We start from the raw sequence: 72089 nt of genomic DNA, 5'->3' as shown, positions 1-72089 counted from the left end.
TCTGGGGATCCTAAAGACATTGGAAAGGAGCTAGCTATGCTCATGAAGAACTTCTAGAAGTTCTCCAAGAAGAAAGGTTTCAGAAAGTCTTCAAGATCCAGCTCAAGAAATGATGAAGCTTCCTCTCGTGACCACAAGAAGAGAACATGCCACAAATGCAAGAAACCTGGTCACTACATCTCTGAGTGTCCTCAATAGGACAATGAGACCAAGAAGAAGAAGAAGAAGAAGAGCAAGGAATATGATTCTGATGACAAGAAGAAGAAGAAATCCTCAAAGTCTTCTTCAAAGTCTTCATCAAAGCCTTCATCATACAAGAAGAGCTCATCAAGCAAGGCTCGTGCGTTTGTTGGAAAGGAGATGGATTCAGAGGAGGAGTATGCTTCTGAGGAGGCAGAGGTGGAGTCGGAGGAGGAGTCTGATTCAGGCGTGGCAAGCCTGACTCTAGCTTCTGCGTATGTCGCCAAGGCCATCTTCAACACTGAAGATAATGACATCGTCGCCAACGCTGATGCCGATGATGAGGATGACTCTGCTCCTACCTACTGCTTCATGGCACGTGGTGCCAAGGTAAACTCACGTGATACTTACTTTCAAACATCCAGTGAAGATGACTCTGAATGTGAATCTAAACCTAGCTACAAAACACTTGCTAAAATTGCAATGGAACAACAAAATGCTATGGAACACATTCAAAAGTTGCTAAACAAAAGCGATGACTTGTTGGACACGAAAATGACACGAACTCAGTCCTTAATTGAAGACATTAAAAATCTTCATGTTAAGTACGAAGAACTTGAAAGTCGTCATGAAACTCTCTCAGCTACTCATGAGAAGCTTTCCTATGATTATCTTCAAAGGAAGCAAGAACTTGAGAACCTGAGAGCGTCGAATGAAGATCTTCAAAAGGAGAACGAGTCACTTCGCGCTCAACAGATCAGTACTGCTCAGGAAGACTGAGGGAGTCCTAGATTAGGGGGTCTCCGGACAGCCAAACTATATACTTTGGCCGGACTGTTGGACTATGAAGATACGAGATTGAAGACTTCGTCCCATGTCCGGATTGGACTCTACTTGGCGTGGACGGCAAGCTAGGCAATACGGATATGTATATCTCCTCCTTTGTAACCGACCTTGTGTAACCCTAGCCTCCTCCGATGTCTATATAAACCGGAGGGTTTTAGTCCATAGGACAACATACAATCATACCATAGGCTAGCTTCTAGGGTTTAGCCTCTCTGATCTCGTGGTAGATCTACTCTAGTAATACTCATATCATCAAGAACAATCAAGCAGGATGTAGGGTTTTACCTCCAACAAGAGGGCCCGAACCTGGGTAAAACATCGTGTCCCCTGCCTCCTCTTACCATCCGCCTTAGACGCATAGTTCGGGACCCCCTACCCGAGATCCGCCGGTTTTGACACCGACATTGGTGCTTTCATTGAGAGTTCCACTGTGAGGCCACCATAAGGCTTGATGGCTCCTTCGATCATCGCTAGCAATGCGGTCTAGGGTGAGGCTTTCCTCCTCGGACAGATCTTCATATTCGGCGGCTTTGCACTACGGGCCAATTCGCTTGGCCATCTGGAACAGATTGAGAGCTACGCCCCTGGCCATCATGTCAGATTTGGAAACTTGAACTACACGGCCGACATGCAAGGAGACTTGATCTTCGACGGATTCGAGCCCATGTCGGACGCGCCGTACAGTCTTGACGAGCATGACGTAACTCTGCCGTCGGACAGTATTCGGGAAATCGCATCCGCAGCTACTCCATCCATCAATCCGGAGCAAGTCGCGCCATCCGAGAGCGGAGGGATGGACCCCGCCATGGAGGCCGCACTCTCAGTGGCGATAGAGTCGGATACTGACTTTACCCCTTACGAGAGCCATGTCGCCAAACCACTGGATTCATCCACGGCCACGGACTCCGAGCCACTCATATCCGTGCCCGTCGAGTCCGACTGGGCGCCGATCATGGAGTTCACCTCCGCGGACATCTTTCAGCACTCACCCTTCAGGGATGTGCTAAATTCATTAAGGTCTCTCTCCCTGTCAGGAGAACCTTGGCCGAACTATGTCCGGCTAGAATGGGATGCGGGCGACGAGGAAATTCGCTGCCCACCCACCACCCACTTAGTAGCCACTGTCGACGACTTAACCGACATGCTCGACTTCGGCTCCGAAGACTTCGACGGTATGGACGACGAAGCCGGAAACGAACAGGATCCACCACCCTCAGGGCACTGGACCGCCACCTCCTCATATGATATATATACATGGTGGACACCCCCAAAGAAGCCAATGGCGACGAGAAAGCGGAGGATGACCCCTCCAAAAAAGCAACCCAAGAGCCGACGTCAGCGGCGCCGCTCTAAGTCCCGCCACAGCAAGAGCAGTGATACCGGCACAGGAGATAATAACACTCCGGATAGCGCCGAAGACAACAACAATCCCCTCCAGCACGGTGCTGAGCTAGAGGACGAACAAGCTATCCCCCCAGAGCGGGCAGCTGATGGACAACCGGAGGAGGACAATTACATGCCTCTCTCCAAAGACGAGGCGAGCCTCGGAGACGACGAGTTTATCGTGCCTGAGGACCCCGTTGAGCAAGAGCGCTTCAAGCGCCGGCTTATGGCCACAACAACTAGCCTAAAGAAGAAACAGCAACAGCTTCAAGCTGATCAAGACTTGCTAGCACACAGATGGACCGAAGTCCTTGTGGCCCAGGAGCATGAATTCGAGCACCCGTCCAAGAGTTACCCCAAACGCAGGTTGCTACCCCACCTCGAGGAGGAAGCATTGAAGCCTCATTCACCAGTGTACGATGCGGCTGACCGGCCACTACGCGGCCGAGCCAGAGAGGCGTTTCAGCCTAAAGTTCAGTCCGCACCCCATTGCCACTCAGTCAAATATACTAAGTCCTGGGGCAACACAGAGGACCTGTGAGACATCTTGGACAGCAAGGCAAAAATCGCAAGGTCAATATACGGGACACGAACACGTGCGCCCGCACAGGACGATGATCGTCGCGTCGGATACACCAAGAGTAAATCCGGCCGGGCCGAATACAGCAGACAAGACTCATACGAACTGCGTCGGGATCTAGCCCGGCACAGAGGCGCTGCACACCCCCTATGCTTCACTGATGAAGTTATGAATCATGAATTCTGGAGGGTTTCAAACCCGTAAATATCGAATCATACGACGGCACAACAGATCCCGTTGTATGGATTGAGGACTTCCTCCTTCACATCCACATGGCTCGCGGTGACGATCTGCATGCCATCAAGTACCTCCCACTAAAACTCAAAGGACCAGCTCGGCATTGGCTGAATAGCTTGCCAGCAGATTCCGTCGGCAGTTGGGAGGATTTGGAAGATGCATTTCTTGACAACTTCCAGGGCACTTATGTGCAGCCACTGGACGCTGATGACTTGAGCCACATAACCCAGCAGCCAGGGGAATTGGCCAGACAATTCTGGACACGGTTCCTGACTAAGAAAAATCAAATTGTAGACTGTCCGGATGCAAAAGCCCTAGCGGCATTCAAGCATAACATCCGCGACGAGTGGCTCGCCCGCCACCTCGGCCAAGAGAAGCCGAAATCTATGGCAGCCCTCACAACACTCATGACCCGCTTTTGCGCGGGCGAGGACAGCTGGCTGGCTCACAGCAACAACACATCAAGGAATCCAAATACCTCGGATACCAAAGACGTCAACGGTAGGCAGCATCATAATAGACCAAAGCGCCGCAATAACGGCGATAACACCGAAGATACTGCAGTCAATGCCGGATTCAAAGGCTCTAGATCCGATCAGCGGAAAAAGCCATTCAAAAGAAATACTCCGGCTCCGTCCAGTCTGGATCGCATACTGGATCGCTCGTGTCAAATCCACGGCACCCCTGACAAGCCAGCCAATCACACCAACAGAGAATGCTGGGTGTTCAAGCAGGCCGGCAAGTTAAATGCCGAAAAAAAGGACAAGGGGCTGCATAGTGATGAGGAGGAGGAGCCCCGACCACCGAACCCAGGGGGACAGAAGGGGTTTCCCCCACAAGTGAAGACAGTGAACATGATATACGCAACCCACATTCCCAAGAGGGAGCGTAAGCATGCACTAAGGGACGTCTACGCGATGGAGCCCGTCGCCCCGAAGTTCAACCCATGGTCTACTTGCCCGATCACCTTCGATCGCAGGGACCACCCCACTAGCATCCGTCATGGCGGATCCGCCGCACTGGTCCTAGACCCCATCATTGACGGATTTCACCTCACTCGAGTCCTTATGGACGGCGGTAGCAGCCTGAACCTGCTCTATCAGGATACAGTGCGAAAAATGGGTATCGATCCCTCAAGGATCAAACCCAGCAAAACCACCTTCAAAGGTGTCATCCCAGGTGTAGAGGCCCATTGCACAGGCTCAATCACACTGGAAGTGGCCTTCGGATCACCGGATAACTTTCGAAGCGAAGAGTTAATCTTCGACATCGTCCCGTTTCGCAGTGGCTATCATGCACTGCTCGGATGGACAACATTTGCAAAATTCAATGCAGTGCCGCATTACGCATACCTCAAGCTCAAGATGTCAGGACCTCGCGGGGTCATAACAGTAAATGGAAACACAGAACGCTCGCTCCGTACGGAAGAGCACACTGTGGCCCTTGCAGCAGAAGCACAAAGCAGCCTGTTCACACAGACGACTCATTCGGCGTTGCAGCCCTTGGACACCTTCAAGCGAGTCTGGAATAATCTGAAACAGGATCGCCTGGTGCGATCTACGCTCGCCTAGCAATTCGGCCCCCGTCCCAGTCCCAATGCAGCGACGAAATCCGTGTCGCGCATACATAACTGCGCATTGAAAATACCATGGACATAGGCGGGGGCACAATCAGGACACGCCCCGCATTGTGGCTTAAACCACGCCAGGGGCTGTACACCTTTCACATTCCTTTTCTCTTTTAGGGCCTAACTCTTCGGAAGCCCTTTCTGGCAGTCCGATTGCCGGACACACTCCGGAAGCAACAACCAAGGCGGCGAGAAGCTAAGATGAACACGGGAACCGCCAGGTGGCCTCTAGTAATACTTGATATACCCACTTTTCACTATTTATTCGTAGCTTGCCTTGGGATAGGACATTTCGAATTGTCCCACTTTATGCTTATTGCACTACTTGTACCAGTACGTCTCGACGTATTACTCAAATAACAATGCATATTATTAATCTTTCATTGCATTATTTAAGTTTTTCTCTTTCTCTTATATGTCCATTTACGACATTCCGCACCTGCGCGCTCGGGTACGATCAGTACACCAGGGGCTCTGGTTTACCCCATAATACGGCGCAAGAAGTCCAAACACTTTCGACAGTGCGGCACCCCGAACTTATAGCATTATATGCATCAGCTCTGAATCATGTCTTGGGTCAAATGTTGGGTTGCCCGGCTCCCACGCTTTGGTACCTTACGTTCCGCTATATCGGCTAAGGTAGCGGTGGGAGAACTACTGCGATTGTGTCCCGGTTCTTCCAGACGAGCACCTGAGTAGAGAAAGCCAAAAACTGACTGTCATGATAAGGCGAGAGACCGGTTGCTGTTCGAGAGGTCTCAAGTCCTTAAAGACTTTTTCCGCTTCGGGCGAGGAGTCAGTCTTGTCCGGCTTAGGCGTGTATAGCGCCCCAAATTCGGCCCTTCGAATACCAGGGGCTTCTATGGCTAAGTGAGAGTGATAAAGCATTATAGTCCAATTGTCTGGTTCGTTGCGCTGAAAACCTCCCTTGAAGGACCCAAAATTGGGGTAAAGAGTGTTCAGATTTATCCCGAACACCCAAGTACTAGTTACATGGGGGTAGAAGCCGACGACTGGCCAACTCTCAAATTTTATAAGCGGCCGCACATAAGGTAATATTTTAAATTAAGAAAGCATCGCATGGCGCAAATGAACTCGTTTCATATTACAGGACCACATGAGCATGTTCATTCAAAAATTATATCCTTGGCACACTCATCTGCCACTAGGCGGGATCCCTCCAGGAGACCCTCATAATAATTCTCGGGGTGGCGATGCTCCTTGCCCTCCCGCGGCCCCTCCTTCACAAGCTTCATGGCGTCCAGCTTCGCCCAGTGCACCTTCTCCCGGGCAAAAGCCCTACGTGCACCTTCGATGCAAACGGACCGCTTGATGACCTCAAGCCGTGGGCAGGCTTCCACCAACCGTCTCACTAGACCAAAGTAGCTGCCGGACAGGGGCTCGGCAGGCCACATCCAGACTATAAGGCCCCTCATGGCATGTTCGGCCGCCTTGTGAAGTTCGACCAACTACTTAAGCTGGTTGCTCAAGGTCACGGGGTGTTCGGTCCCAGTATACTGAGACCAGAACAACTTCTCCGTTGAGCTCCCCTCCTCAGCCCGGTAAAACTCTGCGGCATCCAGCACACTGCGGGGAAGATCTGCAAACACTCCTGGAGAGCTCCGAACTCGGGTAAGAAAAAGGAAATTCTCCTTCACATGCTTGCTTTGCATATTGAATGACTTACCCGCTGCTATCTTCCTTGCCGCATCAATCTCCTGGAGGGCCTTGTGGGCTTCGGCCTTGGCGCTTCGGACGCTTTCAACCGCCTGCGCGAGCTCGGACTCCGCGTCTTGGAGTCAAGCTCCAAGGACTCATGCTTCTTGGCGAGAACTTCGAGCTCTTGCTGCACCTTGCCCACTCGGGCTTCTTGTTTCTCCCGTTCAATACGTTCTTTGGCCGCTTTGTCTTCGGCCGCGGACAACGCCTTCCTCAGGGTCTCCACCTCAGTCGTGGCCCTGACAAATTCATGATGATCGTATTACTTCACACCCAAACTTATTTTTAACTATATAGATAGGGGTATATCTTACCTTTGCTCTTTTCGAGCTGCCTCTTGGTAAGGCCGAGCACGTCCTCGGACCACTTCAGGGCCTGCTTCAGCGCAGAGACCTCCACAGTACGTGCGGCAGCGGCCAGCAGTGAAGCATGGACATACACATAGACATACTCTAATTAGACTCCTGGGTTATCATTTGATCTCTATTCGGTTTTTCTTCGCGAACACCGAACAGAGCATCAGGGGCTACTATCTATGCGGTAATATTTTCTTATATTTTGATTGCTTACCTTAAAGCCTGTTATGAGGCTGGCACAAGCTTCGGTCAGTCCGTTTTTGGCGGACTGAACCTTCTCGACCACCACACTCATGATAGTGCGGTGCTCTTCTTCGATGGAAGCGCTGCGAAGCGCTTCCAGCAGGTTGTCCGGTGCCTCTGGTTGGACAGAGGACACCGGTACGAATGGTTGGCCCCCCTTGATGGGGGACCGCCTGCCGGAGTCCGGAACCATCGAAGGTTCCAGCGCAGTGTCCGGCTGGGGCCCGAACTCGACGCCCATAGGAGCCTCGCTCTCTTGGTACCCAGGGTCCGGGAAGTCGCCGTCAAGCACCCCCAGGACCACCTCCCCTTGGCTCAGTGCCTGTTTGGACAACACCTCGGCGTTGTCCGTAGGACGAGGGGTGGAAGCGGTCGGAAGAGAACCACTATTCATATCTGATGAGCCCAACGAGCCGCTCGATGAAGGTACGTCGAGATGAGCTCGGGACGGACTGCATAATCATGTTCGGCATGAGGAAATGCAGCACAATAAAACATATCATGAAGTACTATGGTGTCCAGACACTTACGACTTCGCCAGGGGCTTGTCCCTGGGCAGCCACTCGTCGCCGCTGTCGACGGCCGTCGTGGCACGGTCCGGAAGGAGGGTCCTTCCCTTTTTGGACCCTTTGGCCTCCCCAGATGGGTTGGCCTTCCTTTTCTTGTCTCCCCGGCTGGGGGCAAAATTTTCTCCTCCTCCTCGTTTCCATGGGAGGAGTGTGCGTCGGAGTCATCGTCTAATACGACCGTTCGCCGGAGACCCTTTCGGGTCCCCGCAGTCTTCTTCTTGGTCTTCTGTACCGGCACCTCGTAAGGTGCCGAAGTCAGCATCTTCGTTAGAAGAGCGTCCGCAGGATCTTCGGGCAGCGGGGCTGGGCTGTCAAGCTGCTCCACCATCTTTAACCAGTCCTGTTAGTGACATGGGAGCTTAGATCCTACGCATAACTATACCTGGGCAAATAAATACCCCGAGAAATACAAATGCTTACCGGACCGGCATGGCGCTTTGCGCTGAGTCCGCGGTCTTCGGTGAGAGGGGGAGGGATCTCGGCGCTCTTGAACAGCACCCTCCAGACGTCTTTGTGCGTCGTGTCGTAGAGCTCCCGCAACATCTGGTGCTTGGCCGAGTCGAACTCCCACAAATTGAATGCCCGTCGTTGGCATGGAAGGATTCGGCGAACGAGCATAACCTGGACCACGTTGACAAGTTTAATTTTCTTGTTCATCATGTTCTAGATACAGGTTTGGAGTCCGGTTAGCTTTGCCGAAGAACCCCAGGACAGGCCCTTCTCTTTCCAGGAGGTGAGCCGCGTGGGGATTCTAGATCAAAATTTGGGGGCCGCCACCCAGTTGGTGTCACGCGGCTCGGTGATGTAGAACCACCCCGATTGCCACCCCTTTATGGTCTCCACATAGGAGCCTTCGAGCCAGGTGACGTTTGGCATCTTGCCCACCATGGCTCCTCCGCACTCCGCCTGTTGGCCAACCACCACCTTCGGTTTGACATTAAAAGTCTTCAGCCACAGGCCGAAATGGGGCTTGATGCGGAGGAAGGCCTCGCACACGACGATAAACGCCGAGATGTTGAGGATGAAGTTGGGGGCCATATCATGAAAATCCAGCCCGTAGTAGAACATGAGCCCATGGACAAACGAGTGGAGTGTAAATCCCAGTCCGCGGATGAAGTGGGTGAGAAAAACTACCCTCTCATGGGGTTCGGGCGTAGGAACGACCTGCCCCGCATTCGGCAGCCGGTGCGTGATATTCGCAGCTAGGTATCCGGCCTCCTGTAACTTTTTGATGTCTTCCTCCGTGACGGAGGAAGCCATCCACTTGCCTCCTGCTCCAGACATGCTTGGAGTGGTTTAAGAAGAAGGGAGCGAGCTTGGGCGCTAGAGCTCGAGTGTGCGGGAATGGGAAAGCGAGAAGGAAGAAGGCATGGGTGAAAAAAGTAGATCTTTGTCCCTTTTATAAGGGCGGAAGAGGCGATGAGTCTCCCCACTTGCCTGGCAAAACCGCTTATTCCCCAGGCACCATAATTGATGGTGCGGTTGGGTTACCCACGTCCGTATTAATGAGAATCCCGTGATAAGGGGAATACGATCTCTGCTTTGACAAAACGTATCGAGAAAACCGCCTCGCGATATGTGCGGAGCTGGTTGAGAAAAGCGGTTCGAATAATAACCGGGCCATGAAGTGATGTCATACTATCAAAACATGTCAGCAGATTGGATTTATGGAAGTATTATTCTCTCTACAGTGGAATGTGGAACTTATTTTACAGGGTCGGACACTATCCTTGCGTTCAAACTCTTCCATGGTGTATTCGGAGGAGGAACCCGCCTTGCAATGCCGAAGACAACACTGCGCACCGGACTCATCGTCATTGAAGCCTGGTTCAGGGGCTACTGAGGGAGTCCTGGATTAGGGGGTCTTCGGACAGCCGGACTATATACTTTGGCCGGACTATTGGACTATGAAGATACAAGATTGAAGACTTCATCCCGTGTCCGGATGAGACTCTACTTGGCATGGAAGGCAAGCTAGGCAATACAGATATGTATATCTCCTCCTTTGTAACCGACCTTGTGTAACCCTAGCCCCCTCCGGTGTCTATATAAACCAGAGGGTTTTAGTCCATAGGACAACATACAATCATACCATAGGCTAGCTTCTAGGGTTTAGCCTCTCTGATCTCGTGGTAGATCTACTCTTATAATACTCATATCATCAAGAACAATCAAGCAGGGCGTAGGGTTTTACCTCCATCAAGAGGGCCCGAACCTAGGTAAAACATCGTGTCCCCTGCCTCCTGTTACTATCCGCCTTAGACGCACAGTTCGGTACCCCCTACCCGAGATCCGCCGGTTTTGACACCGACAAAGACCTTGAGCCACGATGTTTAAAATGTCTTGAGCATGATAATGATGTCTCTATTGCTGAATGTTGTACTACTACTACTGTTGCTATATCTTCAACTGCTGATGTGGTAACTAACCCCTCTTCTGAGGATACCACTACCATTGCTGATGAAAATGCTAGGTTGAAGACACTGCTTGAAACAGGGATGTACAAAAGCCTCAAAGGACATCAGACTCTATGCGATGTCCCCAAGAAACAGATTGTGAACCGAAACCCTAGGAAAGAGGGTGTTGGGTTGGAGAGGAAAATGAACGTTGATGGTTCATACTAGAAGCCTGAGCAGTACCCCAAAACCACATGGGTTGCTGCAAAGGGTCCTTCAGTGGATCATCTACCTTGTCTGGCTTCACTTGTGCTAACCCAATTATCATTGATGAATCCTTTGATGCAAACTATAAACTGTTTAAGAAACAGAATGGTGAAGTGTTTGCCAGGTATATTGTTACTAACTGCAAGAATGTATCACCTTTGAAGAAGATCTAGGTGCCCAAAAGTTGTCTTGAGAAGCTTCCTGTGAATGCCATCATGACACCACATGGGAAGAAGACAAACCCCAGACCTAAGGCTTCACATGGTCCAAAGGCTTCATACAGACATAGGACTCATCAGAGTCACCCGAGCGCCAATGTTTTGCAGGGAAATCATGCTCAGACTTATGAATATGAGTGTGTTTCATCAAACCACTATATTCATAATACCAAGAACATTTCTGCCTATTCTTATGAGTATTATTCATCTCCTGCAAGACTATTTGCTAGGGCTCCAAAGCCAAAGTTGCCAGATGCTACACTTAGACTCATTGCTTCTAAGCCACCCCTGAAGATGTGGGTGGTTAAGAAGAACTAACTCTCTTTTGCAGGGAAAGGTCTCCAGCCGGAAATCAAACGCTTTTGATGCTTATGCTGGGGACCTAAAATATCTTCTGGGACACAAGATAAAATGCCAGAATGGTCTTACTATGTATTTCATCCCAGGATTTCTAGACAAACATCCTATCTACCCTAACAAGGATCTGAACTTTGATAATATGCTTGTTTGTCAAATGTTTATGCTTCACATTTCCCTTGGTGAAGCCTATCCCCCAAACTGTACTGTAGGGTACGACACCAAAGGCTTCAGAGTGGATTATGGATAGTGGATGCACTAACCACATGATTGGTGATCGAAGTCTTCTTATGGATTCAACCCTACGTCCGTCTGACAAAAGTCACATCACATTTGTTGACACTGGTAAAAGCAAGGTATTGGGCCTAGGTAGAGTTGCAATCTCAAAGGATCAGCACATGGATAAAGTGACGCTTGTTGAATCCCTTGGTTTCAACTTAATGTCTATATCAATGCTTTGTGATCTGAACATGATTGTGATATTTGGAAAATATCATTGCCTTGTGCTTATGGAATCTGACAAATCTCTATTCTTCGAAGGGTATCGAAAGGATGATCTGTACATGGTAGATTTCTCAGCAGGACCACAGTTGGTCGTATGTCTTCTAGCAAAAGCTTCAGAGTGCTGGCTCTGGCATCGGAGGTTAGGGCATGCTAGCATGAGGAACTTACACACTCTCGCACAGAAGAAGCATGTAATAGGCATCGAGGGAGTCAAGTTCAAGAAGGATCATCTATGCAGTGCCTGTGAAATTGGAAAAATGACTCGGGCCAAGCATCCCTTGAAGATAATCATGACAATGACACGTCCCTTCAAGCTGCTTCACATGGACTTATTCGGCCCTACTCACTATTCTACCCTCACTACTACTGCTTGCCTCTATGGCTTCGTCATTGTTGATGATTACTCGAGATATACATGGGTGCACATAATTCTCTACAAGACTGAAGTGCAAGATGTCTTCAGACGATTCGCCAATCGTGCCATGACCAACTATGGCATCAAGATCAAGCACATCCGAAGTGACAACGGCACTGAATTCAAGAACACCAGCCTTGACACTTATCTTGATACATTGGGCATCACACATGAGTTCTCGGCTCCATACACGCCTCAGCAGAATGGCATCGTGGAGCGCAAGAACAAAACTCTCATTGAGATGGCATGGACGATGCTTCATGAGTACAAGACTCCAAGGAAGTTCTGGCCTGAAGCTATTGATACTACATGCCATGTCATCAACCGTGTTTATCTTCACAAGTTCCTAAAGAAGACATCATATGAGCTCCTGACTAGTAAGAAGCCATACATCGGCTATTTCAGAGTATTTGGTGCTAGGTGTTGGATCAAGGATCCGCATCACACTTCAAAATTTGCATCGAAAGCACATGAAGGATTTATGCTTGGCTGCGAAAAGGATTCACACTCCTACAGAGTCTTCAACCTCTTTCACTACAAAGTGGTTGAAACTGTGGATGTGTGGTTCGATCTAACAGCTCGCAAAGAGAGCACCTGCCTAATGTTCTAGATGAGGCTACACCAAGTGAATCTATCAAGCTTATGGGTACTGGAGAAATCATACCTTCAGAGGCACAGACTGAAGAGGAAATCATTATTTCTGCACCTAATCAGCCTGAAGACACTGCTCAGCCTGAAGCCAATGCTGAAGATGAAGACAATGATCAGCAAGGGCAGAATCTTCGTCTAGTTCATCCACGTGTTGCAAATGAAGTGCAGATTGAGAAGATAATTTATAGCATCAATGCACCTGGTCCCCTCACTCGTTGAAGAGAACACAGCTAGCAAATTTCTGTGGACACTTTGCATTTGTCTCAATATCAGAACCCAAGGAAGTTGACGAAGCCTTCACGGAACCTGAATGGATTCAAGCTATGCAAGCAGAGCTTCAATAGTTCGAGCTGAACAATGTGTGGGAGCTTGTCAAGCGTCCAGATCATCGCAAGCACAATATCATCGGTACCAAATGGATCTATCACAACAAACAAGATGAGCATGGTCAAGTTGTTAGAAACAAGGCTCGTCCCGTTGCTCAAGGTTACACACAAGTTGAAGGGATTGACTTCGATGAAACATTTGCTCATGTGGCTAGGCTTGAAGCCATTCGCATACTGCTTGCCTATGCCAACCACAACAACATTCTTCTATATCAAATGGATGTCAAAAGTGCCTTTCTCAATGGCAAAATTGAAGAAGAAGAAGTGTATGTTGCACAACCATCTGGTTTTGAAGACCCAAAGCGTCCTGACATGGTATACAAGCTCAACAAGTCATTGTATGGTGATGACCCACAAGTATAGGGGATCTATCGTAGCCTCTTCGATAAGTAAGAGTGTCAAACCCAACGAGGAGCGGAAGGAAATGATAAGAGGTTTTCAGCAAGGTATTCTCTGCAAACACTGAAATTATCGGTAACAAATAGTTTTGTGATAAGGTAATTGGTAACGAGTAACAAGTAACAAGTGTAAATAAAGTGCAGCAAGATGGCCCAATCCTTTTTGTAGCAAAGGACAAGCCTGGACAATTTCTTATATGAAGGAAAGCGCTCCTGAGGACACATGGGAATTATCGTCAAGCTAGTTTTCATCACGATCATATGATTTTGATATGTGGGTGGACCGGTGCTTGGGTGCTGTCCTTACTTGGACAAGCATCCCACTTATGATTAACCCCCATTGCAAGCATCCGCAACTACAACAGAAGTATTAAGGTAAACCTAACCATAGTATTAAGGTAAACCTAACCCCTTACGAAGCAACGCATAAATTAGGGTTTAAGATTCTATCACTCTAGCAACCCATCATCTACTTATTACTTCCCAATGCCTCCCTCTAGGCCCAAACAATGGTGAAGTGTCATGTAGTCGACGTTCACATGACACCACTAGAGGGATGACAACATACATCTCATCAAAATATCGAACGAATACCAAATTCACATGACTACTAATAGCAAGACTTCTCCCATGTCCTCAGGAACAAACGTAACTACTCACAAAGCATATTCATGTTCATAATCAGAGGGGTATTAATATGCATAATGGATCTGAACATATGATCTTCCACCAAGTAAACCAACTAGCATCAACTACAAGGAGTAATCAACACTACTAGCAACCAACAGGTACCAATCTGAGGTTTGGATACAAAAATTGGATACAAGAGATGAACTAGGGTTTGAGATGAGATGGTGCTGGTGAAGATGTTGATGGAGATTGACCCCCTCCCGATGAGAGGATCGTTGGTGATGACGATGGTGATGATTTCCCCCTCCCGGAGGGAAGTTTCCCCGGTAGAACAGCTCCGCCGGAGCCCTAGATTGGTTCCGCCAAGGTTCCGCCTCGTGGCGGTGGAGTTTTGTCCCGTAAGCTTGCTTATGATTTTTTCTCAGATGAAAGACTTCATATAGCAGAAGATGGGCATCGAAAGGCCACCAGGGGGCCCGCGAGGCAGGGGGCGCGCCCAGGGGGTAGGGCGCGCCCCCCACCCTCATGGCTGGTGGGTGGCCCCCCTCTGGTACTTCTTGCGCTCAGTATTTTTTATATATTCTGGAAATAACTTCCGTGAAGTTTCAGGACCTTTGGAGCTGTGCAGAATAGGTCTTTAATATTTTCTCCTTTTCCAGCCCAAAATCCCAGCTGCCGGCATTCTCCCTCTTCATGTAAACCTTGTAAAATAAGAGAGAATAGGCATAAGTATTGTGACATAATGTGTAATAACAGCCCATAATGCACTAAGTATCGATATAAAAGCATGATGCAAAATGGACGTATCATATGGCCTCAAACAAGCACCTCGCGCTTGCTATGACACACTCAAAGACTTCCTGAAGAGCAAAGGCTTCAAACCTGGTTCACTAGATCCCACTCTCTTTACGAAGACATATGATGGTGAATTGTTTGTATGTCAAATCTATGTGGATGACATTATCACCGGCTATACTGATAAGAGATTCAGTGATGAGTTCGGGCATATGATGCAAGAGCAATATCAGATGTCAATGATGGGTGAGCTGAAATTCTTCCTTGGTCTTCAAATCCGTCAGCAGAGAAATGGCATCTTCATATCACAACAAAAATATCTCAAAGATTGCCTAAAGAAGTTTGGAATGCAAGACTTCAAAGGGTACACGATGCCAATGCCAACCAAAAGTCATCTGGGCCCGGACGACAAAGGTAAAGAGTTCGACCAAAAGGTATACTGCTCCATGATTGATTCTTTAATCTAATTATGTGCATCTAGGCCAGATATAATGCTTAGCGTTTGCATGTGTGCCCGATTCCAAGCGGCACCAAAAGAATCGCATCACTTAGCTGTGAAGCGAATTCTTTGATATTTGGCTTACACCCCAACACTAGGATTATGGTATCCCAAGGGCTTAGAGTTTGATCTAGTTGGATTCTCAGATGCTGATTATGCTGGTGACAAGGTTGATCGCAAGTCCACATCAGGCACATGTCACTTTCTTGGATGATCTCTTGTCTGTTGGTCTTCAAAGAAGCAGAACTGTGTATCACTCTCCACTGCTGAATCCGAATACATTGCTGCTGGATCTTGCTGCGCTCAGCTTCTATGGATGAAGCAAACTCTCAAGGACTATGGTATCCACCTGAAGCATGTGCCACTCGACTGCGACAATGAAAGTGCCATCAAGATTGCCAACAATCCAGTTCAGCACTCGAAGACAAAGCACATTCAGATTCGTCATCATTTTCTCAGAGATCATGTCATGAAGGAAGATATTGATATCATACACGTCAACACTGAAGAGCAATTGGCAGATATCTTCACAAAGCCCTTGGATGAGAAAAGGTTTTGCAAGTTGCGGTGTGAGCTAAATATCTTAGAATCCTCAAATGTCATGTGATTGGACACACATCCTAACGCTTATGCATATTGACGACTTAGATGTGCAACACACGAAGTAACGTACATCTTCAACTAATGAAGACTTACCCTCTAAGTGTGAATACATTAACATGGAATTTGACTTCGGAGCACCACGATAATTGTGCGCCGTGTCTACTTCCTATACGGTGGATAACACCACCACCAAACCTTCTCGAAGATTTGCGTTTGGCGTCATGATTGTTTTATCTTTGCATTGAATTGTCTTCAACATTGTTTTGACTTCAAGGTTTATCTTCACAATATTGATTTGGCCCTTTAGGATAAAATATATATATATACATATATATATACATAAACACTATTCTAATCACGGGATCAAAATATTATTCTGATCACAACATAAACTTCCTGAGTTACATGCCTGAACTTCCCTTTGTAGGAACCCGACCTTCGGGCTATCTTCTCAACCGTGTCTCCCCACATGAATTTTTTTGGTCAATCATGTTCTTTGTGATGTAAGTGTAATATACAAATGTTTTTTACCAACTAAATGCCCATTTTAAATAGGAATCTCGCTCATTGGTGTATTTGCTCTCGGGTCGTGATGAAACATGTCTTTGTTGTAATTTTACTGCCTGAGTTGTTCGACCTGAACTTCCCCTAGTGCTAGGTTGAACTTCCGCAAACATTGCCCAAATGGGGCTTGCGATATACCCTCGGAAAGCTATGGACACGAGTATCATGACCCAAGTTAAATTTTTGGCAAAATAAAAGCGGTTTAAGAGCAGTTTTGAGAACCGGTTTTTCTTCCCACAAAAAACGTGAATCGTATTTTGATCGCATTTCAAAACCATTTATCAGAATGAGGCAAATAATATGGCGTTGGAAAGCTGCTGCAAAACCGCTCCTTCCACATGTTAAAAGTTTTCTCTAATTCCATACGGTTAAAGAGTAATTTGGAAAAACATAAAATTTTGCAAACCGAACAGCCGAGTTCATATTTTCGATGTCATTTTCTAAACGGATAATCAATTCAAATGATATGGCATTGTAAAGCTTATGAAAATGCGCTACTTTTTCATGTTTAAACTTTTTCTAATTTTGAACGGTTTAAAAGTAATGTAGAAAACGGTCCAATTTTCACCGAGTTCGTATTTTCGAGCTAATTTTTTAACCATGCGTCCGAATGTAGCAAATGATATGGCGTTGGAAAGCTTGAGGAAATGCGGAACTTTTTGGTATATGTTGTTTCTCCCAATTCCTTATAGTTTTAAATCAATTTTGAAAATGGCTAAAAGTGTATTTTCGCCATAATTTCTACAAACTTTATCAGAATGGGGCAAATAATATACCGTTCAAAAGCTAAGGAAAATGCGAAACTTTTTCATGTTGATGGTTTTCTCTGATTCCTAGCCATTTTCAAGTAATTTAAAAAATGGCGATATCATTCGTTCTACCTTTATCGCAAAACAGATTCTTCGAAAATGCACCGCGTGAAGAACCTGAACTTCTCGGCATGTCTACTCGAACTTCACTCTGTTTTTCACATGTTTTTTTTGCCTGTAGCTCTCCATCCACTCACCAAAACACTCACTAGAATTGAGCAAGTAATATACCGATGGAAAGCTGATGTAAACATGTAACTTTCTCGTGTTAATCGTATTTTCAAACTCGCGATTATTTTTAAAAAAATTAATGTCAAATTCATTCACTATAGTAGTCGAACTTCCTGCTGTTTTCACATTGAACTTCTGTGACGTATTTTTGTTTGTAATTTTCTCATCCATTTCGTTAGTGTTATACAAATGATATTCTTTTTGTCCAAACCTCTCTCACAATATTTTTCTTAACTTTCTCTGACCGGGGACTTGAACTTACACGAATGATATATTCCTGTCGTTTTGAAGTAAATTAGAGAAATGACGAGATCATGATTTCTGCCTTCATTGCGAATGGAAACGCAGTGCGAGAAGTCGTTGAACTTCTCGGGCATGTCTGCTTGAACCTCACTCTGTTTTTGACGTGTTGTTTTTTGCGCTGCATGAAATAGTTGAACTTCTGGAGCATGTCTGTTTGAACTTCACTCTGTTTCACTTTATTGTATTTTTTATATGAAATACATGATAACCCACAAGTATAGGGGATCGCAACAGCTTTCGAGGGTAGAGTATTCAACCCAAATTTATTGATTCGACACAAGGGGAGCCAAAGAATATTCTCAAGTATTAGCAGCTGAGTTGTCAATTCAACCACACCTGGAAACTTAGTATCTACAGCAAAGTGTTTAGTAGAAAAGTTATATAATACTGATGGTAACGGTAACAAAAGAGTAACTAAAGCAAAGTAATGTTTTTGGTATTTTGTAGTGATTGTAACAATAGCAACAGGAAAGTAAATAAGTGTAAACCAGTATATGGAAAGCTCGTAGGCATCGGATCAATGATGGATAATTATGCCGGATGCGGTTCATCATGTAACAGTCATAACATAGGGTGACACAGAACTAGCTCCAATTCGTCAATGTAATGTAGGCATGTATTCCGAATATAATCATACGTGCTTACGGAAAAGAACTTGCATGACATCTTTTGTCCTACCCTCCCGTGGCAGCGGGGTCCTAATGGAAACTAAGGGATATTAAGGCCTCTAACCGGAACAAAGCATTACCACATAGTGAATACATGAACTCCTCAAACTACGGTCATCACCGGTAAGTATCCCGATTATTGTCACTTCGGGGTTAACGGATCATAACACATAATAGGTGACTATAGACTTGCAAGATAGCATCAAGAACTCTCATATATTGATGAAAACATAATAGGTTCAGATCTGTAATCATGGCACTCGGGCCTTAGTGACAAGCATTAAGCATAGCAAAGTCATAGCAACATCAATCTCAGAACATAGTGGATACTAGGGATCAAACCCTAACAAAACTAACTCGGTTACATGGTAAATCTCATCCAACCCATCACCGTCCAGCAAGCCTATGATGGAATTACTCACGCACAGCGGTGAGCATCATGAAATTGGTGATGGAGAATGGTTGATGATGACAATGGCAACGGATTCCCCTCTCCGGAGCCCCGAACGGACTCCAGATCAGCCCTCCCGAGAGGTTTTAGGGCTTGGCAGCGGCTCCGTATCCTAAAACGCGATGATTTATTCTCTCCTATTTTTTTCTCCCCGAAAGCAGTTATATAGAGTTGGAGTTGGAGTCGGGAGGTCTCCAGGGGGCCCACGAGGTAGGGGGCGCGCCCTAGGGGGGCGCCCCCCACCCTCGTGGCAAGGGTGTGGGCCCCCTGGTCTTCATCTTTGGCGAGGATTTTTTATTATTTATTGTAATATATTCCGTGGAGTTTCAGGTCATTCCGAGAACTTTTGTTTTCTGCACATAAAACAACATCATGGCAATTCTGCTGAAAACAGCGTCAATCCAGGTTAGTTCCATTCAAATCATACAAGTTAGAGTCCAAAACAAGGGCAAAAGTGTTTGGAAAAGTAGATACGACGGAGACGTATCAATACACACCATGTAGTATGTGAACTTCTGGTTGTTATCACACACCATGTAGTACATGAACTTTTTCCATTTCTATAATTTGAATTATTTATTTTCATTTTGAAATCAAATTGCTCCCAAATAATAACTGAACTTCTTTGTTGATTGAGAGAATTAATTTAAAACATAAAAAGCAATTTCTTTTTGTGTTTTTGAACATGGAAATATAAGGTGAACCTCTTTCGCAATAATTTTTTAACTTCCTCGGACAGAGCACTCGAACTTCTTTCCAACAAACCTTTAAGCTTTAATTTTTCTATACTTTTATTCTAACCTGAAATGCATTCCTTACGGTACTTGAACTTCTCGTTGTTTTCACTATGAACTTCTGTCACATTTTTGTGTGTACATCGAATTACACACAATTGAATGTCGGACGTCATTTTCTGCCATTTTAAAACATGTAATTGGAGGTCGGACGTCCCGCAATATAAATTCTAAACCGTGTACGGAGGTGCACGTGAACTTTCTTGCAACAAATGTGAGTTTTTTATATACTTCGAACTTCTCTGTTATTTTGATTTCAACTTCTTAGTCATATTCTTAGAAAGGAAATATGTTTAAGCATCAAACTTTTTTGTAAGTTAAACTTCATATTTTTATTTTTCTTAGAAACAATAATAATTTGAGTTTCTCGTATACATCGAATGACTCATCTTTTTTAATTTGAACTTCGTCATTTTTATTCTTTACGAACAAAGAAAATCTGAGTTATTATAAATATCGAATTTCTCTATTTTTGTAATTTGGACTTCTTAGTTTATTTATTTTAGTAACAGAAATTTTTTAGTTTTGTATTAAATATGAACGTCTAGAATTTTTTTAATTATAGAAATGTTGAAAGTGTTTTTCTGATTTTTGAACTACTATATTTTTCAAAATTCAAACTTCTCGCTTTTTGTTTTGTTTTTTAGAAATGGTGAAATAACTGCTAAGCTTTTTCAGAACATATATCGAAGATATTTGGACTTCAATTTTTTGTATGTATGAACTTCCAATTTATTCAAAAAATAAAGGAAAATACATGCCCATAGCACGAGCACACCGAACGATCTTATAAAACACACACACACACACACACACACAACGATCTTATAAAAGAAATGGGTGGCGACACACTATGGACTAAATTGGTTCTATTTATCTCAAAATGAGGTGCAGTGGCCTTTTTCCTTCTCTGTTGGTAGTAGCAGGACATCACACATTTCACCAAACATGCAAGTTATTAGGGAAAAATCCCACACATGCATAGGGAGAAATGTGTGTGTGGTGCTACCAGTGTGCTTGCCATGTGTACACAGACTAGAAATTGAACAGCAATGACGTAACATCGATATTTAGTCCAGAACGTCCAAATAAAACATGTTAATATAGAACGTCCACAAAAAACTGAAGTTTTTGTTGATATCAACCATGCAAACATGTGGCTGCTGACAGCTAAGCAATGTAATGCATGCAGGTTGGGAACATGGTCCAAATCATGATGTAACTAGCTCACGCAGTGGCTCCTTGGCGTCTCCACTCTCTGTCCTCGGTCGCATTTCTGAATCACCGCATGTGTATGACCATATGTTACAAGGTGGGATCACATTCACAATCGACCTTCTGCCATTTCTTTATGTGAACTTCGACTCAAGAACACACGATAAACTTCGACCTTGCTGAAACAAGTTGCTTTGAACACATGACATAGTCACCCACATTGTCTGAACATTTTGCCGGTGGCAATGTCATTGAAATTGGCGTAGACCTGTAATAGAACTTCCAGGTACTGCACAGACTCGCACTAAGATTTTTTACTGAACACAAAATATGAACTTGACATAGACCCATGGTAGAACTTCTTGGTACTGCACACACTTGCATTGAGACATTTTTAGGCTCAGGAGGTGGTAGGTTTAGGATGGACGATTGAAGGTCCACGCAAGTTAATTGAGAAACAAACTCCATAAAATTTCCTAGAGCACCAGAAAGATCTTAGCCTTTTTCAATTAATGCAAGAAATATATTTTTTGCATTTTAAAGAACATATTTTTGTTCTCTAGTGAAAAGAGCACAAGTATATGCACATGAAAGTATGAAACCACCAACCAACAGTTTGTATTATTAGGTTTCTAGTTAGGCAAACATATGAAGTGTGCACCATGCTTTAACATTTTCTTCATCCTACACCATTGCTCCCTTCTCAGGTATTAACACAAACACTACTTAGACACAGAAACGTGTAGCAGTTTTTTGGTGCAAATATTTGAAGAGAAAGATAGCAACAGAGACCTAGGCAAGAGACAAAACAATCCTCGGTTCAAAGTTTTGACAAAATCCCATTTGATAAAAGAAACCAAGCAACAGCAAAATTGTATTGGCAAACGTTGTTCATCTGACACAAGACTTATTCCACTTTTTTATTCCTACTCTTCTCATGAAGAATACATAAGAGAAAGCACATGCGTACCAGGAACTGGAAAATTAGGTGCTCTGTCTCTCAGTCGATGACGATTTTTGTGGTTGTCGTATGCTCTAACCGTCCCAGGAAAGGTCAAGGCGGCCCTCGCGAGAAGTTCAACTAATAGGGGAGAGCTTCCCTCACAAAAAAATAGGGTACAACAGAGGCAGAATGGATGAGGTTGGGGAAAGTCAAGGTGCGCGGGGTCTCAGACGTGATGCGGCCACGTCGGGAAATTCAGAGAAGTTGCTCCCGGCCGAGCCCTATGGAGGCAGGGTCGTAGAAGGATAGTAGAACGATGTGTGCCCATACTACTAATCTCCATCTTCAGAAGAGTAGAGCCAGCAAGTAGATAACCTCACCATGTCACCTGTTACTTGTTAAAACGATGTGTGCCCTATAGAAAAGCAACAGTAAAGAAACCTTAGTTAGCAGCAGCAGCCAACATCTCAAGGTGACGGAGGCAAGCAAACTAGGCCACCGAACGATCCTCAACCAACCATGCGGTTTTGACATGGTAACTAACAGGTCGTAGAAGGACAGCAGAACGCGGGCGGCCGGTCGGGTCTCCCTCATCGTCCGGTGGCGTGGACGCGTGGAGATGTTGGAGCTAGGCAGTGGCTTGGGAGGCGGCGCCGCCTCATCATATCGGGCGGCAGCGGCGCATGGCAATGGCGGTGGTGGATGGTGCGTCGAGAAGCTGGGGGCCACGACGGTGGGAGATAGGGGCGGTGGGGAACCTGGGATCCATGGCAGAGGATGGATGTGGAGGTCTGCGGCGGCGTGCGGGGCTCCACTTCCTGGTGGTGGCGTTCGGGGATCCACAGCCCAGCGGCGCAAGGGGATCTAGGGACGGCGGCGACCAGCAGATGGCAATGGGCGTGGGTGTGGGCGGCGACTCCTGTGGCCGGCAGCACATGATGGTGGGCGGCGGCTCCGGTGGCCTGCAGAGCACGATGGTGGGCGGCGGATCAGGAACTGCCAGCGCTGTGGGGAAGGTGGGGTTCGGGAAGGGATGGGCCGGTGGGGATCGTGGGGGTGTGTTGAGATGGACTTTTTTCTTCTTTTTCCTTCACTGTATCGGTTCGGGAGGATCTCGTCGGGCCCTTATAGGGCTGGCTGTGATCCAAATAACTATTCTGATCCTCGGATCAGAATAGTGTTGTCCTATATATATATAGCATTATGTCCTCTACAACATTCACTTGTAGCTATGTCTTCGACTTGTCATTTTCTGAACTAAGTGAATGTGATCAGACCCTAACCCCTTCTATGCTTCTTCCTCAAACTCTCTCTATCTAGTCATATGCATTCTGTTGAAACCTGTCGAATGTCTTCACTGCATCCGTGTCAGCTGAAGATATAGAGACACACATTTAAAACCGCTTTCAATGCTATATCTCTTTTGCCTAAATGCCGGAGAATCCGGGACAACCACCCGACAAACCAGGCGTGCGTGGAACATGGAACAACTTTCAAAGAGTTGCATGCATGCCATGTGTCCATCAAATGTGAACCGCCAGGGGCACCTGCGTAATTGCATTGTGCTGCCCCTACCTTATAAATACCCATCCTGCACGGTCATTATCTCTTCCTCCACCTCGCCCCCTCGCTCAAACCCTAGCGCCACCGCTAGCTCGCGTCGATGTCGAAGACGAAGCGCTTAGCTGCCACGACCTCTTCAACGTCGTCCTCATGCCAGCCGCAGACCTCGTCCTCTCCGCCACCGCCGTAGGTGTCTTCCGCCGCCGAGTTAGGGCGTGGGAGATTGGAACTACTCGGCCTCCCTTCCGCCTTTTCTAGCAGTTCGTGTGGGGTAAATAACTTTCACTTTTTACAGTCTTTTTGATCTGTCAAATCCATCCACTTCACCCAAAAGTGGTTTATACTCTTCCAAATCCGGATCTGTCTCTTTCTGAATCTCGTATCTTGCAAAGTATATTCACTTATGCTTCATAACTAGTTAGATTCTTCACTTGTACTTATTCATGGATTCATACAAATCTGGAACCGACTCTCTTCAGATAAGTGAATGTCTTCGCTCTATGAGGTCAATGTCTTCAAACTGATTTATCTTCAAAATCTTCTGAGGATGCATATGACCTCTTCCCTTCCCTCGCATCTCTAATGTTGTCACAGGTACATGTCCGTGGGAGAATCCCTTAGTTCTGATAGTCTACATTCATTTGCAGAGTTCTTATAGCATCACATTCACTCCCCTGAAGCCAGTTCTTGTCTGACCAGTAGACAGAAGCCTTTCACAGTTATGAAGCCTATCTGTCTGAATATCATGGCCACTGAGAAATCTACTAGGAAGGGTGGCAGACAGCGCCGTGGAAATACTGCTCTAGATCTGCCTCCAGATCTGTATGAACTACACAAGACAGATCCTGAGGAGAACTACAATAAGCGCAAGACCCGGATTCAATGGATCCGAAGATATTGGGCAGAATAGTGGTTCAAGTACAACTTTGTCACTGCTGAATATGCTGAGAAGAACGCTATCAAGCGCCCGCGGGGTGATATTCTCTACAGAAATCTACAACCCAAGTTGAAGCCTGAAGCTATTGCTCAAGGTTTCTATCCTTGCATGGTCAGAGGACCGTAGCCTGAAAATGCTGACCCATCGTCTTTGCTATGGTGTCATGACCACAATCTCTTCAAGCGCAACTATCAGTTCACTAAGGAGTCAGCTACCAAGAACAGAAAGGAGCTTGGACTCAACTTCAACCCCGGTCCTACTGCTCCAAGACAGGATGGCACTCGCAAAGCCAATCCCAATGTCATCGGCCCCTTCACCAGCTTCGATGGGCTCCTCTCCCACATTTCTGCTCAGAGGGCCACGGTGGATCAATCTGCTGATGACGATGATAACCCACAATTATAAGGGATCAATTGTAGCCTCTTTCCATAAGTAAGACACTACAGGAATCAGCTACTTTGCCGTCTGCCACGGCGGACGGCAAAGGCCTGAACGGCGGACGGCAAAGGCCTTTGCCGTCAGCCACGGACGGCAAAAGGCTTCGGCAAAGTAGGCTTCGGTAAACAGCTACTTTGCTGTCTGCTACTGACGGCAAAGTCTTTGCCGTCTGTGGCGGACGGCAAAGAGAGCGCGGCGGACGGCAAAGAGAGCGGACGGCAATAATTGCGCTGTCAGTCCGTTAAGTGGCTAACGGAAGGCCTTTGCCGTCTGCTACTGACGGCAAAGTCTTTGCCGTCCGCCGTGTGATGTCATCTACATGGCAGGTTCTTTGCCGTCCGCCACTGACGGCAAAGTCTTTGCCGTCTGCCACTGTAGGCAAACTGACCAAATGGGTCAGCTCCCAGGAAGGACAGCGATGCCACGTGGCTTCTTTGCCGTCCGCGGCAGACGGCAAAGAGCCCTTTGCCGTCAGTGGCAGACGGCAAAGAGCCTGCATTGCCTCTGTTTTTTCATATACCCAACCATTTTCACAGCAAATAGATGATACATATATATTTTTCACATGGCAAGTTCACAGCAAACATATGAGATATCCAACACATATAATTTCATCATACATGCATAGTTCCATCAACCATACATAGCAAGTTCGACATACATGCATCCAACCATACATATTACAATAGTGTCATCCTACCATACATGCATAGTTCATAGATACAAAGGAAACATAGTTCATCCAAACAAGCACTCCATCTATGCAAGCTTCCGTGAAGTGAATGAATTCTGCAAAATGGGAAATAAGAAAGTTAGAAGAAGAAGATTAGAAGAAGAAGAAGAAGATTAGAAGAAGAAGAAGAAGAAAATGAAGAAGAAGAAGAATATATGACATTTATGAGCTAATTTAGGTGAAATTGATCATTTGTGAGCTAACTTAGGTGAAATGGATCGTTTATGAGCTAACCTAGGTGCAATGGATCGCTTATGAGCAAACTTAGGTAAAATGCATCATTTTAGAGGTAACCTAGGTAAGATGGATCATTTTGGAGCTAACCTAGGTAAAATGGGTCATTTTAGAGCTAACTTGGGTAGAATGGATCATTTATGAGCTAAGTAAGGTTAAATGGGTCATTTTAGAGCTAACGTAGGTAAAATGGATCGTTTATGAGCTAAGTAAGGTAAAATGGATCATTTTAGAACTAACTTAGGTAAAATGGATCGTTTATGAGCTAACTAAGCTAATTATGCCATTTTTGACATAAGTAAGCTAAGTACATGTCATTATTGAGCAAACCTAGTTAACTAAGCATATTAGAGATAACTTTGGTCATTTTGGAGGAAACAAAGCTAAGTACAGATCGTTTTAGAGCTAACTTAGGTAAAATGGATGGTTTTGGAGGTCAGTAAGCTTATTAAGTCATTTTGGAGGTGAAGAAGCTAAGTCTAGGTCATTATGGTAAGCATTGGAGGAAATAAAGCTAAGTCTAGGTCTTTATGCATGTGTTAAGCAAAACACTAGATAAACTTACCAAGATGCAGGAGGTGTAGGAGCGGGGTGGCTCGTGTCGGTAGCTGGAGAAGGATCGTGCGATGCTTGTCTGGAGTTACGCTGCACCAAAGATCATTTCCAATGTCTTGTTAGCATGATGACACTCAAATGTTAAGACTAGCAAGTAATGTCCATTCAATAAAACTCACCGTGGTCCCAGGAGCAATCACTGGCATCGGCGGAGCGGTCTGACCTGTCTTCTCGCACACAGACTGCACATTTGGTTTTGACGACTCAGTCATACTAGTTAGTAATGAGACAAACACTACATGAATGTTTTGGCTAATCTGCAGAAGAAACTTACCACAAGGAGCTCGTACATGGCCCTTGCCTGCATGTCATTCCGTGCCCTCTCCTCCTCCATCATCTTTGTCGTCCTCTCCTCCAACTCCCGCTGCCTCTCCGCCGCCTCCGCCAGAAGTTTCTCCGTTCTATCTCTCTCACTCTGTATAGCAGCCTGCAACACCACTCACATGACCATTTGTAATCATTGATGGAAGCGCACAGAATGTAATGGAGAAAGATAACTGAGTACGTATCACTAACCTTGATGGCGAGTTGCACTGGCCGTTCACGAGGCCTTGTCTCAGGAGCGGAGCTCGACTGGCGCGCCTTGATCTCTGGGAGAGTGCTAGGACAACGGATAAGTCCATCTCCAATGGCTATGGAGCCATGGGACCTCCCTCCACCAGATATCATCAACAGCTCTGGATCAATGGGACCCTGGCTCGGGTTAAAGTCCTCCCCTTTCCTCGCCTTCCCCTCATCTCTATATCTCACGAGCTTGTTGTGGGAGGATATGTTGGTGAAGTTGTTTGCATCATCGAGGTCAGACTGAGAGAAAGCCTTGACTTTCTTGAAAGAGGCAGTGTGGGCCATGGCATACAGGTCGTACACCTCTGGCACCTTATCCACCTTATTGTAGCGTGCCTGAAAGAAAGAAACAATGGAAATTAGTAATTAAAGGGCTCAAGCTAGCATGATGAATGAATTGCATGAATCATGAAGCAAACCACATACCCAGTTGCGCCCGAACTGATATAAGTTGGAGCTGCCTTGATGGTGTGGCACACCTTCCATTTGGGCACGTTTGTCCTTGGCCTCGTTGTGGAGGGCTAGCCATTGTGGAGAGCACCACTCATCGACCAACACCTCCCAACAATCCATCCGATCCGCACACCATCTCGGAGGCGCCTAAGTTAGCAAATAGAAACTTGAGCGCTATGGCTAAGAATTACTAAATGAAGGAACTTAAGTAGAGAAGGCCTTAAGAATTACCTTCATGTACTGCTCCTTACTCAGGAACTTATCGCGGCACGCCGTCTTGGTCTTCTTGATACCACGCAAGGCGTAGTAGTCTCGAACAGCCTGCACCCGAGCCTCGTGCCGTAAGTTCTGGAGTAGGCGCTTGCAGATGTTCTCGATAACATGTGCCGCGTCCTCCTTGTATCCCTCCTCACACCTGTAGAATGTCTGCAATCAAATGAGACAATATTGATTAGTACAATTAATAACTAGCTAGTTGAAGATTTTTAAATGTGTAAAGGAGAAATTACCCAAAACTTTCTGATCACCATGTCTGCCCTCGTGTCGCACACGACACCGTCGATAATCTCATCCGGCGGGGCCGGGGCAGCCATGTAGTGCTCCCAGCTCAATCCAAGCTCTGGAAGCTGACCCTCACCAGGCAACGTGACAAACCCCGGGAAGTTTTGCCGGCAAAGAACTCCAAGGACGGAGTTGGGCCGGCGGACACTATGATGGTGGTCCCAACCCCTGCAGCATGACAAGGCCAACGCATTAGTTATTTGAAAAAACATGAATGCATAAGGTACAAAAATATTAAATGCACTTACGTACCTCTCCCCATCAGGGAAAATCAACCACCTCTGCTCGCGGGTCACCGGCACGGACGGGAGCCATGTAGCACCACGCTGGTAGACGGTGCCCCCCTCCTCCTCAAGATCAGTCGGCTCCCCACCATCATCAGCATGGCCACTCGGCTCCTCGGGCTGATCCGGCCAGGTACCCCATCCGGACGTGTGCTCCTCCGGGGTCACGTGGGCCGAACTCTCGTGGGCCGAAGGCCAGTCGACCCGAGGCTCGTGGGCCCAAGACCAGTGGACCGGAGGCTCGTGGACCGGAGTCCGTGTAGCCTCCTCCTCGGACGAGTCCACCCTAGCAGTCACGTGCTCAGGTGAAACAGCCGGGGGTGGCGGCGAGGAAGGCGCCGTAGCCCTACCTCCTCTCCCACGACCACGTGCCCCACCTCCTCTCTTCCTACCTCGAGCTCGTCCCCTGCTGGGCACCGCGGTCGACGAAGAAGGGCCCAGCGGTGTGGCCATACTGTCCAGCAACGCTCGGCGGAGAGGTGCGTCTGGAATGGAAGACCTCAGACCACGCTCCCGACCAGCGCCCACCATCTTTCAACACCTGCCATGACAAACAGTAAACGAAATTAGTACAACATAAAAAAAGACCGACATGAATAATAATATGTGTATCACTTAAGTGTATCATCATCAAGTACAACATAAAAAAATGTAATACCTGACACTACTAATAATCTCGATCAGTATCATCAATAAATGCATAATCATCATCATCACTATAATCAATGACGGGCTCATAGGGTTCATTGGCATCAACATGTGCAAGGCCACCTTGACGTAATCGGTCAAGCATTGACAGGTCATCCGCAGCAGTAACCTCTTCTTGTTCTGGCTCTTCTTGTTCCTCCTCTGGGGTGATGTCGGATTCATTGTCGTTGTCTACTTCAATGTTTTGGGGTGAAGTATAGCGGTTCTTGAAACACTTTTTGGAAAGACGTGTCTCTTGGAAGAATTCTCCTTCATATGTGTCTGGGTTAATGTGAGGTTCATAATCCTCTTCCTTTGGGGGAGAAAGTCTAGCACGTGGCGGCACTTCATAAACGACATCCCAACCTTTCAGATTTGGATTAGTTTGGCAGGCCCACGGTAGATAGAATACTTGGGTCGCCTGTTGAGCCATAATATAGACATCAGGAACATCTAAATGAGTGCTTTGGTTGATTTCAACTAGCCCTACATGTTCATGAGTCCTTCTAGTCTCCTTCGGCTGAAACCAATAACATTTGAAGACTACGACATTCGGTGGATTTTCACCATAGAACAGAAGTTCATAAATTGCTTCAACTCTCCCATAATACTCGGTACCTCCTTCGCCGATAGCAGATACACAACAATTTGTTGACTTTCGGTCGGCCATAGATAGCTCTTTGCCATAGGTACGAAAGCGATACCCGTTGATGTCGTACTTGTCAAATGAACGGACCTTATAGTCAAAACCATTAGCGACTTGTCTCAATTCGGCGTCCATAGACTCTGAATTAGCCTACAAGTTTAATATGAAAGGATTGTTGCATTATGCACAAATTAGCGAATGATATGAAATTGTCTAATAGAAATTACCGTTTCTTTGAACCAAGAGATGAAACCGGGATAGCCACCTCCTTGCTTTGCGAGAAGCTCATACTCTTCGACGGAATCCTTTTGGATCTCCGCTCCATACGAGAATATGGTGACGTATCGACTGTATGACATATCCAGGAATAAGAGTAGTTCAAAGGAAATAGAAGTTGCGAAACAATGTACCGAGAACTTACTCGATGTACGGCCGCACTTCTATCAGGTTGTTGAAGATATACAACGAAATGGTCCGCCATTCTTCGTTATCCAAAGATACTGGATGTGAAACACTAGCTGGTGCGAGATTCCCTTTGAATAGGCTGAGGTTGGATCCACCCTTTTTAGGCTCGTCAGCATTGTACCGAGGCTTCGGATTATGCAAATGACGATTTTTGGCTTCGTAGTGCGCTGTTACGAAGTTTGCCGCCTCCTCTGTGATGAATGCCTCAGCCATCGATGCTTCAATTCTACGTTTATCTTTACATTTTTCTCGAAGCGTCTTCTACATCCTCTCAGTTGGGTAGCACCAACGATTTTGCACGGGCCCCCCCAATCTTGCATCGGTCGGGAGATGCAAAATCAAATGCTGCATTGGATTAAAGAAGCCCGGTGGAAAGATCTTCTCTAACTTGCAGATCAACTCCGGCGCCAACTCTTCCATTTCTTCTAGCACGCCAGGCGATAGTTCTTTCGCACAAAGAACACGGAAGAAATAGCTGAGTTCTGCCAGTACTAGCCATTCATCCTCAGGGATGAAGCCACGCAACATCACCGGCATTACCCGCTCAATCCATATGTGCCAATCATGACTCTTGAGACCAAATATCTTCAGTTTATCAAGATTCGCTCCCCTCTTTAGATTCGCTGCATACCCATCGGGGAACATCAACTGTTGTTGCACCCACAAGAGAATTTCCCTCATAGCTGGCCTTCCAAGATTGAACCATGCCTTTGGCTTCGTCCAGTTCTGCTTTCCTTTCGGTTCTTTCATGTTTTGTAACAGCCTATCACATAGCGCCTCCAGATCGACTCTAGCCTTAGTATTATCCTTTGACTTCCCATCTATGCCGAACAATGTACCAAAAAGTGCCTCGGCGATATTCTTCTCAGTGTGCATCACGTCGATGTTGTGTGGGCAAAGGAGGTCTTTGAAGTAAGGCAGATCCCATAAGCATGTTTTGTGAGTCCACGCATGCTTAGTATTATACCCCTTGAAGTACCCTGGACGTTGTGGATCTGGCTCGAGAGCGTTTAACTGATCCAGGGTCTGTTGGCCTGTCAATGCAGGTGGTGCAGAGTTTTTGATAACTCTACCCCTGATGAAGTTCTTCTTGTCTTTCCTGAACTTATGGCGAGGATCCAGGAACTGTCTATGCATGTCGAAGCAAGAAAACTTGCGACCGGCCTGAAGCCAACGAAACTCAAGAGCTCCCTTGCATGTGGGGCACGGGAGCCTTCCATGCACACACCAGCCAACGAATAGCGCATACGCCGGCAAGTCATGCGTCGAGTACATGTACCAGACACGCATTATGAAGTTCCGTTTGCTAAAGGCGTCGTATGTCTTGAACCCATTATCCCAGGCTTCTTGCAATTCGTCCTTAAGCGGCTGCATGTACACATTCATATTTTTGCCCGGATAGTTGGGTCCTGGAATTATCAACGTCAGGAAAATGTTCTTTCTTTGCATAATCTGTCCGGGGGGGGAGATTGAGTGGAAAGACAAATACGGGCCAACAACTGTATTGGGCTGCCGTCATACCAAACACACTGAACCCATCCGTGCTGATGCCGACTCGAGGATGCCTCAGATCTGCCGCTTTGTCAGCATGTAATTCATCAAACTTTTTCCACGCAACACCATCCGATGTGTGTACCATCATCAGATTCCCATCTGCATCTAGTTCGGTTCTTTTGCCTGTTTTGTGCCATGTCATCTGTCTGGCCGTCTCTTCGACCATGAAAAGACGTTGAAGTCTTGGTACGATTGGCATATACCGAAGAACAGTAACGGGGATTTTGGTCTGTGTCTTCTCACCCATACCGTTGTCTACCACAATATACCTGGAAGACTTGCAAATGGGACAATAGTTCAAGTCCGCATAGTCAAGCCTAAATAAGGCACATCCTTTCTCACAGGCATGTATCTTCTCATAGGGCATCTTCAGTGCACGGAGGATTTTGTCCGACTGGTACAGGTTTGCAGGCATTACATGGCCTTTGGGTAGAAAGCGTCCAAATACTGTCATAATTGCGTCATAGCATTCTCTGCCCAAGTTGAACTGAGCCTTCAGAGCCATTACTTGTGAGATGGCATCCAACTGACAAAGCTCAGTGTGCTCGTGGAGCGGACGTTTCGAAGACTCCAACATTTCATTGAAGGCCTTTGCAGATTCCTCCATCTCCTCGTCCGAATCCCGAGCATCATCATAGCCTTGCACCATGTTTTCCATCCCGGTACCATGCTCGTCGGTGCGACGACGATCCACCTCAGCTCGGTCACGTTGGGAAGACTCACCATGAAATGTCCACACCGCATAATCGGGCGTAAAACCACTCTTCTGCAGGTGTTTGCCCATTTCAGCCTCTGTCTTCTTTTCCCAATTGCCGCACCGGAAACAGAGGCACCAGGTTTTCTTTTGGCCATTTGCAAATGCGGCTTGCACAAACCCCTTAGTTTTTGTGAACCATTCAGCGCTCCATTTGTTCTGACCAGTGTGACCGGTATACATCCAAGCACGGTCACTCATCTTGACTTTCAGAGCTACTGGACACACAACAATTATATATGTAATTCACCATGTATATATTCATCAGTTGATCTACTTTGTCAATTTTATTACGTCCATGCAACCTACACTCTAATAGGTAATGATAGGTCCTAATCCCACCCGTGTATGTGTAGATTGGGTTTATTTTCCCATGTTATGCTCCGGATCCGACGCAAAATTTCGGCAGCACCTCCCCGCTGTTCTCCTGATACACGTCTCTGCAATAAACAGAGAGGATGTGTACCCGGAGAACAACAGGGGAGGCACTGACGAAATATATGCGTCGGATCCGGAGCAAAGCATATGGGAAAACGAACCCAATCTACACATACTCGGGCTGTCCATGGATAGCGTTGGACAATTCAAAAGAATCAAGGTTATATATATGCAAATGCATGCATATTTATAACTATGATGCTTTCGAACGGGAGACACATATTGGTTACGCATACTGATGATTCAAGACACATACATAGCTAGCTATCAAGTTTCATCGGAATAGATCAAATAATTAATGGGGGAGGAGGACTTGTCATTTGTGCTCACCCACGAACGAAGGGGCAGAGCTCGTCAAACGCACGGCGAGGTCGTCGAACACCAAACCTCGCAGCGATGAAACAACTGCACATTTAAAACTACACGATCAACACAATTATATATGATGTTTTTCATAACAAAATCGAAAAATATATGACCTAACTAATAATTCACAAATATATGACCCCGTCGGCCTTTGGAAGGCCAAAGAACACCTTTTCGGGAGGTGTCGGGGGTCGGGGTGTCCTGTCGGTGTCGGGGTGCCGTGTCGGGGTCGGGGTGCTGTTTTGGGGTCGGGGTGTGGTGTCGGGGTCAGGGGGTCGGTTGTCGGGGTGTGGTGTCGGGGTCGGGGTGTGGTGTCGGGGTTGGGGGGTCAGGGGGTCGGGTGTCGGGGTATCGGGGTGTCGTGTCGGGGTCGGGGTCGGGGTGTGATGTCAGGGTGTCGGGGGTCGGGGGTCGGGGTCGGGGTGTCGGGCCGGGGTGTCGGGGTGGCGTGTCGGGGTCGGGGTGTCGGAGGTCGGGGTCGGGGTGTCGGGGGTCGGGGGTCGGGGTGTCGGGCCGGGGTGTCGGGGTGGCGTGTCGGGATCGGGGTCGGGGTGTCGGGGGTCGGGGTCGGGGTCGGGTTGTCGGGCCGGGGTGTCGGGGTGTCGGGGGTCGGGGTCGGGGTGTCGGGGGTCGGGGTCGGGGTGTCGGGGGTCGGGGGTCGGGGTCGGGGTGTCGGGGTGGCGCGTCGGGGTCTTCTTATTCTTATTCTTTCTTCTTCTTTCTTCTTCTTCTTTTCTTTCTTCTTCTCCCTCCTCCTCTTCCTCCTCCTCCTCCTCTTCTTTCTTCTTCTTCTTCTTCTTCTTTCTTCTTCTCCTTTTTCCTCTTCTATATTGTTCTGTTTTTCAACTTTCTTCTTATTCTTCTTCCTTTTTTTCCTTTTTCCTCTTCTTCTACCTCTTCTTCTTTTTTTCAACTTTCTTCTTGTAATAATAATCTAAACCTAAATCTAGCACTAACCTAAACCACTAACCTAAATCTAGCACTAACCTAAACCTATCAATAACCTAATTAAACCTAAACAGCAAAGAAAAACAGTAGAAAAAAAAGGTCACCTTGGCTCCTCTCGATGGAGGATGGAGGGGGCGGCACGGCCGCAGGGGCGGCGGCGAGCCTGGCTCCAGGGCGGCGGCGAGCCTGGCTCCTGGGCGGCGGCGAGCTCCGGGGCGCGAGGCAGACAGGACGGCGAGCTCCGGGGCGCAGGGGCGGCGAGCTCCGGGGCGCAGGGGCGGCGACCTCCGGAGCGCAGGGGCGGCGACCTCCGGGGCGCAGGGACGGCGAGCTCCGGGGCGCAGGGACGGCGAGCTCCGAGGCGCAGGGGCGGCGAGCTCCGGGGCGCGAGCCTGGCTCCGGCGCGGGCGACGGGACGCCGGGGCGGTGGCGGGTGATGGGGGCGACGGGGCGAGGGGAGGTGGGGCAAGGGGGCGGCGGGGCGAGGGGAGGTGGGGCAAGGGGGCGGCGGTGGGTGGCGGGGGAGGCGGGGCAAGGGGGCAGCGCGGTGGGTGGCGGGGGAGGCGGCGGGTGGCGGTGGTCGTCGGGGAGGAGAGGGAATAGAGAGAGATGGGCGGGGTGGGGCGCCGTTAGTAACCTAAACGTTTGCCGTCCGCCCCCCTTTGCCGTCCGCTTACTTGCTCTTTGCCGTCTGCTAGCAGACGGCAAAGAGGGGGGCGTTAAGTTTTTTTTAACCAGCTCGTCAGTGGGTCCCCCCTCCCTCTTTGCCGTCTGCTAGCCGACGGCAAAGAATCTTTGCCGTCCGCTAGCGGACGGCAAATAACTGGCTGATGGCAAAGAAGGTCTTTGCCATCAGCCAGTTCTTTGCCGTCTGCTTTTGGGTAGCTGATGGCAAAGAGCTTCTTTGCCGTCCGCTAGCGGACGGCAAAGATCTGGCTGATGGCAAAGTAGCTGATTCCAGTAGTGAGAGTGTCGAACCCAACGAGGAACTAAAGGTATAACAAATATTCCCTCAAGTTCTATCGCCCACCGATACAACTCTACGCACGCTTAACGTTTGCTTTGCTTAGAACAAGTATGAAACTAGAAGTACTTTGTAGGTGTTTTTGGATAGGTTTGCAAGATAATAAAGAGCGCGTAAATAAAAAGTAGGGGCTGTTTAGATAAAGAAACAATAAAGTTAGTATAGCGAGTGTGGAAAAGTGGTGGTAGGAGTTGCGAAATTGTCCCTAAGCAATTGACTACGTTACTAGACCGATAGCAAGTTTTATGTGGGAGAGGCCACTGCTAGCATGTCATCCCTGACTTGGAATTCTATGCACTTATGATTGGAACTATTAGCAAGCATCTGCAACTACTAATGTTCATTAAGGTAAAAACCGAACCATAGCATTAAGATATATTGGTCCCCCTTCAATCCCGTATGCACCAATTTCTATGCTAGGTTGAAGCTTCTGTCACTCTTGCCCTCCAATACATAGTCCTATCAACATACAACTAACCCTATGGTGTGATCCACGCGCGCGCTCATATATGGGCACCAAAGGACAACAACATAACCACAAGCAAATTAAATAAATCATATTAATTCACCAATCACCGATAGGACAACGAAAATCTACTCAAACATCATAGGATGGCAACACATCATTGGATAATAATATGAAGCATAAAGCACCATCTTCAAGTAGAGGGTACAGCGGGTTGTGGGAGAGTGGACAGATGTAGATATAGGGGGGAAGGTGATGGAGATGTTGGTGGAGATGGCGTAGGTGTTGGTGAAGATCGCGGTGATGATGATGGCCTCGACGGCGTTCCGGCGCCACCGGAAGCGAGGGGGAGAGAGCCCCCCTCCTTCTTCTTCTTCCTTGACCTTCTCCCTAGATGGGAGAAGGATTTCCCCTCTGGTCCATGGTCTCCATGGCGTGGGAGGGGCAAGAGCCCCTCTGAGATAGGATATGTCTCTCTCTATTTCTGCGCTCCTGGATTCTGCCCTTTCATCATTTCTTATATATCCGGAGATCCGTAACTCTGATTAGATTGAAACCTTCGCCCATATTTTTCTTCGAAAATTAGCTTTCTTGCAGCCAAAGAAGAGCAGCAACCGCCTTATGGGGGGCCACGAGGGTCAGGGGCGCGCCTAGGGGGGCGGGCGCGCCCCCTGCCTCGTGGCCCCCTCGGGCACCTTCTCGCGTTGATTCTCCTTCCCATATTTCAAAAATATTCCAAAAATATTCTCCATCCGTTTTTATTCCGTTTGGACTCCATTTGGTATGGGGCTTCTGCGAAATGTAAAACATGCAACAAACAGGAACTGGCACTGGGCACTGGATCAATATGTTAGTCCCAAAAATAGTATAAAAAATTTCCAAAAGTATATGAAAGTTGTATAATATTGGCATGGAACAATCAAAAATTATAGATATGACGGAGACGTATCAGCATCCCCAAGCTTAATTCCTGCTCGTCCTCGAGTAGGTAAATGATAAAAAAAGATAATTTTTGATGTGGAATGCTACCTAGCATAATCTTGATCACATAATCTAATCATGGCATGAATATTAAGACACGAGTGACTCAAAGCAATAGTCTATCATTTGACATTAAGACAATAATACTTCAAGCACACTAACCAAGCAATTATGTCTTATCAAAATAACATAACCAAAGAAAGCTCGTCCCTGCAAAATCATATAGTCTGGCTATGCTCCATCTTCACCACACAAAGCATTCAAATCATGCACAACCCCGATGACAAGCTGAGCAATTGGTTCATACTTTTTAACGCTCTTCAGCCTTTTCAACCCTCACGCAATACATGAGCGCAAGCCATGGACATAGCACTATGGGTGGAATAGAATATGATGATGGAGGTTTGTGTGAGAAGACAAAAAAGGAGAAAGTCTCACATCGACGTGGCTAATGAATGGGCTATGGAGATGCCCATCAATTGATGTCAATGTGAGGAGTAGGGATTTCCATGCAATGGATGCACTAGAGCTATAAGTGTATGAAAGCTCAAACTGAAACTAAGTGGGTGTGCATCCAACTTGCTTGCTCATGAAGACCTAGGGCATTTGAGGAAGCCCATCATTGGAATATACAAGCCAAGTTCTATAATGAAAATTCCCACTAGTATATGAAAGTGATAACTCAAGAGACTCTCTATATGAAGAACATGGTGCTACTCTGAAGCACAAGTGTGGTAAAAGGATAGTAACATTTGCCCTTCTCTCTTTTTCTCTCATTTTTTTGTTTTTTTGTTTTTCCCCTTTTTTGTTTTGGTGGGCTTCTTTGGCCTCTTTTTTTATTTGGGCTTCTTTGGCCTCTTTTATTTATTTTTAAAGTCCGGAGTCTCATCCCGACTTGTGGGGGAATCATAGTCTCCATCATCCATTCCTCACTGGGGCAATGCTCTAATAATGATGATCATCACACTTTTATTTACTTACAACTCAATATTACAACTCGATACTAGAACAAAGATATGACTCTATATGAATGCCTCCGGCGGTGTACCAGGATGTGCAATGATCTAGCATAGCAATGACATCAAAAAATGGACAAGCCATGAAAACGTCATGCTAGCTATCTTATGATCATGCAAAGCAATATGACAATAAATGCTCAAGTCATGTATATGATGATGATGGAAGTTGCATGGCAATATATCTCGGAATGGCTATGGAAATGCCATGATAGGTGGGTATGGTGGCTGTTTTGAGGAAGATATAAGGAGGTTTATGTGTGATAGAGCGTATCGTATCACGGGGTTTGGATGCACCGGCGAAGTTTTCACCAACTCTCGAGGTGAGAAAGGGCAATGCACGGTACCGAAGAGGCTAGCAATGATGGAAGGGTGAGAGTGCGTATAATCCATGGACTCACATTAGTCATAAAGAACTCATATACTTATTGCAAAAGTTTATTAGCCCTCGAAGCAAAGTACTACTACGCATGCCCCTAGGGGGATGGATTGGTAGGAAAAGACCATCGCTCGTCCCCGGCCGCCACTCATAAGGAAGACAATCAATAAATACCTCATGCTCGAACTTCGTTACATAACGGTTCACCATACGTGCATGCTACGGGACTTGCAAACCTCAACACAAGTATTTCTCAATTTCACAATTACTCAACTATCATGACTCTAATATCACCACCTTAATATCGCAAAACTATTGCAAGGAATCAAACATATCATATTCAGTGATCTACAAGTTTTATGTAGGATTTTATGACTAACCATGTGAATGACCAATTCCTGTCAACTCTCTAAATAGATATAAGTGAAGCAAGAGAGTTTAATTCTTTCTACAAAAGATATGCCCATGCTCTAACAAATATAAGTGAAGTAAAAGATCATTCTACAAATGGCGGTTTTCTATGTGAAGAGAAACAGGCAATCCAAACTTCAAATGATATAAGCGAAGCACATGAAGCATTCTATAAAGCCATACTCAAAAGATTTAAGTGAAGTGCAAAGAGCATTCTATAAATCAACCAAGGACTTTATCATACCATCATGTTGCATAAAAGAAAAATGAAAACTAAATGCAAAAGACGCTCCAAGATTTGCACATATCGCATGAACGAAACGAATCCGGAAACATACCGATGCTTGTTGAAGAAAGATGGGATGCCTTCCGGGGCATCCCCAAGCGAAGAAGCTTGAGTCTGCTTGAATATTTACTTGGGGTTCCTTGGGCATCCTCAAGCTTGAGCTCTTGCCTCTCCTTCTTCTCCTCACATCGAGACATCCTCGATCTTTGAACACTTCATCCACACAAAACTCAACAGAAAACTCGGTAAGATTCGTTAGTATAATAAAGCAAATCACTACTCTAAGTACTGTTGCAAACCAATTCATATTTTGTTTTTGTATTGTAGCTACTGTAATATAACTTTTCCATGGCTTAATCCACTGATATAAATCGATAGTTTCATCAAAACAAGCAAACTATGCATCAAAAACAGAATCTGTCTAAAACAGAACAGTCTGTAATAATCTGAACATTCACCATACCTATGGTCCTCCAAATATTCTACAAAAATTATTAAAAATTAAAAATTTGTATAGAAATACAGTGCAAAAAGTTTCAGAACCGTTTGACGTTCCAGTAAAAAATGTAAAATCGTGCACTACAGCCAAAGTTTCTGTCTTGCACCGCACAAACCAACAAGCAATGTAAACATCCTAAAGGCAAATCTTGGCACATTATTCTTGTTTTTAAACCTTATAAAAGCACACAACAGAAACAAATGACTCTCTAAAACTTCTGCGTTGTCTCCCTGGCAGCACTTTCTTTAAAGCCATTAAGGTAGGCATATAGTGCTCAAGTAATGGATCCACCCGGATCCCAAGGTATATCAAAGCCAATTTTAATTAACAATGATTTGTGATTTAGTAGTGAGCACAAAGTAACATATATCATGTAATGACGAAGTCTAACTCTCTTCCTATGCATCAGCATGTCATAAAAGAACAATTCATGCACACAAAGTAAAGGCCAATGCATAGTATAAACTGTTTCTTGCAATTTTTTCGTGTTGGAAACATAAAGAGGTGGAGATGTAGTTCCTCTATCATAATAATTGCAAGTAGGAGCAGCAAGCACATGCATATTATATCTATAAAAATCATCATGTGTAATAGTAAAATGCAACCCATCAATATAATCCTTAATAAGGGTAAACTTCTCCGATATAGTGTAGTTGGGAGAATTCAAAAAGATAATAGGACTATCATGCGCGGGTGCAATAGCAACAATTTCATGTTTAACATAAGGAACTATAGCAAGTTCATATCCATAAGCATAATTCATATTGGCATCTTGGCCACAAGCATAGCAAGCATCATCAAAGAGGGATATTTCAAAAGAATCAACGGGATCATAACAATCATCATAGCATTCATCCTTCGGTAAGCACGAAGGGAAATTAAACAATGTATGAGTTGAAGAGTTGCTCTCATTAGAAGGTGGGCACGGGTGATCAATCCGCTCTTCCTCCTTTTGTTCTTCGCTCTCCTCCTCATCTTTTTCATCCAATGAGCTCACAATGTCATTAATTTCTTCTTCCATAGATTCCTGCAAAATATTAGTCTCTTCTTGGACAGCGGAGACTTAATCAATAAACGCATAAATATCGGCATTGTATTCATAATTCTCATAGCAATATTTAAGGATAGCCAAATTTTCAGGTCTATAAACTGAATCATCAAAATCTTCAAACTCTTTAAACAAAGATTCAATTTCACATGCACCCTTAAAAGCAACAAATTCTTCTATTCGTTCCACATCATAGTAATCATATATACCTCTAGCATAAGAAGCCAAGGTTTTATTATCATTAAATTTGCATGAAAAGGGAAGGTGTGGAGCCTTCATCCTAGAGCAACAAGTATAATCATATCTCAAGCATAGTTGCCTAGCATACCACTTCAACATATAAATTTGATCCCATAATAGTTTCCCTTTTTGAGTCAAGTGATAATCCCTAAAGTATTCACGTTGATCCAACGTGTCTCCCATTACAAAATTGAATGGGGTTTTCTCGGGATTATCAAAGTAGTACGTAATATCTTTCACATAATGAGCATCAAGGGTTTTAGGAGGTTCCCCATCTCCACGAGTAGCAAGTAAACCTAATTTTTTTGGTATTTCGTGTTCCATATCCATAACTAAAGATAGAGAACAACTAAGAACAGCAAATAAAAATTACTTAGTGATAAAGCAAACAAGCACACACGAGAATATTCACCCCATGCTATGGCTCTCCGGCAACGGCGCCAGAAAAAGGTCTTGATAACCCACAAGTATAGGGGAACAATTGTAGCCTCTTTCGATAAGTAAGAGTGTCGAACCCAACAAGGAGATAAAGGTAGAACAAATATTCTCTCAAGTTCTATCACCCACCAATACAACTCTACGCACGCTTAACGTTTGCTTTGCCTAGAACAAGTATGAAACTAGAAGTACTCTGTAGGTGTTTTTGGATAGGTTTGCAAGATAATAAAGAGTGCGTAAATAAAAAGTAGGGGATGTTTAGATAAAGAAACAATAAAGTTAGTATAACAAGTGTGGAATTAAAAGTGGTGGTAGGAGTTGTGAAATTGTCCCTAAGCAATTGACTACGTTACTAGACCGATAGCAAGTTTTATGTGGGAGAGGCCACTGCTAGCATGTCATCCCTGACTTGGAATTCTATGCACTTATGATTGGAACTATTAGCAAGCATCCGCAACTACTAACGTTCATTAAGGTAAAACTCAACCATAGCATTAAGATATATTGGTCCCCCTTCAATCCGGTATGCATCAATTTCTATGCTAGGTTGAAGCTTCTGTCACTCTTGCCCTCCAATACATAGTCCTATCAACATACAACTAACCTTATGATGTGATCCACACGCGCGCTCATATGATGGGCACCAAAGGACAGCAACATAACCACAAGCAAATTAAATCAATCATATTAATTCACCAATCACCGATAGGACAACGAAAATCTACTCAGACATCATAGGATGGCAACACATCATTGGATAATAATATGAAGCATAAAGCACCATATTCAAGTAGAGGGTACAGCTGGTTGCGGGAGAGTGGACCGTTGTAGATAGAGTGGGGAAGGTGATGGAGATGTTGGTGGAGATGGCGTAGGTGTTGGTGAAGATCGCGGTGATGATGATGGCCCCGGCGACGTTCCGGCGCCACCGGAAGCGAGGGGGAGAGAGCCCCCCACCTTCTTATTCTTCCTTGACCTTATCCCTAGATGGGAGAAGGATTTCCCCTCTGGTCCATGGTCTCCATGGTGTGGGAGGGGCGAGAGCCCCTCCGAGATTGGATTTGTCTCTTTGTCTCTCTCTGTTTCTGCGCTCCTGGATTCTGCCCTTTCACCATTTCTTATATATCCGTAGATCCGTAACTCCGATTGGATTGAAACCTTCGCCCAGATTTTTTTCCCAAAAATTAGCTTTCTTGCGGACAAAGAAGAGAAGCAACTGCCTTACAGGGGGCCCACGAGGGTCAGGGGCACGCCCTCCTGCCTCATGGCCACCTCGGGCACCTTCTCACGTTGATTCTTCTTCCCATATTTCCCAAATATTTCAAAAAATATTCTCCGTCCGTTTTTATTCCGTTTGGTATGGGGTTTCTGCGAAACATAAAATAGGCAACAAACAGGAACTGGCACTGGGCACTGGATCAATATGTTAGTCCCAAAAATAGTATAAAAAGTTGCCAAAAGTATATGACAGTTGTATAATATTGGCATGGAACAATCAAAAATTATAGATACGACGGAGACATATCAGACGCAGACTCTGAAGATGCGCCAGCACCACCGAAGCAGAAGAAGAAGAAGAAGAAGAAGAAGAAGAAGAAGAAGAAGAAGAAGAAGAAGAAGAAGAAGAAGAAGAAGAAGAAGAAGAAGAAGAAGAAGAAGAAGAAGAAGAAGGCAAAAGCTTTGAAGCCATCTGCTGCGCCAACCGCTTCGCCTATGAAGCCCTTGAGGGCTGCACCTCCTGAACCTAGTGTGCGGTCAGAAGACTTGTCTCATGTCTCCAAGAAGACCAAGAAGCCCAAGAAGATTTCTGGGCATGACTTGACTCCTGCTGCTGTTCTGCGCAACGAGGAAGACACCATTGATCTGTCCAGCGATGAAGATCTTGGTGATGAAGCTCTAGAGATGTTGATCAAGAGCAAGCAAGAGGCGGAGATCTTCAATGATCTACCCCTCTTTGATGTTATCATTTTGAACAACTTCATCGATGAGTGGTTCGACGACCAGAGCATCAGTATTGATGACTTGCAGCTGCCAGTGGACACCAGTGTCACTTTTCATGGAGCTATTGCAAACGAATTGGCCTTAGCTCAGAAAATCGTTGAGCTCAAGAACAAGATTGATCATGAGAAGGAGCATTTCAAGAAGCACATGGCCAAGCTCAGTGTGGCTGATGTGCAAATCTTCAAGAAGATGTTGCATGATCTCAAGGCTGAATTCCACAAGAAGCGTGAAGAAGCCAAAGGCTCACGCGAGCGCATGAAGTATTATGCGCAAAAATGTGTTCAAGCGCATAATGAAGCTGAGAAGCGAAAGGCTCTTGGACGCCCTGGCATCGACCCCGGGATGGCTGCCAAGCAAAAGAAGAAGTCTGCTGAAGCCCAACCTGAAGCTCAACGGCAGGATCAACCAAGTATTGTCTTCCCTGTCAGCATGACTGGCTCGAAGCCAAAGGTCCCCTCGGCAGCTTCAGAAATGAAGAAAACACGGCAAGCCGAGGGTGAAGCCAGGAAGATGAATCTCAAGAACACCTCTGATGATGCTCCCTCCAAGAAGAGATTGAAGACAAAGGCTTCAAAGTCTTCAAAGAAAGAGCGCGATGCTGCCCCAGAGCCCCTCATTGTTGAACCTATCTCTGTTGCTCTTCCTACTTCCACCAACCGAGAATGTCACCTTGTGATCCATGAGCCTGCTTCCACAGAGGCTCCAGAAAGTGAAGAAGTTCCAGCTATTGACCCCACCGCAGCTCAAGACATTGGTCATGAAGACAATGTGCATGATGATGAAGTCCTTCCTCAGCTCGAGCCCCAGTCGGTATCATCGCCTGCTCCAACGAGCAGTGAACTTATTAGCATTGGTCGTCCATTGACACCAATTGCTCAAGATGACTGATGAGCCGAGCACCAACAACAAGGCACCCCAGTTCAAGACGAGACACCATGAACTCCCCCTGCTCAAGTTACCTCTTCAGCACTTGATGATGAAGACTACATAGAACAGACCACCCCTTCTCCAAAGGCGTCGCCAGCGTTCCGCAGGCTTCACAGCCACAGGTCTCCATGTCGAGCATCCCAGAAGAAGAAGCGCAGCACACTAGCTCAGTAGCACGTCAAGTGTTTCCTGAAGCCACTCCTTATGTGACTGCCTCTGAGTCTGAAGCCAAGGCTGCTGAAGACATTCCGGCTGCATCAGCCGAAGAAGAAATAGGAGAAGAAAGAGAAGAAGAAAGAGAAGCCACACCCCCAGCAAGTGATCCCGTCATTCTCGAAGAGAATGTGATCGTGCCCGACCCTCCAGTCGTTGAACAGATGGAGGTTGAAAACCCTGAGGCTGCCACCAACAACACCACTAAAGTCAATGACTCAGTCATGGCTGAAGACAATGTGGAGCCTGAAGCCAATGTGCAAGATGACACCACTACGACGCCAATCACCACTGATGGCGTCGTTCCTCCACCAAGGCTACACACCATGGAATGTGTGTTCAATCATGGCAAATTGGTAACTGTAAGATGGCCAATTCTGGTTCCACCCACTGCTCATGGGCCACGGTATGATTACCATGTGGAGCATAGGCCTCAAGTGCAGAAGCCCAAGCCACGTCTGCCAAGGCTTCCAAGTGCTGTCACCACTCATGGCTCATTCAACGTGCTCAGCTTCAGAGAGCACAATAATTTCTTTGACAACGCCAAGAACCCATACACAAAGCCCAAAATATCCTCTAACAGATTTTGGAGCCATCAGCAGCGAAGCTATTACTCATGCATCATGTACAACCAAGACCGGATCTTTCCACACAAGCGTCTGGATTGTGATGCTATGGCTGGGCTGCCATGTCTTGAAGAGGCTCTTGACTGCTTTAAGGATGTTGGTCTTATGCCCTTTGTGACTGATAAGGAACACTGGAATGAAGAGCTTCTGCTGCACTTCTATCCCACTTTACACATTCGAGACTACAACAAGGATCCGACGACTTGGGTCCTTGAGTGGATGACAGGTGATGTTCATCATGAAGCCAAAGCTCAAGAAATCATCGAGCTGACTTCCCTGCCCACTCTAGGTAAGTTATATGAACCTGGTTGTCAGCTTCATAGGAATGAGCTGCAGAGCATTTTTCAGAAGCCAGAGCCAAATATACGTCAAATGCTTAGCATGATGAAGCCATTGCCACAAGACGCTGAATATCCAAAAGAGTTCTTTGTGAAGGACCTTGAGTACTTTCCACGCATAGTGTATCATGTTCTGAGGCGTACTCTATGTCCCATCAAGGGACATTCTTCTAAAGCTAAACTTGAAGGCGCCATGAAGACTTTGGTATTCTATATCATCAATGGCATCAGGTTCAACACCCAGGATTTCTTCATCAAACAACTTGCTACTTCTGGGATTGATCTGTTTGGCCTGAAGTTCTATGCACCATGGGTGATGCGCTTGATTAAGCTTCATTCCACCATTGACTATCAGCCCTCAGCGCTCAACCATATTATTTTTCTGCCTGAAGTTGATCTGTCCATTGAAGTCATCTACCTCGAGTCTGCAAAGAAGCAACCCCACCTTCAGAATGCTGAATTTCAAAGCTTCTCGCAGCCAATCGAAGGAATTCTTGTGCCCAATGCTGCAACCCCTGCATACCCTCTGGCTGGCAACATGCGCTTTCCGCACCGAGCCAACACTAAAGGCACTGCAAGCACAATTGCTCAAAGGCCTCAGAAGCGTTCTCGTGTACTCAATGACCGAGAGCTTCTGGTGGATTTGCATCAAAAGCAGGATAGGCATCATGACTGGCTGAAGCGTCAGATGTAGAGTCTCTTGATGGATGTCAATCGCATCCGCAACTTGGCCACCAAGAAGTCGTTCGTTGCACATGAAGCCTGTAGGCGGTTCTAGATGAGCCTCACACTGCTATGTTCTGAAGATGATCTGTGTGCAGATGGATTCACTGAGCAATTCAAGTTTGACTCCAGGCCTCCTCAAAATGCAAACTGGCGTTGCATTCCCTCCATTGAAGATTCTGAGCATTCATCTTCGGCTGCAACTGTTGTTGCGAGAGCCGTCGATGAAGAAGACTACGCCACTTCACCAACCCTGGCTGCACTGCGTCAAGCCCGTCTGCACCACCAAACTCCAACGATGACCCTGCTCCATCTTCTACTCCTGCTGGGAACGAGTAGATCCTCTATGTCTTCAAACCTTTTTGGTCATTACTGATAAAAGGGGGAGAAGCATATGAGGTTGATAGTCTTCAAGTAGGACCAGATGGGTGGTTGCATTATTTTTGCTAAGTTCTTCAACTCTCGTTTTGAAACAATCTGGCTTTTGAGTTGTAACACTTGAACCTGATGGTCGCCTGCCACGTTTTGCTGCTACTTTGTGATGCGATGATAAATTCCGCATGAAGTCATTCTGCAGACGTCCATTTTTCATTGTGCATGTCATTTATCTTCATTATACTTATACATGCATGATGAATTGTCTTCGTGATTTGAAGAGGATCTCCACAAAGTAAAATGTGCCATGTGCATCTGTATTCAAAGGCAAACTACTTATATGCACATCTTCAGGGGGAGCCTTTTACAACTTATGAAGACAATGTCTTTATCCTTAACTCTCACATACTTTTATCCCTGTTGAAAATTTCAACCAGTATGTCATCAATCACCAAAAAGGGGGAGATTGTAAGTGCATCTAGTGCCACCCCTAGTTGGTTTTGGAGTATTGACGACAAATTTGGTTGAGGGACTAATGTGTTTGTGAGAATTGCAGGATAACACAGGTAGTAGTCCCTTATTGATTCGGTTTACCTACCAGAGATGACTCCTAAAAATGTGTGAAGACTTTGAAGACAATGGTGGTACATGAAGACATTCACGATGAAGAGTATGACATGAGAAGACATTCATATGAAGACTATGGAGTGCGAAGACATAGTTGTTTCGTAGTTTCCTTTTCTTCTTTGTTGAGTCATAGGAACCACCGTACTGTTAAGTGGGGTCCAAGTGAACAAAGTCAGAGTGACTGAAGTGATGCTCAACCAAATCCTATGTCTTCGAGCGAAGACAATGAGAACAAATCTTATCCAGAGTTGGATGAGTCAGCTTTACTTGTAGCCCAAGTCAAGTTGTCGCGTGTGTTTGAAATTTGACCGTTGAACACGTGTCAGTTCCTTAGTGACACAGGGTCATTTCGGACAAATCAGGTCGGGTTGCCTTTTGGCTATAAATAGCCCACCCCCTACACCATAAATTGGTGGCTGCTCAGAGTTAGTGCACGGCTTTTGTAATTTGAGAGCAACCCACCTTCGAAGCATTTGAGAGAGAGATCCTTGCGAGGACAAAGCTCAAAACACCCAGAGCCAAAGAGTGTTAGGCATCACTGAAGTCTTTCTGTCTGCGTGACCTGAAGACTTGTTACACTTGAGGACTGTGAATCCTCCAGCCGGTTAGGCGTCGCGTTCTGAGTATCCAAAAGCCATTGTGGATTGCCGGTTAACGAAGTGTGTGAAGGTTTGGAAGTATACCTTGAAGACTTACCAGAGTGATTGGGCGAGGACTGGGTGTCCTTAGCTCAAGGGGAATAAGGTGAAGACGCAGCCTTCTGAGTTGAATCTCAGTCTCCCTAACCAGACATACAGTTGTCACAGCAACTGGAACTGGTCTACTAAATCCTTGTCTTCACCAAGCAACTGATTCTATCCTTCACTTCACTTTACAGTTTGTCTTTGTGAAGTCATTGCCTACCTATCTGTTTTGATTGACTTCACTGAGTGAAGACTATTAACTGTTTGGTTTCATATTGTCTTCCATCATGATCCATACTACATAGCTGCTGATAGTCTTCGTGCTTTCACTTCATTGCATAATTGACTATGGCCTATCTAGTGTAGTCTACCTTCCGTTGCATATTAATAGATTCATTTCTACTGCTTGTCTTCAAGACCTCGTGTTTTGAAGACTTTCGCAAAAATCGCCTATTCATCCCCCTCTAGTCGATAACTAGCACTTTCACCTACTAACCATTCTTTTATGTATTTATTAAGATGTCATCAGCTTGGTGTGAATAATAAGTGCCAATGTACCTAGCTGTCAAATTGTTCTGTTCTGTTTATAGAAGTAATTCTGCATTTATGACAGTACAGCTTCAGTTTGTTTACTCTTGCAAGTCCTAAGAATGCTTTCTTTCCCCTGCCCTGTTCCCGCATGGAAAACCAGGAGTCATCTCCACTTATTCGCATTTCTTCACAGCCATATATTCCACCTAATCCTATGCCGCTTCCTGAAGCTAGCATCGTCAATATGCTTAATGGTGCCTCCATTCCTGACGGCACTCCTGTCCCTAATGATATCATGGATGAACGTCTTTGACCTACTTAATGTACTAGGACTTCGCCTACATCGTGATATTCCATCCCCCATTCAGTTTGACCAACATTTTGCATACATAAAAGAGATGGGACGAGTGCTAAAAGAAGATTATGTACAATGGCAAGCATACAATATGGAAACAGAGACGGAAGAAGTGGATGAAGCAAGCAGTGCTTCCGCAAATGGAGAGTAGAGAAACTGAAAATGGCATGATTATGGCTTCCTCATCAGATGAAAATTGAATTATATTGATATTGTGATCTGTAGATGAGTGTACGAACTTTGGTGCGTATGGTACTACTCAGTTCACGATCTACTTGCTCTTATTCCGTTTATGTAAAACTTGTGTGACTTCATTTTATTTCAATTTGTGCTGTAGTTTTTTCATGTAAAATACTTGAACTAGCTTATATTAAATAAATAAACATCCATGAACGCCACTTCTACAATCTGCACCCTTTACCAAGACTAATAAATAAGAACAATGTATACAACAAAATACAGTGTCATACGCTGCCACGCGTACAAGGCGCGGTGTGCCGCCGCGCGGGTATAAGCTAGGATAATATCCTATATGGTATATCTAAGTAAATGCTTTCATTCGAACGCACATGTAAACCATCCACATCGTCAAGTGTATGCGACCAATTCATTTTTGAAAAAGATAAATCTCCAACATTTGGATTTTGCCCACAGCAAATTGTACGTCAACTTTAGTTGACATAAGGATGGCAAGTTTAGTTCACACACATGGCAATTTTCTGACAAAAAACAAATTACAAGTAAAATTGCTATGCTTATCAACTAAATTCATCATCCTCGTAATAATTAAAATTGCCATAATAAGCCTTCGAGTTGCCATTGGCAAAATCCGAATGTTCAGGACTTATCCGGGCCCTTCATTTTTTTAGTTTCACTTTCTGTCACGTGCAAGCCCTTAACATTATCAAGCTCATGTAAGCAAGTGATCTCATTTGAATCCACATGCAAGCCATTCACATCACCAAATGCATGCAAGCAATCCACTTTTCACTTTCCACCACATGCAAGCGCTCCACATATTCGACCGGTGCAACCTGCAAGCCCTCTTACATCAATATTTTTTTTACTTTTTATTGTTCAGTAACGAATAATTGGACTTGAATGTCACGAGTCAATATAACATGCATCGGTCGTCCATTTATCTCTAGGTTTCCTATCGTTGTATGATGAGAACGTGGTGCGGTATTATTCTCATATATTTAATATATATAATTTAAGAGCTATAAATTTTCGTACCAACGTGTCGGGCCTTATCTAGTTGAGAAAAGATCTTCGTCCAGTGATTGCTGTTTCCTTGTTGGATTGGTGAGTCAATGGAGAATCTCTTTCATGCACGGGCCCTACCACACGATGCTAGTTTCTCTACATTGAACTTATCCCCAGGGCTAGCTAATGAGCTTGCCACAGGCCGGTTGCTGCAAGCATATGAATACTTTCTTCATGGTGAAGCATATGAATATAATCTAAGAGCAACTCCACTCGTTCGGCCCCTCAGCGTATAGGCCGGCGCTATTTTGGGCACGCGTCCGGCGATTTTTAAGCCCTAGGGACGACTTGGGTCACAACCACACCCCCAGGTGCCGCCTCCAAGGCATAGTAAATTCAAACTTGGTCCGTTCTTGCTACCCAAAAAATGCCACAAGTCCGGGGATCAGCGCCACAAAAGTCCCGGCGATCGGTGATCACCTTGCCACAGTTCGGTGATCAATAAAAGTTCGACGTGCAAAAAAAATGACGCGTAGGCAATGCATCAAACGGCGGCGTCGGCCTCCGGCGTCGGAGGAGTCGGCGTGCGCGGGCTGATCGGCGTCGACGTGGCTTCAGTGCTGGGCGTCGTGGAGGCATCATCTCCCGGGCTTGGCGGCGTTGGGGTCGGCGTGGGAGTTGGCGCCACCGTCGACGGCATCTTGTTCAGGATGAGGCCGCGCTCCGTCAGGTACCACGCCTTGAGCTGCTCGTCGTCGCTACGGAGCATGCCCCCCCCCCCAATCAGGAAAGCCAGGTCGGTGTTCCTTTTCTTCGCGGCGACGTTGGTCCGGAGCAGGTCGAGCTTGACGGCGTTGTTCGTCATAGCCAGGCGAGGGCACGCAGCCCCAGGGAGACGCCGAGAATCCAGCCGGCGACCCGACGCTCTGCTGGCTGCAGGCGTGCGGGCCGTGGCCGCCGGGCGGATTCATCATCCCCGCGCGAGACGCCTCGGCCTTTTCCGTCACGCGATCCGCCTGCTCGGCCAAGGCAGTCGCCGCTGCCAGAGCCGCTCTATCTCGGGCCTTCTTGGCATTGAGCCTGTTCCGCCGGTCGGTGGTGACAGCCTCCTGGCGCTGAACCTCCACCTTCCAGTCGGCATTTGACATGCTCGAGGGCTTGGACGATGGCGCCCTCTGCTTCCTCTGCTTCGACTGGGAGGCGCTGGCATTGGTGGCGGTGCGAGGGGCGGCGTACTTATTCAGCGGCATGGCGGCCGGATGGAGGGGAGAGGGAGGAGAATGGCGGGAGTAGGGGGAGATGGAGGGAAACGGAGGGGGAAAAGCGGGGTGATCGTCGGGAAAGGGTCTTTGTCTCACCGACAGAGCGGACCCACGCGCCTTTTCGCTTCGGCCGGCCCTCCCAGGCGCCCACGGGGGGCTTGGGTTCGGCTCGGGTACGTCGGCTGTTATTTCAGCCCAAACCGACGATAAATGAGATACTGAGGGCGCGACAAGGCCAATTTTTTGGCACCGACGCGAAAAAATGGCCTTGGGGGGGCCTCTTGGGGACGCAGCTGAAGATGCTCTAATGAATTAGCCGCCCGTGTCCCATCAGCCAAAATAGTTGCCTACTCTTGTCACGGCTCAGTTTCCTGCTAGTGCCAACATGGTCTTCACTTGTGTGACAGTCACGTCAAGGCCATGAAATGCATATAGCCGCTGGGATTGCGGAAGGTGGTGACGACATTACATGGTGACTTCGATTTGGTGGTGCTTCTCAAGTACCGATCTCGAACTTCGGGGTGAAAATCTAAGGTCAAACTCTAATTGGTTATACCTAGCAATGGCGATGTTTTTGTGTCGTTACCTTGTTGAAGGCATTGCTCGGACTTGATCTCCAGGGTGAAAACCCATGGTCTAACCTTCGGCGGTTGGACCTGGCGATGGCGGCACTTGAGTGTTGTTCCCTTTCTGAATGTGTTGCTATTGGAGAACTTCTTCGTTGTACTTGTGATGTTAAAAATGGTTGGTGCGGATATGGTCGCTGCTGTAACTTGTTGATCATTGTTTTGATCACTTTGGAGTTTTTTTTTTCTTTTTACGCCACCAAGGCATAGCTTGTATCTTGTATGACTTTGCTATTTACCGGTGTGATTTTTTATATGTGTGTTGGTGTTGGCTGTGTGCATCTTAGTTATGCAGAAATCGGGTGTGTGCTCATTGTGTTTGTATCCCCTTGATGCTTTATTTTGAGTTAATAAAATCCATCCTTTATCCAAAAAATCAGCCAAAATAGTTAGGGTCAAACGATGTCATATGCACTTGCTCATTACTAGCATCGCGGTAAGTGTAGCGACTAAACTAATGATCGATGCGATGCTCAAGGCTGAAATTTACCTTTGCCGCCCCCCACCCAATAACTGAGACGAGATTCGGATTCTGATCAACACCCCTCGCAGCCTGCAGATAGAAACGAATAAACTATAAAGTCACGCGATGCTTCCAGGACCGGATCGACTATAAAAGGAGGCACGACCGCGAGAAGCTCGGCAGTCTCCAGCTGCAAGGACTAGATAAGCTGGTTCTGAGGTTCTGAACACCAAATAGTATAGGCCATGCCGATAAGGAGCGCCCCGTGTGCGTGGACGGTGGAGGAATTCAAGAAGTGGGTCGACGTGAACGGCGACGGCCGGATCAGCAAGGCCGAGCTCCGGCAGGCCATCCGCCGCCGGGGCTGCTGGTTCGCCACCGTTAGGGCCGGCCGCGCCGTCCGCCGCGCCGACAGGGACCACAACGGCTACGTCGACGACGCCGAGCTCGAGAACCTCGTCGCTTTCGCGCGGGAACACCTCGGCATGAACATCTCTGCCCGTTAGCTACCTCGCTAGAGCGTTACCTGCTCAGACTAATGCCCAGTATCGTGTGATGCGTTCAACTTGACATGGAAGCTTCTCCTGAATAATACTATGTGTAAAAATCCAGGAGAATTTGTCAAGGTTTGTTACGACGACGACGTCTGCTACTATGTATGCAGTTGCTTAATTGTGAGTGTGTCTGCTGTAAGATTTGAAAGTTGCATGAAGTGCTCAATATATACAAGTTGTACTCGTGGCTTGCGCATTTTGACTGCGGACCTTCGCTGCGGAACGGGATCCTCTAACATAGAGAAGCAAAGTAACCGTGTCTTGGCTGCTGGGGATGGCCGCGTCTCCTTTGACTGCTCGATGCCGTAACCGTACCCTAAAATTTGGAAGGGGCGTATGAATACTGCATCTTTTTGTTGATGGATTACATTTGTTTTGCCTAGTCGCGCTCCTCCAGCATTTTAGCTCAGTCGTCCACTCTGAAGTTCTCACAAGTGTCCCAACGGAACTGTCAAGTCTTAGGACATGAGCCTGACGACGTATCATCAACAAATGTTATTTCACGATGCTACTCTGCTGTACAACGATACACTCTCCTTCAAGAATTATTGGTACCAAACATACCATTGTATTTCACAAGAGGTAGGGTTGAGTAATTATTTCCTGCATACTGAAAAGGCACCGCACAATATGAAGGTGAAATCCATCAGAAATGAGCCCACATCCACAACTCTAATGATCTTCGCCTTGCACAGTTTTGGGCACCACCTGAGATGAAGGCACACGGGACGAAATGCAGTTATGCGCTGCTTTGATTGCGTTAAGAAAGGATAGAACAGTTATACAGTTGATCACATGGCTGGAACAAACTGAAGAAAATAAAAACAGCCAAGGACCAACAGCAGCAAAAGTTGACGCATTACAGCAAATTAGTCAGGGCGTGTGATCTGTCAGCAAGTGACTGGACTCTTTTCCTTCCAGTGTCCGACCAAAGTGCAGCTTCAATCTGGAGCTTGCAGAATACCACCGACACCGAGCAGGAATGGTGGCGATCGTTCCTCTCCTTCCTAATGGACCACCAGGTCAAGGCGATCGCCGAGCTTAGGAAAGAACTTCGAACATTCTTGAGCAACCGCGGTAGAATCTCCTGATGTGTCCTTCATGGATTGGTCAGTCAATATAGAATCTCTTTCATGCACACAGGCCTACCACATTGCTACTTCCCACACATGAAATTTTTCCATGCTAGCCAATGAGCTCGCTGGCTGTTGCAAGAATGGGAATACCTAATGAAATATCTGCGACGCGTCAGGCAAGAGTGTTTAGAATTGAACTAGGATCAACGGCCACACATGGTTTTGGGTTTATACTTTATAGACGGCAGTTGGGCTGTGAACACATCTCCATATGAAGAGACTTAGCCAAAACCGTCAGAGATTGAGCCCTACTTGTTGAAATATATTGCCCACCTCCTTCCATCAGATCGGTTTTTGGTTGCATTGGCTAGAGCATGCACTTCTACATAGTATCAAAGTCAAGAGGTCTTGAGTTCAAGACCCGGCTGACGCAATTAAATTGTAGCCCACTTTTGGTCCACGTTTAGGCCTGAGAGAGCCACACGTGAGGGGGAGTGTTGACGTATAATGTGTCGCTTAGTCTCTTCCATCAAATCGGTCTTTTGCTTGCATTGGCTAGAGCATGCAATTCAATATGGTATCCTAGCCAAGAGGTCTTGAGTTCAAGACTCTGCCAACGCCCTCCATCAGTTCAGACTTTTGGATGAGTTGGCTGAAGCATGAATTCAATACTACTGAAGAAATGCAACACAGAGAGGAAATCTATCGCTCAACTCTCTAATGAGTAGAGCGATCTTTGCCCGGCTGTCCATTTCGCATTGCGATCTTTGCCTATTAAAGCCTGGCCAGTTCATTCGCCACTGTTTTCAAGGCTTGCACTGCCTGAGATGAAGGCCTATCTCAAGCGGTTCGGAGATGAGAGACGACCCGTCACTGATGGACCGTTCCATAGTAGTGTTGGCAGGTGGCATGGAAATGACAAATGACATCGAGAAAAAAAAAACTTTGAACATTCTTAGGCTTCCTTCTAGAGGATAGGATTCTTATAAGATTTTTTCTTTTAGAGCCCTTTGGTTCATAGGAATGGATTCCTATTCCTACATAGGCTTGGTTCCTATCCTCGACATTTCATAGGAAAATAAAAAAGAGCCTAGACTCAATGAAAAAATTCCTTTTGTGTCAACCAAATGACATCTTGTTTCCTATTCCTATTCATAGGATTTGAGATACATGTCATCTCATTTCCTACAAGATTCCTATTCCTATGATAATTCTATCCTATGAACCAAAAGAGGCCTTAGGCCTCTTGGTTTAGAGGAATCTTGTAGGAATTTCATAGGATAAGATTTTTATAGTAAAAATTCCTTTGGAGCCCTTTGGTTTATAGGAATGGAATCCTATTCCTATGAAGGAATTCTTTCTATCCTTCATATTTTATAGGAATATAAACATTAGCCTAGACTCAATGAAAAAAATCCTATGATGTGAATCAAAGAGCATCTCCTTTCCTATTCCTATTCATAGAATTTGAGATACATGACATCTCATTTCCTATGACTTTCCTATTCCTATGATTTTTCCTACACTATGAATCAAAAGAGGCCTTAAGCAATTGTGGTAAAATCTCCCTGATGTTTCCTTCTTGGATTGCTCGGTCATGGAGAATCTCTTTCATGCACGGGCCCTACGACATTGCTACTTCCCCGACTTCAAATTTATTCTCAAGCTAACTAATAAGCTTTCTGGTCGCTGCAAGCATATAGGAATATAATCTACAGTTGAACAGTGCATGCATACACTTGCGCTTACTAGCCTTGCATGCATTCCGTGTAGTGAGTAGTGACTAGGTCGGACACAAGCCTGAAATTCAGCTAGGTCGGACTCCACCAAGAAATGAGATATACGATTCAGAGCACCGCCCCCTCGCAAGTCGCAACCTGCAGATATAAACGAATAAAGCCACGAGATCGTACATGGGTGTAACGATCCAACTATAAAAGGAGCTGCAGCCGCGAGAGGCTTCGAACCATCCATGATCGATGCACCTGCCTAGCACAGTCGTCAAGGACTAGCTGACTCTGAGCCTGCAAGCACCGCCGGCCATGGCAGCGCGGAGGTGGCTCCTCTGGCCGGGAGGGACCACGCTGGAGCAATTCAAGGAGTGGCTGAAGCAGTTCGACGTGGACGGCGACGGCCGGATCAGCAAGGCGGAGCTCCGCCAGGCCATCCGCCGCCGGGGCTGCTGGTTCGCCACCCTCAGGGCTGGCCGAGCCCTCCGCCACGCCGACAGGGACAAGAGCGGCTACATTGAAGACGCCGAGATTGAGAATCTCGTCGCGTTCGCGCAGAAAGACCTCGGCATGAAGATCTCTGCCTGGTAACTAGCTCGGTTTCAACTTTAGTACCACCTAGTGGGCACTCTAGTACCACCTTGAGTCGTGTGCTCTAGTTTCAACTTCGACATGGCAAATTATGCAGAATAATGTGTGTACTAAAATCAGGAGAATCGATCAAGCTTTGCTACTGTGCAGTTGGTTAATTATGAGTGCATGTATGTGTGCTTGTTATATATACTCGTACGTAAGATAACTGGAATCTGCTTCTACTGACAACGATTTTCTCAACTGAACTGGTATGCATGTTATTCCCTGAAACGCCGTCAGCCAAGTAATGGCTTCTGGGATGATTTAGCATTTTGGCATACAAGAGCTTCAAGAAAATATAAACCAGCCAAGAAATTCAGTAACAAACTGTAACAGAAACATAAACTTCAGTTTTCAGGACAGCATGGAAAGTACTGCAAATAATACTAGAGGTTCAGAGTTTACATGGGATAACTTAAAGCACAGCAGCCACCACATATTAAGGGTCCAAAATATGAACAGCCTGGAGTTTCACAGATGATAAAAGAAACTCAAACTAGGCTAGGTTCTTGATTCTTCTGAGCGTGCCTTTGTTGCTTCATTGTCTGCAACTGATTCATCTTCAGTTGTGCACTGTTGCTCTTCAACGACAACGGCAGTTTGTGCGCAGTCCGACAACAGATAAACAGGAAAACCACACTCCAATCTTTTGTCTGGGATCCAAGTTGGTGTTTCACGCTCGAATGGTCTAATATCTCTGTAGTAGCGTGGCAAATTCTTTCTGTAGTTGCGTGAGAACTCATTGAATTTTTTACTCCAGGTCCTGCCTAGACAAGTCAGGCTGTAGTATGGGGACATGTATTCAGCAGTGCTAACCCCAATATGACAACAGACGGCAATGACATGAGAGCAAGGCTTGTGAAGCAGCTGGGGCTTGTTGCATGAACAGGTAGCAGTTTTTCGAGCTGTGGATCCTTTAGACTTATCCATGTTGTGGGTATATTCCGACTTCAAGTTCACGGTAACCTGCCTCTGCCCCGACTTCACCGTAAATTTCAGAGCTTCTTCACCCCCAAGAACTTGATGCATCTCGGCTTTCTGCATTTTGGAGTTCATGTCATCCTGGACACGTTCCGGGAAGCTGACTGATGGGTTGCCGATTTCTTTGTTTGCTGCGGCACTTGTGTTTTTGAAATACTCTTCCAAGCGCAGGAATGTCACCTCCACCATCGCACTTAGTGGAAGGCAAGTTATACCTTTCAATACAGGATCGTTCTTATATACATCCGTTATATCAGTGCCCATGATGCCATATCTTGCTCCATTGCTATCATGCACCAGTGACCACTTCTCCATTGGTTTCAGACGAATCCAATCAGAGAACTTTGTTATCTTTCCCTTGCTGTCACCGGCATGATCTCCTTCCTTCCCATCCTCCACTGAATCAGTATGGCTGGATGGGTTTTGCTCCTGAAGCTCTGCCTCATCATGCTTGACTGACCCCTGCTGCACTTCCTCACTAGCACCAAATTCTTTCTCTGTCATATATTTGGATGTCAACTCGTCGAGCTCCTTCCAGAGTTTATCAAACGTATGTTGTCGCTTCTGTTGACAAAGTTTCTTGAACATCATCACCAGGTTCTTGTCGCCAAAATATGCATAGAAGTTTTCAGCAAGGTGTTCCATGCACCACCGGCTTTCTGCTTTCAGCCCTTGTCGTCGACGGGAATTCAGAAGATCCTCCACAGCGTCGATCAACTCCTTTTTGTAGTCGTGTATAATGCAGACATCAGCTTGATCAACCACTGCTCGCTCCAGATTCCTAAGAAACCACAGCCAGCTTTCCTTTGTCTCGCACTCGACGATGGCAAATGCTACTGGAATGGAGAAATCATTAGCATCTAATGCTACAGCTGTCAACAGCACCCCTTGATATTTCCCGCATAGGGGTGCGCCTTTAATGCACAGCACAGGGCGACAGGCACCGAAGGCCTGTAAGCATTGTCCAAACGCCCAAAATATACGGTGGAGGACTCGAAAATCCTTACACCCTGAAACCTCTGCATCCTTGATGTCTACAAAACCACCAGGGTTTTTACGTGCTATTTCCTTGAGTAACCTCGGGGCAAAGTTGTATGAATCATAAAAGGTACCGAATTCCTTCTCCAGAGCCATCTGTCTTGCCCTCCACGCCTCGGCAGGAGTAACATGCTCGCCATTGTGACCAGTGAGATAAACTGCCATTTCCTCAGCAGTAACTGCCAGGTGTTCCTTAAGGTACCGGAAGCTGAATTCACACCTTGTCAGGCTTTCTGTCCCAGGCAACACAAGCGGCAGCTGTTGAGAGTAACCATCACCTATGGCTTTGCGCAATATGTCATAGTGCCTGATCTCAGAGGATTCCACGTACAACATGAACTTCTGCGTCACATTTCTCTTTTTCTTCAATTTGTTGGCAAAGGATCTCCAGTATTTGTCGGAATAAAATTCATGGGTGTCCCACTGGTAGTACTCCAAATACCAGTCCGGATCCTCTTCGTCATACGGGTCATTCTTGCGCTGTTTGAGGAACCCCTTAATATGGAGATCTTGTGTTTCTGGATGGAGCCTGAACGGCTTGAAGACCCAGAGCTGTAGATCCACCAGTGACATCGACTGTGGCTGCAGCGGCAGCTCGCCGATTATGTGCGCACATATGTTTTCTGCATAAATGGCTGGGCAATCTTGAACTAAATCATCGCCGTGCACGCTTGAAAAATCACCTTTTCTGCACCCGTAGTACACAGGGATCTGAATCGGTTCTTCAACCTACCAACATTCAGACGAATCAGACTACCAAGCAATGCCACGACATTCAGACGAATCAGACTACCAAGCAATGCCACGACATTCAGACGAATCAGAGTACCAAGCAATGCCACAATATTCAGACGAGTCAGACTACCAAGCAAGATTGCCGCGGGGAGGCGGGTGATGGGTACAGTGAAGTACAGACCTGCCGCTTGCGGGGCTTCCTCGGAACCTTCTCCGTCGCCGGGGCCTTCCGCTTCCTCGCGCCGGCGGTGGTGCCCTGCGAGGTCAAAACGCAGAGATTTCAACGGAACCGGTGGCGGCGAGTCCATCGAGTGGTACCAGGAGGGCGGGCGAGGAGGGCGGACCTGGTTGGGGGAGGGGGGTGCGACGGTCGCGGCGGGGGAGGGGGCTGCGGCGGCGCCGGCGCCGGCGCGTGGTTCCACCATTGCCGGCTTCGCGCGACCAGGGTTTCCGTCGGCGTGGCGCGCGCGTTTGGGGGACGGGAAAGAGTTTTTCCCTCGCTTCTGAAGTTTTCCCTCCATTTTGTTTCTGTATGTGGGCCGTTAGCGGGGTTATGGGCTCTGGATGGCTCGTCTTTAGCCAGCCTGCTGTTTGAGGCTGCATTTCCATTTGCTGTGTGGGCCTCACGTCGAAGGGGACAAAGGAACAGCTGATTTTGCCATTTCCCTAAAAAAAAGCTGATTTTGCCATTGTCTCAAAAAAAGAGCTGATTTTGCTATAAAAAAAAGAGCAGCAGATTGCCACAGTTGTCTAAAAAAAGCAGATTGACGCAAGATCCTCTTAAAAAAAGGAAAACAAATTGCCTCAAGAAAATTAGCAGTGTATGAACAGTAAAATCAGAAAAAATATGAAAATAATTCATAAAAATCTGGAAAAAAAATATGGCATACAATAGGAAATGTTTTGAGTGCTTGCAAAATTTTGACCATAGGATCACATTCGTGGAAGTCGTGGGGAAAAAACTATTGCTCCAGAGATGCTACTCCACTTTGGAAAGCACTTTAGAGCTCTTATTTTATGTTTTGAACCCATTTAGGAAACTTAAAAGAAAGACCATAAGTAGAGGAGGATACTAGCTAGGCAGGAAGTAATAAGAAGAGTTGCCCGTGTGTGGAGAGGCTTCGTGAGCCGATAACGATTCAGTTAGTATCCGAAAATTGAAATCCGTTGGGAGGGTCCAGTTTGCCGACGGCATGCTCCTGTCTCGGAATAAAAGATCACAACATTCGGCTAAAACTGAAATGGACAGTATTTTCTCTCTCGGCGGGAGAGAAGTCGACGGGAGTTAAAACACCGTGAAGACGACAAGGACTAATGCCTCGTTACGGGCTTCCTCGCTGCACTGTGCGCTCTGAAAGCTCTCCTTTTTTTCCTTAACGGAAAACGTGCAGCAAAGAAACATCTCATCATCAAACGTCTCCGTGGCTGCCGGCCGCTCCCATCAATTCTTCCGTGGCTACAGGTCAGCTATTTCCGCATCACATCATCCGTCACCGTTTTCTGCCTTGCACGCCACGTCGACCCAACGAACGATCTCGCCCAGGCCCGTCCATCCGTCCGTCCCACGGCTTCCCGCGAACTGATGCAGCGTGCGTACGTTCCCGGAAGTCAGCCGGACGCGCGCAACAGTTGCGCTGGTGGCCGTCGAATCGCCTCACGAGTCACGTCCAGCGGTCGATGGCCAAGGAGGAGAAGCGAAAGGAGACAGAAGAGGCCGTTGATGGACGTCGGCGAACGATCGAGCCAGATCAGGCCGCACGGTCCGCACGGGCGGACGGGGCGTGGAATGAGACGAGCTACGTAACGTAAGGTACGTCGCCTCGGAGGGAGGACGGCATGGGCCGCCCGCGTCAGTTTCCTTCACTGCCACGTCGCCCGCCGTGCAACGCGTGCATGCATGCATGCATGTGCATCGCCACACGGCTAGGGTTGCTGCTGCTGGGGTGTAGACGTAGGTGGATGGCCAGCGCGCTCGGCGACGGCGAGCCACCGCGTGCGCACCTACCGCCTTGAAATTCGAAGCCTCACCGCACCGGGGTTGCTTGCTTGCGATTTGCGAGTTGCTAACTGTACCGCCCCTCATTAACTGACCGACCGTGCGGTACCTCAAAGGTTCAGAAAAAGATGTTTTGCACACCTTGCAAGCGCGAGTTATTAGGTCGCCTAATTCAAAAGCAACACCATTCGTTCGTTCATCGACATGAAATGAAAGCCGCCTCACACAATCACACGGACACACGCGATACATCCGTTCCGATTTCACTACAGCAAACTGATCCGGTCCACGTCACGACTCGTTCTGCTTCTAGATACAAGACAGAACGGTGTGAAGGTGTTCGTTTTCTCTACCAGCACTCGCCTCCTGCATCGATCCACATATACGGATAATAATAACCTCGACCAACGAAAAAATGAGACACGTACGTGCGACTGTTCCCGTTCGTCAGCTGTGGATATGCTCCCTAGACGCTCTGCCGTTTTCTGGAACAGCTGTGATCTTCCCACAAAACGGCGACATGTATGCATGTCAGCACAGAACCCGACCCGATCAAGAGCTTGTGTGGTGTGCCGAAACCTCCAACTCTTCAACGGATTCTAGAACACCGGGGCTTTTTCAGGGGCTCGATCGCCGTCCGCCGTGACAGCAGCCCCCGGGTCGCCATCGCCATAAAATCCACCCACCGCTCTCGGCGTCAAAAAGAAATGTCCACGATCGACGCCTCGACGGCAGAATTCGACCACTTTCCTCGCGGAATCCTCCACGTGATCGCCGTTGCTTCATCCATCTCCTCTCCTCTCGCTCACTAACTCGGCAGTCGCTAGTCGCCAACTCGTCGTTAATTAATCGGTGGTGGTGATTAGCTGCCGCCTTTGGCGCTGCAGAGTTGCTCGTAACAGAAAAGGCTGAATTATGCATTCCATTACAATATTTATAGTGTGTGCAAATTATATGTGCATGTGTATGTTGTCGCACGGGCACAAAATATACTCTCCGTCTCTATGACACAGCAGACCTATTTTTTCCCTCGCCATAAAGCGGCCAGGGCAAAGTTTTTCTCCCGTTCAGACTTCTTCACGGGCCAACTCGTAGATACTCCTCCCTCCTCTGTGTGTCGCTCTGGCGGCTACGGGTGGGGAGGGAAACCTCGGTGCCTCGGCTCCGGCTAGTAATTTAGGTTAGATTTTTTGGACCTTTCGGAGGGCGGCGCTTGGACGGATAGCGATGTTTTATCTTCAAGTTCGTCTTCTGCACTTCGATCCTTCTCAAATTAGTCCATCAGCGCGGACCAACGGGGCTCCAATGTAGTTTTCTGTGGTCTTCTTTGGATGGCAAGGTCAGGGTTTCTCGCCATGCGTGCTTCAAGCGTTTCAAGGGTTCAACGGTATCGACAACCGCTCCAGCATGCTAGTCCTTAGTGGTACGTGCACGAAGACTTCTCGGTTGTCATCGACAAGTTCAGTGAGGCTCCAGTATAGGAGCGACATTAGTGGCTCGTTCTCGCGGCGGTAGTGGTTGTTCGGTGGTCGACATACCTTGATAAATTTTTATTATGTTTGATGTATTTTGTGCTTCAAGTGAACTTTCATAATAGGTTTGGGTATTTCACAAAAAAAAAGATGTTGGAAGATTAATGTCTTTCATGAGAGCTCATACATTAATTCAATGAAGAGTTAATTGGTATCAGAATAAGAGGCATTTCATCCACGTCGCATGCACTATGAAATCCATGCAATCTTATATTGATCGACACTAAATTTCTTACACCACCAACCAGTTCACAAGTCTAAGTTGATGGGCAAAAAAAGGCAAAGGGCAAAATTGTGAATGGGGGGGGGGGCGCAAATTCCATGTAGCCCACAAATATCGAGCTCAAAATCTCTAATCTTGGGAATCGACGTATGGAATCTCTCTACTTTGACTCGGTGGTGACAATCATGCAAATATCTCCAATTTGGTGGGCCAGTAACTCTTTCCTAGTGTTGTCCTCTTTTTTGACGACTATTAGCTTCGACATTATCTTTTTAGCGACTCCTTTTTCTGAGAGCTTCATCCATGGTGGCATATGGACCCTTATTGTGGTTTGTTCTCGAGATTCAACATCACTATGTATTGACCCATCCAGGGCTCTACCATGAGTATGCGTCAAGATCCAATTAGCATCACTAGGTCGAGGAGAGGTGATCACCGATGCAATCATTTTACTACTCTCGACCGTGTTATCGAATCCCCCCTCTCTCTCCTCCCTCCGTTCGCTAGAGAGCTTCAGAGGGCACCCTGGCCCAATACCGTACCTCGTCCGACGGCACTGCTGGCCGGCGATGGCCAGGTAGAGGAGCTTGTGATTTTCTTGTACATAGTAGATATAGTGTAGTTGTATTAGGACTTGCCTTGACGGCGACGGGCACCTCCATGATGGAGGCCGGCGGTGGAGGTTAGCAAGGGCTCAAGCTCCCTCTCAAAAATCCAGTGGGAACGCAATATCTGGAGTCGTTCGTTCATCTTCTTAATGCAACTATGGCGATAGTACAAGAAGGTGCACAGATCCCGATTTGGTTGCCGGTGATCCAGGGGAATATGAAGATGGCTTTCAGGGTTGCCAGCCTCTATCTTCATCCTCTTGTCTGATCTCATCTTCTGGAGTTGCATATCAAATTACTACAAGACTTCAGGAAGCTTCTTGGGTGGCTAGGATGATTCGCCGGCCTCAGGTGGATTTGCTGGAAAAATGCGATACCCCCTACTTCAGCATCTGATGGCGAGGCTCTTTTCAAGGAATTGGCGAAAGACGTGGTGAAAGGATCGATATGGTTGACTAGAGGGGGGGGGGTGAATAGGCAACGGCCAATTTTTAACTTTTCTTTACCAAATTAAACTTTGCATCAAAGTAGGTTGTCTAGATGTGCAACTAGGTGAGCAACCTATATGATGCAATAACAACAAGCATACAAGCAAGCAAGAGAAGTAACACTAAAGAGTTTGCACAAGTAAAGGTAAGAGATAACCAAGAGTGGATCCGGTGAAGACGAGGATGTGTTACCGAAGTTCCTTCCTTTTGAGGGGAGGTACGTCTCTGTTAGAGCGGTGTGGAGGCACAATGCTCCCCAAGAAGCCACTAGGGCCACCGTATTCTCCTCACGCCCTCACACAATGCGAGATGTCGTGATTTCACTATTGATGCCCTTGAAGGCGGCAACCGAACCTTTACAAACAAGGTTGGGGCAATCTCCACAACTTAATCAGAGGCTCCCAACAAAACCACGAAGCTTCACCACAATGGACTATGGCTCCATGGTGACCTCAACCGTCTAGGGTGCTCAAACACCCAAGAGTAACAAGATCCGCTAGGGATGAGTGGGGGAATCGAAAATCCCTTGGTGGAAGTGTAGATCGGGGCCTTCTCAACCACTCCCGAGCAAATCAACAAGTTTGATTGGCTAGAGAGATAGATCGGGCGAAAATGGAGCTTGGAGCATTTAATGGAGCTTGAGCATTACTGGAGCTTGAGGGGGAAGAGGTGAGTCAAAGGAGAAGAAGGGGACCCCTTTTATAGTGGGGCAACAATCCAACCATTGCCCCACCAACCAGCCCCGCACAGGGCGGTAGTACCGCTAAAGGAGGGCGGTACTACCGCTGAGCCAGCGGTACTGCGGCTCCAGCGAGCGGTACTGCCGCGCAGGGAAGACCAGCAGGGATCTGGACCCAGCGTGGTACTACCGCGGTGGTAAGGGCGGTACTACCGTTCCGAAACGATACTACCGCCTCTACTACCGCAACTAGTGCCGCAAAACCTGACACAAGAAAAAGAGCCCTCGAGTCGAGGCGGTAGGAGTCAGACAGCCCAGCGGTAGTACAGCAGCGGGGTCACGGGCGGTACTACCGCTGCGGAGCGGTACTGCCGCTTGTGACCCTTCGGTGGTACTACCGCTGGTAGTGCGGTACTACCGCTGGGACACAGAAGAGAGAGAGAAGATCTCTCCATCAAGGTTGAGGACGAGGCGGTGGTGCCAGGCAGGCCAGCGGTAGTACTGCTGTGGAGTCACGGGCGGTACTACCACTTTGGAGCGGTACTGCCGCTTGTGACTCCTCAACGGTACTACCGCTGGGTTGCGCGGTACTACCGCTGGAACCCAGACAGGATACAGAAAAGAGAAGAGATCTCTCCAAAGAAGTGGAAGAGTTCGGATGGTGAGAAGCTGACGTGTACATGTTGATTCCACCCATGCAATACCCCAGCGGACCCCCTCTTGATAGTACGGTGCCCTTTACGTAACTAGTCCACCAAAAGAGAAACGAAAGAGCTACACCGTCTTGGATGACACTCCGAAGGGAAGAAAACATCTCGTGCCAAGGATGAATCTGTGAACTACTCAAAGCACATGATTAGTCCGCAAACATGTTGTCATCAATCACCAAAACTACCTCGAGAGAGATATGCCTCAACAATCTCCCCCTTTTTGGTGGATTGATGACAACTAGGGATTTGCACAAAGAAAAGATATAGCAGAAGGAAAACTAAGAACTACAAAATATAGACAGGCTCCCCCTGAATGTGTGCACCTAGTAAGAGGAGCAAAAGGAAAGCAAGACACACACATCCGGATCAACACTCCCCCTATATTTTATAGTTCAACAATTCTAAGCACAAGATTTATGAGAGAAGAGTATAAAACAGGACAAGCATGCAACTCATAATATACTACAGTACTGAATAGAGATAAGTAATAAGGTAGCGATAGGGAGCACATGTCTCACACCATATGTCTAGAACTTAGGTCTCACAGGCACCAAACCAAACCAAACAAAGACACCGAGAGAACACACAAGAAAACACAAGACGACACACTCAAAGCACGGCAACAGCACAAATCCCTACACTCTCTCCCCATTTGGCAGCGAGACACCAAAAAGGGCCAAGAGTGACGCTACGACTCCAGGTGATGGCAAGCTGAGGATCTCGAACATCACATCTCAGCGTGATCGTCTGCATCTTCGTCATGGGTCGAAAACTGCTCGGCGTCGGAGTCGGTCCAAGGGCAATGCTGATGAATCCATTCCTCCTCTTCAGTGATCTGACCCTCAGAACCACTAGCAACTGTTGCTCCCATCTGATGCATGAGCTCCTTGTGGCACACCCTGGCATGCTTCTTCGCCACATGAGTCATGTACTGACCATGAGACTCCATGCAGAAAAGCTTCTTCATCTTGCGTTTAAGCTTCTGCGCCCACGAAGGTTCTGCACTAGAGGGCCCAAAGTCCTCCTCGTGATCATCAGTGGCAGCCCCACCCTCGGTCTCCATGGCAGCAGCAGCAGCAGACGGACCCCCGGTTTGAGGCGCTGGGGTGACCCAATTGTCCTTCTTCCTCAGACGCTTGATCTCATGGGAAACCAAGTCTCCAGTTTCCAGCAACACTCTGGGATAGATCTATGCCCAGGCCCTCTCAATGAGCCTCATGATGAATGGACCATATATCGGGCACTTGCACTCAGACACGGCAGAGAGAAGTTCAGACCACATGACATGAGAAATATCCAGGCTCTCTCCAGTGTTTGCTTCCTTCTCATGCTGACGGAAAAGAAGCATGTCCACGAGATAAGAGTGGAACGTATCCAGATTCCCGATGCGAGGGAAGAGAGTCTCACGGAAGATACATGAAGAATGTCCAGATACGGAGACAGCTCATAGGTTTTCTTCTTAGTCACTGGGTGAACTTTCACAGTGCAGTAGAGCCAAAGGGCTTGCTTGTGAGTGGACGTAGCATTGCGGTGAGGGCGGAAACTGACTGAAGTCTCAAGCCCACGATCCTCCACATCAAGTAACTCCATAAAGGCCTTCCACTTGACGGAAAGCAACTTGCCATTGGTCATCCAAGTCAGAGTCCTGTCGGCATCCGTTCCAAGATGAACGGTAGCAAAGAATTGAGCCACCAAATCTGCATCGAAATCCTTGTTGAACTGCATGATCCTGAGAATGTTCAGTTGAGTGCACATCTGAAGGGCTTCACCAAAGTACTCAGGGTCCTTCTCCATAGCATCAGTGTCAATGGAGCAAACATCAACAAAGAGATTCTTCTTGGCCTTGATCACATCAAAATAGATGGCAAACTGAAATCGGTTCCAGAACGGGCGGTTGACCAAAGTGGGTTCTTGGTCCACCTCATAAGGATTGCGGCGACGCCTTTCCCAAAACTCCTTGGCAGTCATCTCAGTCACAGTCTTCCCTTTTGGCTTGGTGGCGGATCTCTTCGACTGCTGAGGAGGTGGAGGAACACTTGCGGATGCACCTGCTGGTGGCGGTTGGGTGCTAGAGTAACCACCGGCTGGCTCAGAGGTGCGGTAGCGTTTTGATGTTGCACGCCCGGGGTTGATACGGCGAGCTTGATGCTCAGGAAGTTCATCACCTGAAGCCAAACACAAGAACACGCAAAACAACCAGAAAGAACGAGCACAAGCCAACAAACACAACAAAAAGGATCAAGGTAAGGCAGGAATATGATGGGACTTGGCAGGCAGCGGTAGTATCGTGACATGCCCGCGGTAGTACCGCCCAAGCGGTAGTACCGCTCCAAAGAGAGCGGTAGTACCGCTCGAGGTCAAGCGGTAGTATCGCTCCAACGAGAGCGGTAGTACTGCTCGAGGCGGAGAAACAACGGTTTCCTACTTCACGAGGCGGGGAAACAGCGGTTTCCTACTACCATGGTCAGATACGGCACTACCGGCCTGCCAAATTCAAAAATATTCCTATCAAACTCTAATCCAGATAGTCTAGTTGCCTTCTCCAACCTACTCAAGCCTAGATTTTGTTGGGGAACATAGCAAAAATTCAAAATTTTCCTACGTGTCACCAAGATCTATCTATGGAGAAACCAACAACGAGGGGAAGGAGAGTGCATCTACATACCCTTGTAGATCGCTATGCGGAAGCGTTCAAGAGAACGGGTTGAAGGGGTCATACTCGTCGTGATCCAAATCACCTGAGATCCTAGTGCCGAACAGACGGCACCTCCGCGTTCAACACACGTACAGCCCGGTGACGTCTCCCATGCCTTGATCTAGCAAGGAGAGAGGGAGAGGTTGAGGAAGACTCCATCCAGCAGCAGCACAACGGCGTGGTGGTGGTGGAGGAGCATGGTGATCCAGCAGGGCTTCGCCAAGCACCGCGAGATACGAGGAGAAAGAGAGGTAGGGCTGCGCCAGGGAGAGGTCAGAAACTCGTTTATTGGCAGCCCCAAAGACCTCAACTATATATAGGGGAGAGGGAGGGGGCTGCGCCCCACCTAGGGTTCCACCCTAGGGGCGGCGGCCAGCCCAGATCCCATCTGGGTGGCGGCTAGGGGAGGGGGAGAGGGAGGCGCACCAGGCATGGGCCCTAAGGCCCATCTGCCCTTAGGGTTTGCCCCCCCTCCTCCCCTTAGGCGCCTTGGGCCCTTGTGGGGGGGCGCACCAGCCCACCTGGGGCTGGTCCCCTCCCACACTTGGCCCATGCAGCCCTCCGGGGCTTGTGGCCCCACTTGGTGGACCCCCGGGACCCTCCCGGTGGTCCCGGTACGTTACCGATAAACCCCGAAACTTTTCCAGTGACCAAAACAGGACTTCCCATATATAAATCTTTACCTCCGGACCATTCCGGAACTCCTCGTGACGTCCGGGATCTCATCTGGGACTTCGAACAACATTCGGTAACCACGTATATCTATTCCCTATAACCTTAGCGTCATCGAACCTTAAGTGTGTAGACCCTACGGGTTCGGGAACCATGCAGACATGACCGAGACGTTCTCCGGTCAATAACCAACAGCGGGATTTGGATACCCATGTTGGTTCCCGCATGTTCCACGATGATCTCATCGGATGAACCATGATGTCGAGGATTCGATCAATCCCGTATACAATTCCCTTTGTCTATCGGTATTGTACTTGCCCGAGATTCGATCGTCGGTATCCCGATACCTTGTTCAATCTCGTTACCGGCAAGTCTCTTTACTCGTTTCGTAACACATCATCCCGTGATCAATTCCTTGATCACATTGTGCACATTATGATGATGTCCTACCGAGTGGGCCTAGAGATACCTCTCCGTCACACGGAGTGACAAATCCCAGTCTTGATTCGTGCCAACCCAACAGACACTTTCGGAGATACCTGTAGTGTACCTTTATAGCCACCCAGTTACGTTGTGACGTTTGGCACACCCAAAGTATTCATACGGTATCCGGGAGTTGCACAATCTCATGGTCTAAGGAAATGATACTTGACATTAGAAAAGCTTTAGCATACGAACTACACGATCTTTGTGCTAGGCTTAGGATTGGGTCTTGTCCATCACATCATTCTCCCAATGATGTGATCCCGTTATCAACGACATCCAATGTCCATGGTCAGGAAACCGTAACCATCTATTGATCAACGAGCTAGTCAACTAGAGGCTTACTAGGGACATGGTGTTGTCTATGTATCCACACATGTATCTGAGTTTCCTATCAATACAATTCTAGCATGGATAATAAACGATTATCATGAACAAGGAAATATAATAATAACCAATTTATTATTGCCTCTAGGGCATATTTCCAACAGTCTCCCACTTGCACTAGAGTCAATAATCTAGTTCACATCGCCATGTGATTAACACTCACATGTCACATCGCCATGTGACCATCATCCAAAGAGTTTACTAGTGTCACTAAACTAGTTCACATCATCATGTGATTAAGACTCAATGAGTTCTGGGTTTGATCATGTTTTGCTTGTGAGAGAGGTTTTAGTCAATGGGTCTGCAACATTCAGATCCGTATGTACTTCGCAAATCTCTAGGTCATATTATAAATGCTGCTTCCACGCTCCACTTGGAGCTATTCCAAATGGTTGCTCCACTATACGTATCCGGTTTGCTACTCAGAGTCATTCGGATAGGTGTTAAAGCTTGCATCGATGTAACCCTTTACGCCGAACTCTTTATCACCTCCATAATCGAGAAACATGTCCTTATTACTCCAAGGACAATTTTGACCGCTATCTAGTGATCCACTCCTGGATCACCTTTGTACCCTCTTGCCAGACATGTGGCAAGGCACACATCAGGTGCGGTACTCAGCATGGCATACCGTATAGAGCCTATGACAAAAGCATAGGGAACGACATTCGTCCTTTCTCTTTCTTCTGCCGTGGTCGAGCTTTAAGTCTTAACTTCATACCTTACAACTCAGGCAAGAACTCCTTCTTTGACTGATCCATCTTGAACACCTTCAAGATCATGTCAAGGTATGTGCTCATTTGAAAGTACCATTAAGCGTTTTGATCTATCCTTATAGATCTTGATGCTCAATGTTCAAGTAGCTTAATCCAGGCTTTCCATTGAAAAACACTTTCCAAATAACCCTATATGCTTTCCAGAAATTCTACATCATTTCTGATCCACAATATGTCAACAAGATATACTCATCAGAAATTCTATAGTGCTCCCACTCACTTCTTTGGAAATACAAGTTTCTCATAAACTTTGTATACACCCAAAATCTTTGATCATCTCATCAAAGCACACATTCCAACTCCGAGATGCTTACTCCAGTCCTTAGAAGGATTGTTGGAGCTTTGCATACTTGTTAGCATCTTTCAGGATTGACAAAACCTTCCGGTTGTATCACATACAACCTTTCCTCAAAAAATCGTTGAGGAAACAATGTTTGACATCCTAAATGCAAGATTTCATAAATAATGCAGTAATCGCTAATATAATTCCAACAGACTCTTAGCATCGCTACGAGTGAGAAAGTCTCATCATAGTCAACTCCTTGAACTTGTCGGAAAAAATCTTAACGACAAGTCGAGCTTTCTTAATCATGATACTTACCATCATTGTCCGTCTTCCTTTTAAAATCCATCTGTACTCAATAGCCTTACGACCATCGAGCCGTTCTGCCAAAGTCTACACTTTGTTTTCATACATGGATCCTCTCTCGGATTTTATGGCCTCGAGCCATTTATCAGAATCCGGGCCCACCATTGCTTGTCCATAGCTCGTAGGTTCATTGTTGTCTAGCAACATGACTTCCAAGACAGGATTACGTACCACTCTGAAGTAGTATGCATCCTTGTCATCCCATGAGGTTTGGTAGTGACTTGATCTGAAGTTTCATGATCACTATCATAAGCTTCAATTGGTGTAGGTGCCACAGGAACAACTTCATGTGCCCTGCCACACACTGGTTGAAGAGATGGTTCAATAACCTCATCAAGTCTCCACCATCCTCCCACTCAATTCCTTCCAGAGAAACTTTTCCTCGAGAAAGGACCCGATTCTAGAAACAATCCCTTATTGCTTTCGGATCTGAGACAGGAGGTATACCCAACTATTTTGGGTGCCCTATGAAGATGCATTTATCCGCTTTGGGTTCGAGCTTATCAGCCTGAAACTTTCACATAAGCGTCGCAGCCCCAAACTTCTAAGAAATGACAGCTTAGGTTTCTCTAAACCATAGTTCATACGGTGTCATCTCATCGGAAAAACGTGGTGCCCTATTTAAAGTAAATGTGGTTGTCTCTAATGCCTAACCCATAAACTATCGTGGTAATTCGATAAGAGACATCATGGTATGCATCATATCCAATAGGGTGCAGTTATGATGTTCGGACATACCATCACACTATGGTGTTCCAGGCTGTATTAGTTGTGAAACAATTTCCACAATGTCTTAATTCTGTGCCAAACTCGTAATTCAGATATTCATCTCTATGATCATATCATAGATCTTTTATCCTCTTGTCACGATGATCTTTCAACTTCACCCTGAAATTACTTGAACCTTTCAATAATTCAGACTCATGATTCATCAAGTAAATATACTCAAAATCTACTCAAATCATCTGTGAAGTAAGAACATAACGATATCCACTACATGCCTCAGCACTCATTGGACTGCACACATCAAAATGTATTACTTCCAACAAGTTGCTTTCTAGTTCCATTTTACTGAAAATGAGGGTTTCGGTCATCTTGCCCATGTGGTATGATTTGCATGTCTCAAGTGATTCAAAATCAAGTGAGTCCAAACGGTCCATTTGCATGGAGTTTCTGCATGCATATACACCAATAGACATGGTTTGCATGTCTCAAACTTTTCAAAAACGAGTGAGCCCAAAGATCCATCAACATGGAGCTTCTTCATGCGTTTTATACCGATATGACTTACGTGGCAGTGCCACAAGTAGGTGGTACTATCATTACTATCTTATATCTTTTGGCATGAACATGTGTATCACTACGATCGAGATTCAATAAACCATTCATTTTAGGTGTAAGACCATTGAAGGTATCATTCAAATAAACAGAGTAACCATTATTCTCCTTAAATGAATAACCGTATTGCGATAGACATAATCCAATCATGTCTATGCTCAACACAAACACCAATCTTGATGGTAGAGGGAGCGTACGATATTTGATCAACCTTGGAAATACTTCCAACACATATCGTCATCTCACCTTGTAGCTAGTCTCCGTTTATTCCGTAGCTTTTATTTC

The 72089-nt window shown here is 46.7% G+C and overlaps 3 protein-coding genes across 3 annotated transcripts; 2 read left to right on the top strand and 1 right to left on the bottom strand.

Moving 5' to 3' along the window:
- The first annotated feature begins 51991 nt into the window (after nucleotides 1–51991).
- On the top strand, nucleotides 51992–52558 carry LOC125541237 (uncharacterized). The gene has a single exon (XM_048704695.2). It carries the CDS (start codon nucleotides 52067–52069, stop codon nucleotides 52325–52327), a length of 261 nt encoding a protein of 86 aa, XP_048560652.1. The 5' UTR covers nucleotides 51992–52066; the 3' UTR covers nucleotides 52328–52558.
- A 2873-nt stretch (nucleotides 52559–55431) lies between these two features.
- LOC125541235 (uncharacterized) lies at nucleotides 55432–55965 on the top strand. Its single transcript, XM_048704694.2, has one exon. The coding sequence runs from the start codon at nucleotides 55494–55496 to the stop codon at nucleotides 55770–55772; it is 279 nt and encodes a 92-aa protein (XP_048560651.1). The 5' UTR covers nucleotides 55432–55493; the 3' UTR covers nucleotides 55773–55965.
- A 148-nt stretch (nucleotides 55966–56113) lies between these two features.
- On the bottom strand, nucleotides 56114–59104 carry LOC125541234 (uncharacterized). Its single transcript, XM_048704693.2, has 3 exons — nucleotides 58913–59104; nucleotides 58750–58824; nucleotides 56114–58562 (listed from the first exon to the last, which is right to left on the bottom strand). Exons 1-3 carry the CDS (start codon nucleotides 59087–59089, stop codon nucleotides 56316–56318), a joined length of 2499 nt encoding a protein of 832 aa, XP_048560650.2. The 5' UTR covers nucleotides 59090–59104; the 3' UTR covers nucleotides 56114–56315.
- Between the last annotated feature and the right edge of the window lie 12985 nt (nucleotides 59105–72089).

The sequence above is a fragment of the Triticum urartu genome, chromosome 2A (genome assembly GCF_056163025.1).
Source record: "Triticum urartu cultivar PI428250 chromosome 2A, HENAU_Tu73, whole genome shotgun sequence".
NCBI lineage: Eukaryota > Viridiplantae > Streptophyta > Magnoliopsida > Poales > Poaceae > Triticum > Triticum urartu.
Note: the sequence above shows the minus strand (reverse complement) of the source record. Positions and strands in the feature narration are given on the sequence as shown.

Bases quoted from the DNA above. Each gene is read 5' to 3' on its own strand.
- LOC125541237 (XM_048704695.2), top strand. From the start codon at position 52,067: ATGCCGATAAGGAGCGCCCCGTGTGCGTGGACGGTGGAGGAATTCAAG.
- LOC125541235 (XM_048704694.2), top strand. From the start codon at position 55,494: ATGGCAGCGCGGAGGTGGCTCCTCTGGCCGGGAGGGACCACGCTGGAG.
- LOC125541234 (XM_048704693.2), bottom strand. From the start codon at position 59,089: ATGGAGGGAAAACTTCAGAAGCGAGGGAAAAACTCTTTCCCGTCCCCC. The intron at 58,825-58,912 runs GTCCGCCCTCCT...TTGACCTCGCAG, and splicing joins CACCCCCCTCCCCCAACCAG to GGCACCACCGCCGGCGCGAG. The intron at 58,563-58,749 runs GTCTGTACTTCA...GAATGTTGGTAG, and splicing joins GGAAGCCCCGCAAGCGGCAG to GTTGAAGAACCGATTCAGAT.